Source organism: Akebia trifoliata, chromosome 14 (assembly GCF_017979445.1).
Source record: "Akebia trifoliata isolate Shusen 1 chromosome 14, ASM1797944v1, whole genome shotgun sequence".
NCBI classification, from domain to species: Eukaryota; Viridiplantae; Streptophyta; class Magnoliopsida; order Ranunculales; family Lardizabalaceae; genus Akebia; species Akebia trifoliata.
In genome coordinates this window covers 2,611,123-2,683,211 of record NC_141388.1, presented here as the reverse complement: position 1 = coordinate 2,683,211, position 72,089 = coordinate 2,611,123, and the positions used below count along the sequence as shown (strand labels likewise).

The window sequence follows — 72,089 nt, the reverse complement described above, 5'->3', positions numbered from 1 at the left end:
ATGTGCTGGTAAGCATTTGAGATAACTCTCATTTAAAATGTAAAAATAAAAAATGGAAGTATATAGTATTTTGTGCTGCAATAAAAATATTTAAGTGTCCCTCCTCCCCATGGCCACCCCACTCCACACAATAAGAAATGGGAAAAAAAACCTTTTAACTACATTGTATTGGATTTTGGAGACAAGATTGTCACTTGTTCCTCACACTATATCTATATGATCAATTCTTTGATTTTATCTAATGTTTTGTCACTTGGAGTCAACAAAATAAAATAAATAAATAAATATTTTACCCTAAATTACTTTACCAAATAAATCAAGGTTTATAGATGATGGATTTTTTTTTATCAAGTCCATGGGTTTTGGGGGAAAAATCAAATATTTTTAGCAAAAGTTGCTTCTAATCTCTCACTGGAAGGTGGTATGTGCAAAAGTACATATATAAAAAGATTTATTTGTAATTTAAAATATTAATTAAAAAGTTTTTGAAGACTTATGGCCACTCAAAATTTTGTGTTAAACCTCTTTTACTCTCATTATAATACTTAAGATATAGTGAGAGGATCCATAGTCATCAGTTTGAAAACACAGAATATCACAAGTATTCATCAAAAAAACCTTTCCAGAGATAACGAAGAAGTTGAAGCCAACGAATACTTGGAGAAATTCTAGGTGTTTGGCAAGAGGGTATTTCAAATATTTTGTTTGCCTCTCATGAAAGAATTTGGCTAAGGGTAAAGTTTCCAACAAAAGAAAAGGGCGGGGTCTATTTGCACTCACCAAAATGACTCATTTCACCCACTAAAGTGAGTTTTGTGAAAAAAAAAATTATTATTATTTTAGTATTGTGTTTTTGCTAGTTGTACAGACCATGACCCAAAATCCACTCCTTCTTCTTCTTCCTTTTATTCTTCTTCTTATTATTATTCATCTCTTTCTGAGTTTTATGAGAGGTTAAATCAATGGAGATTATATTTTATGATTTTTTTTTTTTAAGTTATCTTATTTTTTTTTAATTTCTTTTATTTTTGTTATATTTAATTATTAAGAAAGAAGAAAAAAAATCACTATTCAAACCTCAAAATGATGATTTTGATTTGAAAAATTGAAAGATTTTTTGACAATTCTATTTAGTAGATTCAAATCGAATTTGTTTTAACGATACCTCTAGGTGTGCCTAATAAACAAAGGAGATTAAAATAAATTATTAGGTGTATGTAAAGAGATATTTTAAAGTTAGAAGTGGGTATACTAAATTAAGTGGGTGAAATTAGCCATATCCGCGTGTGTTAATAGACCGACCCAAAGAAAAGAGGCCGTAAAAAACACGACTCTTGGTTATTTTACAGACAAGTATAATAATAATATGTTCTAGGGTCATACAGTATTATATTTTCTTGCTTTCCTCTTCATCACCAGATTCTTCCTACTCTCAAATCTCAATAGCATCTGAGCTCGATCAGATCTCATCACTCCTTCAGAGAGGAAAAAAACTCTTTAGTGTTCATGACGATCGGTTCAGGAGGATCGAGTGTCGTGGGTAAGATTCCAACCCACGATTTGTGTTCTCACTTTGTTCTTCATATTTTACCAAAACTCTCTCTTTTTAATCAAAATCTGCTCATGGGTTCTTTTAACTCGACTATTTTCTATACATATTGATATTGTATTGAAAATGTTAATGGGTATGCGTATTTGCGTGTTGAATTTTCATAGATTACGTTTTTTCTCCCCTGTTTGTGCATTATGTAACTGATTTGCAAATCTCAATGAATTCTCGATAATAAATCCGTGAATTTTTCAGATTGGTATCATGGGTGTTCATTGGTTTCGGGAAATTTTGCTCTGGGTCTTGGTTTCTGATTGTTTTTCTCTAGGTCTGATCCTTGAATTTTAATGGGTTTTTTTTTTTTTTTTTTTTTAATTTCTTTTTGGTAGGTTCATCTGGTTCCTACACCAAACACTAAGAGTCCAGCTACTCACCTACCAACAAACCCAATGCTTTCTTTTGATTTGATTATGCATAGAAGTAGAGTTTGGATCTATTGTCATCTTCTTATTATTGATTTTCATGATTGATGTTTATCCCTCCTCATTATTTAGATTGTTCCGTCATGCATGGTGCACCACACGTGCCCCTCTCCTTGTGTTCTCATAGAATGGACTTAGCAAAGATGAGATGTTCAGATGGATGGAAGTTTTGAGAAATAGCAATTTTGTGCAACTTGAAGGTTCTTGGAAAAAGCCCCAAGGGAAGGTCAAAAATGATTTCAATGGGGGTATTACAAAAGAAATGATGCCACAACACATGCCTTCATGGAAGATATAGTTGAATAGAGTAGGGTTTATGTTGTCGATGCCAATAATCTGGATAGGGGATAATGAAATGTTATATGTTCATTTAAAATGACGGGCTGATGAGGCTTACACATCGTGCTTTAGATCATTGAAGAACCTTGCTAGATGCCTCTATGTTCAAATTGGTCGGTTTTAAGTTTCTAGAACCATGAAGCTCTAAAGCACTTAGACTTGCAAATAAAATGTGTTCTGTAAGATTCTTGGAATTGTTTATGCATTGATGCTTTTCATGTAGCTCTTGAATTTTGTTGTTGTCTCAATTTATAAGGTTATGTCTGATTGTCCATTATTTGATCTTGGGTTAAGACGTGATCATGCATTTGGAATGAATGAGCATTTTTTATGTCCATGCAGTCCCACGAAACTTCAGGTTGTTGGAGGAACTTGAGCGTGGAGAGAAGGGTATTGGAGATGGCACAGTTAGCTATGGAATGGATGATGGAGATGACATTTACATGCGTTCTTGGACGGGTACCATAATTGGTCCACACAATGTAAATCCCTTGCTTCTTTAACATCTTATATATTTTCTTTAAATCTACCACATAATTGTTGTTAAGTCTACTTCCGAAGTGCCATCTGCCTTTCTTGTTATTTTTTGTTGTCGACAAGTTTATCTTTATTGATAGAAAAGAGAATGTGCAAAAGGGTAGCTGAAATGCATTAAGTTCTAGTTCGTGGTCTTCTTTCTTTCCTAGTATTCTTTTTCAATTCTTGGTCTCCTGGTATTAAAGATTTCAAAATTTGGTTGTAACATTGGATGGTTATTTACTTCTTTTTGGGTTTTTTTCTTCTCTTATTTTTCGATGCAGTATGGTCCCATTTGGATGAGTGCCAGACAGGAGAGACCCAAAACACGTGCCAATTTTTTTTTTTTTTTTTTGCTTAATAAGTATGTTCACATGGGTTCTCTGGTGCATCCAAGCAGGCATTAAATTTCGATCTTCTTTCATTTCATTTCTTTTACAATGGAAAACTAATTTGTCACGCACAGATGATTCAATTGGCTTTGAAAATAGCACAAATCTCATATTTTTTATTTTTTGGAAAAAAAAAAGCACTGTTTTCTATCCATGTACAGGCAAACACTAAACAAGAGCTGTAGAAGAAACTGAAACGTTAAATTTAACCCCTTGTTATTTATTTTTCTTTTCCTTGATGATTTAATTCTTTGGTACGTTCTTGAGTTAGTGGGTCAATCCTGTTTGCTCAACTTGGTTGGTATGACCTAGTGGTCAGATGCATCCAATGCAACTGAGCTCTTCTTTTTAGGTCATTACTTTTTTTATCGAAGCAGGCATACTCTTCAAAAAATTCCTGAAGAAATTTTTATATTTGTGATAACCAGGTGAGTAGGTTTTCTTATATCTCAGTTAACTTGGCTCAGATGGTTGGTAATCTTACTCACTAAAAATTGAACTTATTGAGTCAGAAATTCTAGTAGAATAAGTCTAGTTTTGTGATTCCTGAAGTTGTATATGCTAAATAGAGTGGGTGAACTGGTTCTTAAGTACTTGATGAGTTTTGAGCATTTGAGTTGAAGCCCAAGCTATAACAATAAAGTATGGCATAAATTTAAAGTATCACTGGCTGTTTTGTATCTGTTTTTTTTTTCTGGTATAGATGGCTTATGAGCTCTTTGTTTCTTTCTCAGTCCGTGCACGAAGGTCGCATTTATCAGTTGAAGCTATTTTGTGACAAAGATTATCCAGAGAAGCCTCCAGGTGTTCGTTTCCATTCACGGATCAACATGAACTGTGTGAACCATGAGACTGGAGGGGTAATATTGTAATCCATTATTTGTCTTACTGATAGCATAGGATGTAAGATTTACTTCAATTGTATCTGAATCAGATTGATTTATGCATCTCTCCTACTAAGAAGGCAAAAATGGTGAGACCCAGTCAGATATGGACCAACCCTTTTTCTTTTTTAGGCCATGTGGAGAGTGTGTGCGATTTGCTTGAACCATTTTCTGGCTTGTTTTTAATGCTGCCATATGAAGGACATGTTGAGTGTATATTTCCACTCTCGGGTGTGTCATACCTCATTTAAACCCCGTGACCCTCTTATATTCATAGTTCTCCCTCTCTCCAACAGATCGATCTTTTAGAGTAGTTGGATGGTTAACAGGACAAAAGCTAAAATGAAGTTAAAGGTCCCTCCCCCCCCTTTTTTCAGATTGTTGTGTTGATTTCTAGTCTCAATGCACTTTCTGCTAGTTTTGGTCAATTGGAAATTCTGGACCCACCTTGGAACTCTTACATGCAAAAAATTGTCCTTCTAATTGGCACAGATAGAAGCAAAGAAGTTCGGAATGCTAGCGCATTGGCAGAGAGAGTACACCATGGAAGACATACTAACACAGCTGAAGAAGGAGATGGCAGCCCCACACAACCGAAAGTTGGTCCAGCCTCCTGAAGGTACTTTCTTCTAGTTGAAGATGTAGAGATGGATTGCAGACTGAACTGCAAATATACCAATGTATCGTTTTCAATGGTGCGTCGGTCCTATGAAAGTTTAAAGGACCCAGGAACACATTCCAGTTGCCTTTCATTATGCATGATCTTTCAATTTCTTGTCTTTCGTCACATAACTGTATTGTAGGGGATGTTGTTTTATGAATGGGGTTTGCATGAGTCATATTATAAATTAACTACAATGTTGATTTTCAATGCTGTTGTGCTCAAAGAATTTTGGATTCAGCTCCTTTTTTTTTTCAAGATGTTGGCTAACCTTAGGATGAGAAAAAGACGGGATATACAACTGTTCTTGTTATCGTTGATTTTGTTATGATATTGGACCCAAATAATCAATTTTGGTCAGGGCTATTAGATTATAAAAGATATAGGAATGAAGTTAAAAAAAACAGATCTCTATACATTTGGTTAAAGGCGGCTGACGTCCGAGGCAAGCATCAACCTTGAATACCTCTATACACTCAACATGACACATGGGGGAGTAGGTTCACACTATGCAGGCATCCTCTAACAAATCTGCCATCCCTTTGCCCAGAGCATGGGGACAGTATTCATAGCTCCCCCTTATCGTAGGATTGGTTTATTAGATGATAGTTTGAGCAGTCTATCAATTTTTAGGGTTCTGCATGATTTTCATTGGGTTGACTTTGCACCGTGCAGGAAGAGTTGGCAATTCCTATATGTTCGTAGTTGATTCTTGGTTTCAATCTGTTCTGTGTGAGATATGTTCTCTTTGAGGGATTGTTGTCTGTTGTGGCATTTTTTATATTTTATTTACTTTTTCATCTTTTGCAATTTCTGTAGATATCTTGATAAATCTGTTGTGTAAATGTTTGTTCTCATTTCTAGTTGGTGTGTAATAAATAATATCGATAACTGGGAGTGCAATAAGTAAAATTTGGGTTGTTATTAAAAATTGTCGACCGAAAAAAAAATTATATTGCCACACCAACTTTTACTTGCAACACAACAATCCTTTTGAAATTAGAGAAATTTCCGTAAAGTGTGTGCAACTTAAGACAAAATTACCCAAAACATGTTTTCCAGCGAGATGGCAGGTAATTTTAAGGTGGATTTTATAATCAGCAAGTTCGCATGTAATGTTAAAAGACAAATACCCTTGATATAGTATGTTTTGAGAATTAAAATGTGTCGTGTACCAGAATCTGAATTTTGCCATATTCAGCTCATGAAATTGGTAACTTGCACTTGAAATTAAATGATTGTTTACATATGAATGTGTGCGTCATGTAAAAGTTGATGTGCTAATAGCAGCTCTAAAAAAGCAGAGTTTAATTCACTCTTACTATTGCCAACGCCACCGCCAAGATGCGTGCTAGTCTTTGGTGATTTTATATGAATTGGGGTGGCATTAGCAAAAGTTGGCTTGACAATAGAATCTCTCTAAATTTTTTTTTCTTTCAAAATCTCATTACAAGTTATTTGAGATCTTTCAACACAACACCAAATTTACACTGAAAGTTGTAGAATGACTTCCAACAAATTAACAAATTTGCGGCTGAACTCATCTTGTTTCTAGTCCAACTAGCCTTACTAACTAAGGATTTCACCTCACTGAGGGTCGTTGGGCTTAACTTGTGGCATCCAAAGCCATTATCCGATGTTTCAGGGTTGTAGAGGTTAAAGTTTTATGATCTTTGAAAAAAAAATTCTAAAAAATAGTTATTTTTTTTATCGTTCACTTTTAATTTTCAATTTGAGAGTTACATGGAAGATCGGCAGCTGTCCTATCTCAAAACCCTGAATTAAGCACATTGGGTACTGTTGGGTACCCACTAAGTTGGATTACGTGGATTACGATCAATAACAAATTCTTCAAGCAAATCAAACTTTTGATAATAAAACCATAGAAACTTATAATATGAATTATTTATTTGTCGTTGAAATTATATAAAATATGAAAAATGAATGAGAGTGCATGTGGAGTAAAGGTAAAAATTAAAATTTTCAAATTTTCTTTATTTTTTAAGTTTACTTCAACTATATTTACGTAAAGATACATCTTTGAAAACATTTAGTTTGACTACTAATTTTATTATAATGTTATAAATAATTTACTATTCGGGTACCAGAAGCAGACCCAATTCTTATCGGATCCTTAAAATAGTTGCTCAGAATCGGACTAAAAAATGATCAGATCCATATTGGTAGACCTAAAATTGACTAATTGGTTTCGATTGCATCGGGTAATTGGTACCCATAGACACCCTTAATTCAAATAGATGGTTTGCCTCCATCTGATTGAAGTGGAAAAATGACTTTGCAAAAATTTACTGAGGGAACCGATCCCCGACAGTTGGGGTATTTTTAAAACACCCTTCTTTTTAAATTGGTGATATTAGAGGTTTACCCTCTTCTTGCAAAATGCAAAATTAAGTTTATTCTCTTGACCGCAAGTCAACAATACTTTTTCTTGATGATTTGACAGTGTAATATTGATTTTTTTGCAAATATTCACCGAAGATTAACACTACGAAGTATCCCAACCTCAAGAGAAAATTATTAGATGCCATAGAGAGGTTTTAGCCCAAAAGCCTATAAATAAGTGAGACTTACTGAAGGTAAGGAGATGATAAAGAGAGTCGAGAAGACTCATATTTTGCTTTGTTTTCTCAATATGAAGTTCAATCAAGAAGACTTGAGGACTTTACTTCTGACTTCAGCATCGGATACCACTAGTAGGTACCCTACTAATACTAAGAACTTCGAGGGTGATCACCTAGACACCAACTTGGGCACTACTATCAAGGAGTGGAAATTACAAATTCCTTAATTGTACCTTTCATAATTTTTTTAATATTGATTTTTCTTTTAATTGTGATAATCTGACTATCTCACGTGACATAGTCAATCGACTCTCCTGATGTGACAAGTTCGAGAGCGGTAGACTTGTACTCAATATACACAATTGCACTTTCCCATTAAAAAGTGTATCTTGAAGAAATTGTATATATCGAGAAGCGTAGGTCTACGGTTCCGAACTTATCATGTCAAGAAGTTGATTGATTGTGTCATGACATTCGACTAAGGGGGGACTGGATGAGCCAAATTCAGAATCAAGGCATATTATACATTCCCCCGGTCACGTGCAACACACGCACTAGGTAAGTGAGGGAATCCTCTCGTAAGTGACCCCGAGGAAATATTGCTCATACTGGGCATCAAACACACAACCTCCAGATTGTCACCATTTATTGGATTCAAAATTTTTCATTGAGCCACCCCCTTGGGATTTTGAAATTTTTATAACACATACCTTCTTACAAATATACCATAAAAATTGACAAATGAGTAATGGAGTAAATAAATAATATGAGGTGACATTTTAGAGTTGTGATGTGATGAATGCACGCATTGGGTAGGCAGCTGACATGGCAAGTGAACAGAATCATAGATTGTTTTCATCGGGATACATAGGAAAAAGACGTGCAATTCTATATCCTCGCCACATCAGCCATATACTTAACTGCGTGCATTCATCATAATTCGACATTTATATTCATGGTTAAGCCTGAATAATCTAACATATTTTGTTGTAATCTGAGTCTGGCTTGGTTTAAGCATTAAATAACTCAATTGGATCAAGCAAAAAGGTCTACAAAGTTGGTGGTTATGATGTTTTGGCCCATGAGATTGCATCATTGATTGGGATCGATTCCTTAAATTAATTTCTTGTAAAATAAAATCAAAACAAATGCCTTGATATTAAATCATGTTTAGGCCAATAATCATCAATGGTCCATGTGCTTCTGTTTAAAATATAATGTACAAGAGACACACTACAGGGATATGCGGGTTGGAAAAACCATGATTAAAGCAAATTAAACCACTTGATCTAAAGATTCAAACACAAGAATCTCTCAATGGATCAAAAGATTAATAGATTAAAAAATTTATAAGAATAAAAAAAAAAAAAAAAAACAAAGAATTGGACCTTTCATTCATTGTATTTGTAACTCATTTTGATGATTCTCTTCCCGATGATCCTCTTAAAAAGTCATAATCATTCGTTTAACTCATTTTTTTTATAATTTTTCCTTAGCATTAAAAAACAAGACTAACGAGAATCTGACACACTTTTGACACTCTTTTTTCAGACGCCCATGTACGCTCCTTGACCTGGTAGTTACAGAATCATAAATCTTTTTCTTGTATATCCCTAAGCAAAAGATCTACAGTTCTATGATGGGTGCGTACAGGGGTAGTCTGAAAAAAAAAAGCGTCAAATTATCACGACTCAAAAAACAATTAAGAAAGACTCAAGCTAGTCATTCAATGAAATTTGGAAAATAATCTACCTTAAAGAATTTATGAATCAACTTTATTTGAAATCCAATGCATCATACCTGTGACACTAAAATCTCGAAACCAGTATCATTCACAACATTTTTTAAAGTGAGTCTACCCTTACTAACTTAGTAAGATTTGAAATCTTACTTAGGGTTGTTGTGGAGGACAAATTTCTATGAATTTTGAAAAATACTTATATATAATAAATAAAAAAATCGCTGTTAGAATTTTAATTTTAAGTTTGAGAGTTTAGTATCCGCCTTTTTCAAGACCTCAGAACATGCCCAAGTAATAACCAGGATAAATTAAAAAAATCATGTTGTAGGCCTCAAGTATGTCTAAGGCATAATAACCACAAAAATGATGATAACAAATAGAAAAGATAAATCAGAGCCCCCCATCTTCTTATAGGACATTGAACATAGTGGACAGGATGAATATACATTATTTAGTTGACATCATATATTTGAGACAATACTTTAGAGATGATTTTATAGACCAAGTAAACACGTTAAATAATTCATTAATCGACACATTCTTGTACAAATCGTGAGGGGGTGGTTCAATGGAAATTTCAGATCCAATAAACGGTGAGAGTACGTAGGTTTTGAGTTCAATACCCAATATGAGCAGTATTTCTTCGGGGCCACCCTCGAGGGTGCACCCTCACTTAATTTCTACGTGTGATGTGCCGGCGTTGCACGTGCCCAAAGGAAGGCACCCGTGCAGGCATTGGTTTTGACCCTAACTCTTTCGATCCCTCTAGTCGGATGTAAATTCAGACACCCCCCTCATATTTTTTTTTTTTTTGAAAAACAAAAACACACACACACACATTCATTTACCTGTAGCATGCATTAAGAACATAGGCCCCATCCGATTCATCCTTATGGGCAGCATAATACGCCAATATTATGTATAATTAATCCCAATATACAAAAATACAAATTACAATGTCAGCCCAGTGCGCCAAAGAAAACTGAGAGAAGAACAGAACAAAAGGCTGTGAAGTAATAAATTAGCCCTCTCTAATGTCTCAATCTCACCTATTCTCCTTCAATACATGTGGAAACGCGTGACAAATGGTACTCTGTTAAGAAGATTTATTTAATGCCCCTTCTGAACCTATAGTATTTGATAACCCCACAAGCCTAGAAGTGCCATTTGGTACATTACTCTGTCCTCATTGATCAAATTACTAAAAGTCAGCAAGATGAGTAAATGTAAGAACATCAAATTTAAAAAGTCTCAAATTTTTTGAAACCATGTGCATCTCGAGAAAAAATGGAACTCCTACATTGAAAATTTTGAAAAAAAAATTGATTTATGAACTCCTTAAGATAGACTCAACAAATCATCCATTGAGATCTAGAATTCGAAACAAAGATGAACATCCTAACAAAATTCACTAACACATAGACTGATTGTTAAATCGATAATATTATAACCCTGAGGGGTGGGCTCAATAGCAATTTTAGACCAATAAGTGGTTAATGCCCACAGGTCGTGAGTTCGATATCCAGTATGAGAATTAATTCTTCAAGGATCACTTGTGAAGGCACACCCTCACTTACTTGGTGCATGTGATAGGCAAGCCGGGATTAGTCCTTGGATAAAACCAATGTCTATGGATTAGGAAAAGCCCAAATACAGGCCCACTCAATTGTCTACAGGTATACCCAATTGTCAAAAAAATAAAAAATCAATAACATTATTAGATTCCAATTGGAATGCATGACCATTGTGTACAGACAATTTTTCATGTGTTGTAATTATCAATTTTGATATAGACAAAATAGGACGAGATGCATTATGAATTTCAAAAAATTATATAAATCAAACAAATGATCTAATAAAAGATTACTTTATTAGTATGTCAAAAAATTTATTGATTTAAATCAAAATATAATCATAAAATACTAAAATTAAAATTTAGCAATAAGGATCAATCATAAAAAAAATAACAATTGAATAAGATTTGTAGCCAAAGTAATTATCTACCCATTTGAGTTAGAGCCTTTCCTTATCAAATGAGGCACATGACACTGGCATTTTTGTGATGTGGGGTCACGACATCAGTGTCTCTGTCTCTTACATAAATACATCAAGATTTTTATCCCAATAAATCCTCAGTAAGTTTTGCACTTTTTGGCCTTTTTCAAACTTCAACTTACAATGACAAATATATCCTTCTATAAGCAGAAATAGACTAACACATGCATGCCTCAAAGCTGTAACATAGATGATAGATCCAAACCAACCATCACGAGCTGAAGCAAACAGTCCAACCCCCACAATCACAAAAAGTGCAATAAATACACATTGGAAATTGGATTTTATACCGAAATTATCCTTTAAATTTTTTTAAAACCAAAATACCCTCAGATGCTTATTCCGGAGGTGTGTTTATTGCACTTTAACGTGTGCCCTTAGAGCACACATTAACTATACCCCAAATAAAAATATTAAAATAATTTAAATCCTAATAAAGATAGCAAGCAATTGAAGTAGTGGGTTGAACTTAGAAGTTAGAACATAAATAAATAAAAAGTAATAAAATATTAAATGTACTATTTAATTCTAGAAACTCTACGATTAAATACACTCATGAAAGACCCCATCTATCTCTCACCTCTGTTTTAAAAATTCTCCGTCATCTTCCATTAATGCCCCACAAACAAATCTCATCTTATCACTCTCACAGATCCAAAAAACCAATTTAAAAACCAAAACCCATCTCTCAACAAGATCAAAAACACAAAATGGGCAAGAAAATGAGACTCCCTTCTCTCTTCAAGAACAAAGAAACAAGGGCTTCTTCATGGCAATGGCCCTCTTGCAAGAACCCAAAGACCCAATCTTTTAGAGCTCGTGATGACATATTCAAGACAGTTAACTCGGTTTACTTTGATATGGTAACAACACCCGAGTCATGGTTCACGAATTCATCCGAGTCGGCGAGTTTCTCATCGGTTTCGGAGGACTCAGGGGGTGAGTCATCAGTAGAGATGGTAATTCGTGGATTGCGTTCAGAGAGGCTGTTTTGGAAACCTGGAGATACGAACTCAATCTTAGAAGAAGCTAAGGTTGGTGATGGTGGGTTGAGGTTGAAGGAGAGTGTATTGTTGGTGATGGAATCGGAAGATCCTTATGTTGACTTTCGAAGGTCAATGGAGGAGATGGTGGAGGCTCATGGGTTGAAGGATTCGGATTATTTGAAGGAGATGTTGGGTTGGTATTTGAGGGTGAATGGGAAGAAGAACCATAGATTTATATTTGGGGCTTTTGTTGAATTGGTTGTTGGGCTTTCTTCTTCTTCTATTTCTTTGTGCTCTTTAGAAGATGTTGAGGAAAAGAGGTAAGTCTTCATGTTGAGAGATTTGATTCAGAAAGAATTATATTACTTATAGCTAGCTTCAATGTATCATTTTTGTGTATATTAGATTAGTGCGTTAAAAAGAGACTCATCATAGTGGAACATCATCAACATTACTCTCCCTCTCTCTCACAACCAATGGACACATTTTAAGACTCAGCGAGCTATGAATTTTGGCCCACACCTCGATGAACCTACACATCAAAATTTTCTCATCATGGGCTTCACGAGGAGGTTTCTCGGATGAAAACATTAGGTTCCTAACCCATGATGAACATTTTCAAATCTGAGTGTTGGCAAGTAATACTATATTCTACGAGGAATTGGACACCACATTCCTGAAACCTGTAGCAATGGTTGCTGTGGGCAAATCTTAATCATCCTCATGATCCTGTTGAATCATTTAATGAGATCTTGAATTTCTTTTTTACTAATCTCCTAAAATTTATATATATATATATAAAGTCATTTCTAATGATTATTTTTCTTAATTATAAGATTATTGTTACAATAGATCATTCTCCACTATTACAATGCTTACTATGTTGTAGGAGTCACTGTTCTGTCGACATGCTATGATTACCTTACGTCAAGTTCTTGTGTTTAAGGATTTTGTTTTGATAGTTCAACGATCTCTGAAGAAGTCCCTTCCCTGCCAAGGGTTTGCTTTACGTGCATCCAATGTCAAGAGGTTTGAATTTGCTTTAGATGCACACAATCACCCTCTTGACTCTACCAGTTCCGGATTTTAAATGTTTGTTGGATATTTTATTAACTCATGGTATCATCTTGAGATGTTTTGGGATAAAAATAGGAATGGGAGTTAGTTCTTTTCCTATGGATTAGTCGATTCAAGAGAGGAAATCAACGACAATGCCCATTCCAAATCTCGAGGTGCTACATGTCATCATCATATGATAAAGGAATTTTCTAGTACCATATCGGATTTTCCCAATTCAAAATATACATTTTTGGTTATTATGCGTTATGCCATCCTTTGCAAAGAATTAAATATTTATTTTGAAAGTGACTTAAAGAATGTGCTTCTTCCATGCAACCCCATTCCCTCATTCACTGTGGTTGGAGACCGTTTGTTTTATAAATTAGAATGAACCGGGCGACTGGATTCTATAATAATATTTGAACCGAATCGTTGGAATAAACCATTGGTTTTTGGGACCAATTCAAAGTACATTCAAGATTTTAGTCCAAAAATATTTGCTTCAAAATACAATATTCCATAGTGAAGATTAGTTACATATTTAGTATCACATTTTATAAAAATAAAAAATAATATGGAAAAACGACCACAACCCCAATGAGTAGTCTAACTAGATAGCCTAAGTGAAACTTTATTGAAAAGATTATGAAAATTTTCTTCACACCGCCACCCCAATATAGAGGGTATAATAATATATTGATTCATTTCCTCATAGATATTATGATAAAGATAAGGCAGTGTACATAATTTTTTGAGAAAAATTTCAACTGTGAACAATTATTAACGAAATTCCCATTCCGACTCACTAATCATTTTAATTCCCAAAATGTGAAGAGTGATACAACAGGTTTTTCAAGTGACAATCTCACTAATATAAAATAGTGAGATCACAATTTCTTTTCAAACTGATAATCTCGTAGGTTCACAACTTTTTAACAAGATCGTCATTTTATAAACCAAAGAGATTGTCACTTTGAAAAAAATATGGGTGATCTCGCTACTTTATAACAGTGAGATCGTCACTTCAAAAATCCTACGATATCACTCTTCATGTTATGGGAATTAAAATGAATAGTTAGTCAGAATCTGAAATTCGTCATATTTAACATACGAAACGATAATTTACCCTAGTTTCTTTTACAAGGTTCTAAGGCCCAGGATATTTTTGAGCTAATTATCTAGAATTACACATCCTATTACCTATTACATTTTTTTCATCTCATACTCAAATCCCACGGAATCTCCGAAAGTCTCATTTATTTTCATCACAAATTTCTCATTATTACTTAATGCTTTTTTTCGTTTTCATAAAGGATCATAAAGTGATATGTGAGTTGTTAGTCCAATAAGTATATAATTAAGAATAAGAAATGTTATAGATGAAATATTACATCAATAAGGAATTTTGCAATATCAAACAATATAAGAGGTTCTCCAATGGAGATGATTGAAATGTGGGGCAAAAAACACAAAAAAAATTTCTAATTTCTGAATATCCGTTTAATTTTCTAGGAAATCTCTAAGAAACTCTTACTTTCTCAAAATGTGGACTGAGGCTCGTATTTCCCATTATTTATGTTATTGTGAGATGAGCCTTTTATACATTATGGATCACCTCACCAGCACAGGTTTTATGATTTTTGAAATACATTTAATAAGACTAACGCTGAAGTGACCTCAGACTGGAATCTCATGTCACACTTGTTAAAGACGTAAAAGTGTATGGGATGCTTTTCATCAGTATATGACATGAGGTTCCAACTTAACGTTACTAATTTGATATACATATCACGAGGTATCACATGTTGATCGTGTATCACAGACTTAACTCTTATTACAAGATGATTGAGGTTAGATTTCTTGGTGTAATTGTGCCCATATATGATTTATGAGTCGTGATGAATGCAGGGATCTTGGTACATGGTTGATGTGGGAAGGGCAAAGAATCATAGATATTTTTCATCGGGATACACAGGAAAAAGAAGCGTGGTTCTGTGCCTTTGCCACGTCTGCCGTGTACCCAACCACGTACGTTCATGATTTATTTATCTTTAGGCAGTAAGTATGGTCCACGAATCTGCCTATTTCCCCATTAACAAGTAAAATAAAATTAGTTTTCCCATTGAAAGGCTTGTATACTGTGTGTATGTCGTCATGAGCAAGCAATCGACGTGTTCCATGTGAGAATTGCATGCCATTAGGCCCCTCTCTAGTCTATGTCTTGTAATGGCTTACATCACTGTTCTAATTTATCTTCTTTTTTAATCCATTCTTGGATCTCTCTCTCTTTCTTTTAAACGGTCAAGAATATAAAAATGAAGTCTTGGTCAACGCTTATCGTTTTGGTGTTCCCATCTCGGCGATGTTTGGGTTCCATTAACAGATCAAGATTCTTTTGTCTGAAGTGAAGCTTCTAAACTTTAGCCATTCGTTGTTTTTTAATAGTTCCAAGGTGAACAATACTTTTAGGATCCACCAAGTCTAAACTCTTCCGATTCAACTTTGAATTTCGTGGTGAGTCAGAACACAAACTTCGAAAGGGTGGATTTTACCAATTCGACTGGAGTGTAAAGAGGAAAACCTTGAGTCTTATTGAACAGGCAACCAAACAACTTTTGTGTGTGTGTGTGTGCGTGTTAAAGTGGGAGATTTACCAATCAGTGGACGAGTTTTGTGGAAATTATGGGACTATCACGAAAAAAACAAAAATGCTCACAAAATTTTTGCTCAGTGCTCACAGAAATCTTGGATCCACCGATCACAAGAACCCGAGTCTATTGAATGGTAACCTTGCCATGCTTGACGGGACATGGACTGAAGAGTCTGTGAGCATTTTGAGAAAAAAATCACACGTTTTAAAATATTCACTGTGTTTGATTGAATGGAAAGTTACTTTCTATGAAATTTGAAATCGGAATAAAAAAAGGATAGAGTTGAAAAATCAAATTTCATTATTTGATTTCGTAAAAAAATAAAAAATCATGGGAAAAAAATCTTGGAAAGAAAAAGAGATGAGAGGGAGAGAGAGTGAGCTAGGGACGAGGAGAAAGAATAATAGAGAAAGAAAGAGAGAATGATGGTGGCGGGAAAGAAGAAGATATGAAGTTAGGATTTTGATTTGACGATAAAAAATAAGGATGTATTTTATTTTTCCTTGAGTATCGACGGGAAATAAAATCTAAATTTTGTGGGACTTTTGAAGGAGGGTGAAAAATCATTTTTCCTGTAAAAAATTCAATCAAATGCACAAAAAATGATTTTTTACCTTATTTTTCATGTGCAATCAAATATGTCCTACGTTAATTTTTAAAGAGATTCATTGCACAAACCTTTTGTTGTAATTTTATTATAAAAACTCCCTTACTTTATAGTTGGTTATTAAACCAAACCTTACTTTATGAATTAGGTTAGTATGACTAACTTAGTAAGATTTACAATCTTATTAAAGGTCATTGCGGCCACATGGATTATCCAATTGTCAATCGAACACCACAACCTTCTAGATTTCATAGAAAAACTCATCAGTGAAAATTGAAGACTACCAAACTCTCAAATTTAAAATTAAGATTCATCAGTGAAAATTAACTTTTTTTTTAAGAAAAAAAAAGTTCTTAGAATTTTGTCTTTTATAACGCTGTAGCATTATATCATGTTTTTGGATGCCACAAATTGATGCGGTTACAATCCACTCCAAGGTATTTTAAGTAACAAACTAACCCCATCAATTTGAACTTTATGATTTTGTTCTCTCTCCAAGGTTTGCTAGGTAACAAACTCCATAAAGGAAGGTTTCTTTGGTAAATCTCTCTAATTTTTATTCGTAATTTGATAAATATTTATTAGTTTTAAAAAATTATTTTCTTTGGACGATTTAAATAGAAGTGCTCGCTTTATTTAGACATATATCCTCACATTTTAGTGATTATTTGATATACATCCCTATGTTTTTCAAACCGATAAGTTCCTTAACTTTGCTCTTTTAAATATCCCTTATTTTTAACTTCTAGACAAAGACACGAAAAATTGGGTTTTTCTAACTAAAAAATCAGTCCTCTTCACCCACTTAGGTAAAACCCATATCTTTAAACTTCATATTTACATAATTAAACCTTCAACCCATAAGAGAAGGATAGGGTTTTTTAATATGAGGAGCCCGAACATGACTGATTTGTAAAGAAAAATCAATTTTTTATGTGGATAATAGAAACAATGAATTAAAACTATTAAAGATGACTGATTTTAAGAAGAAACAATCAAAGGTCTTTGCTAATAGAGGATTAAAATGATGGATTGAAGATGAAGAGACAATTTTGGGAAAGAAAAATTAGAGGATTTGTTGTTAGTTGTTACAGATTGAAGGTTGAAGATGAGGGTATTTAGGTCATTTTTTCAATCAAAAAGAAAAGACCAGGGTCATCATCGGAAAATGTTGAAGTAACATTGAAATTAACATCGTTTCACACATTGTTAACGTGGATGTGTGTACAAAACCATAGATATGTTTTGTCGAGATACAAGTGAGTACTATCTATGATTTTATGCCCACCAAAGTGTGAACCAATGTCAATTTCAATATTACTCTAACAGAACCCTTTATCATTAGTTCACAATAAACATGAGATGTATCTCAAATATTCACCAAAATGTAAAGACCTAGGTCATAATCACCCGTCTTTTAATATTAAAGGACCTCTAAATACCTTGCCTTTACTATAGGGGCAAAATCAACAGTTCACCTTATAATTTTTGTTACCCATTTAAAAAACAACTTATTTAACAAACCACATTTTTATAAATCTGTCTAGTAAATAAGATAATTTCTATGCAGGATTTGGTAAATCGTCCTCTAAACATTTTTTTTTTCTAGAGAAAGACAAATTAAATGTATTCTATCATTTTCTGTCCACCGCACATTTGATTGTCTACTTCAAATAATATTTAAATGATATTTAATTTGATATGCCCTATCATATTGAATATTTCTAAACCTAAAACTATCTTAGATGCACAGCATCAAATGTACGGCTAATATGGTCATATGGGAGGACAACAAATTATAGATTTTTTTTAGGGTTTAGTCAGGTATCTTAGGAAATGCATTAAAGTTTGAGAGTTGAGCTGTACTTTTCCTTGAGTGACTAGTGGGGTGGTTGGCTGTAGAATCCAACTTTGAAGCGCACAGCCCGTTCAAAATTTTGATAGAACCCTCTTTACAACATGACACGTGGATTTTTAATATTTATTTCACACTCTTACAATTTAATAATATTTTAGAGACCTCCCATGTCTTAGTCAAAGAAGTGGATTCTACCAAAATTTTGAAGTTTGATCTTATTATATGTAGAAGGAAATAGGGGCGGATGGAGTAATTTGTAAGCCCGGAGTTTCTTGCTGTTTTGAGATTCACTTACACTCAAATATTTTTGAAACTTTTGAGGTCTTGGAACTCCAAATCTTTGAGAGAACTAAACGCCTTCAATTATCGCTGTAAATATTTGGACTTTTATTGTGGAGGTAAGAGGAAGAAAAGAGTAAGGAAAATGATGTGGTGTCTTGCACATTATCGTAGATGTTTTTTCGTGAGATACGAGTAAAAAGCATTTACGGTTATGTGCACGCCACCACATCATTTTTGTCACCTTTGTGTCTCTGTTTGTGTCATTTCAGCATTATCCAACATTAAAATGTACATTTATTCTCACATTGCTGATGAGGATGCATTTTCGAAACCATATATGTTTTTCATCGAGATACGTGTTAAACATCTATGATTATGTGTGCACCTCAACATCAGCAATGTGAAAATTGATGTACATTTCATTGTTACTTCAACACGACTCAAAGAATAATGCTGAAGTGAACTCAAGATTGTACCTCATATCTCACTTTCCTGACGTGAAAGTGTACAGGAACCATAGATGCGTTTCATGGAGATGAGTTACAATCTGGAGGTCACTCCAGCACCACTCACCAAAAGAAAAACACAAATGTGCTTAGCATGACCCTCAATTTGAAGGCCTATTTCAGTCCATCCGATAACCAAATGGGCTTAGTTACACAACCCAAACCCGTTCCATGGCAAGACAAGGTTTGGGTAATGGTAATGATGAAGAGAATGGACAGTCCTGTTTCAAAGAAAAATCATCTATGGTTTTCTGCATACTCGAGTGTTATTTAAAGTCACTACAGCATTTTTCTATATGCTTAGGACTTCCCATGAAAAACATATAGGTATGTCCAAGGTCGTGGCATCAGAGTAGAAGATTGTATCGGCATTGAGCAGTGCATATAAAAAATTTAATTAGATGGTGACATGTGGGATGCAAGACAGCCCACAACTTAAAATTTTCATATTAATTTAGTTTCATTTTCGAATATTTTCTATACAATAAAAATAGGTCTCACACACTTCCAATCTTTTTCGAATCCATTATTTGTACAATGAATCGGTGGTGTACTAATGTTCCCAGCTTCGTCAATTGTCCGGACCCCATTTATGATTGGACTAAAACTAAGGGTATCAATTGGGCCTTGATATTGAAATTGGAAAGGTAAAATGGAGGTTAAAAAAATTTAGTTCATAAAATCCAGTCTGGACTAGGACTAAATATTTAATTAAAAATAGAATATTCAAATGTTAATTAAATCACCAATTTTAAATTTGATTGGATATTATTCATGTTGGAAAAACAGGGGCAATTGAACCAAGAAATGAATCCAAACAAACACGAAGCACACAAAAAATATAGAGATTTACGTGGTTCCCTCAAGATTGAGGTATGTCCACGCATCACACCGATTCTACTATAAAGAGAAAATTAGCACAACGTGAAAAAGCTCATATTCAACAGTCCAAAGCCATCGAATTTCATAAAATTTGACGGCCCATGCTGGCAAGTTTTCATTGTTGATTTTTTTTTCTTCTAACAGGTCGAAACTGTCAAATTAATGTAGGTGGGAGAAATTCGACGGCTCTAAGCTGTTGAATCTAGGGAACATCACAAATTACAACGACCCATGACTGTCGAATTTTAATTTCTAAAATTCATGGCCCTTAGCACGTCGATTTTTCCTATAGAATTTACTAGTTTTTAGGTAGTGTAGCTGGTACAGTAGAAAATGTCCACTGCCCCCACCAAATAAAATAAAAGGTCGTGTTCAAATAAAATTTAACAAAAAAAAAATTTAAGAGTATAAAAAATTTTAAATGGGGAAAATGTCACTTCTAGGTAGCAAGAACTCACAACATTGAGGGCATGAGTTGGCCCCAGCTTTCTATAAAGCAACTTTCATGCTAAAAGCTTTTCAAGAGAAACCCAGATATGCTTATAGTTTTTAATACAGAAAATATTAGTGATAATCTTCAAGGGATAACATTGGAAGAGACAGGATTCAATGTCACAATGGTGGAGGAAAGAGTATTTGTCTGGTTTCATGAGCACAAGTTTGTTGTTTCAACTTTTTTGATGTTTACTTGTCAAACTAAATAGGAAGAGAGACCCAACAGCATCTTCTCCACATGTACTTGGTTTTTCCATCATTCACTAATTCTAATATATGGATAAAAACAAAATTGTACTCAGTTTTACTTGATTATCAATTCTAATTATGGATGATAATTCAATAAAGTAGTAAGCTCTAATAATAGAAAAACAATAAAGCAATCCAATGACAAGATCTCTAATCTAAACTATTATAACATTTGAAAGTGCATGATTACCTCCAACGACATGGACCAATAAGATGTCGCCATGTGACCTCTAAACAGGCCGAGACTTAAGAGGATAAGGATAGAAAAATCCTAATTTAAGTAAAGTCTGCAAGATAAACAAGAAGGAAGTTACTGATGTAAGACCTCTTGAAATTTATAAATAGCAAGTTCAACACATAGATAAAGGATTTTTGACTCACATTCTAATCCAATCATTTTGATTTTCTCATTAATGTAATCGTCGACAAGTCTTAATATGGAAACCCCTCCTAAATTTGAGATTTTTTACAGGAAAAAGAAAGAAGATCATTCTCAATATACGAGTCCAGGGTGAAGAAATTATTTTTCCTTCAACATTCATAATAATCAAGTTAGGGTTAGAAAATTATTTAATATGGCTAATTCGATTTGATTCAAGAAAGATTGAAAAAAATAGAAGGATTATAAAAATCAAGTTTTTAAACAACAAAATAGGTGCATTACATAATTAGGGTTGCTAGAATGGGAAGAAACGGAAATTATTGCTACTAATTTGGTGAATTAATTAGGCAACCTTTAGTTGTCAAATTTTTCTTTAATTTAAAAAATTGGAGAATTTTGTAACAGTGGTAACAATCCAACAAGAATGAACCCAAAGAGTACCATTTCACTATATATGATACATATGGTTGCCAAAGTTACAACAGTAAATCGAGTACTAACCCCTTCTTTTAAATGAAAATGTCCTTCATTTCCAATCGATTCATTAAGATGACTTCAATTGTTACTTGCAAACCTAAAAATATGGTAGGCTCCCTTGCTTTTGTGCATTCTAGAAGGCAGGCAAACCATACATATATATAATTTTATTTTATTTTGCTTGTTTTAGAAAATTGTCAAAATATTGAACAGTAAAAAGGACCAGTTTTCATTATATATTGTAAAGATATGGTTAGTTCACTTAGCTGTTCTCTCTCTAATGTCACTTGTCACCTATTTAATGGGGTTCCATTTGGGATCCCATGTCTACCACATCCCAGTAAGGTTGCTCCCACTTGAGAGATCTTTCATACTTTATCTCTCTCTATGTAACCATCTTACACATTGCCCAACAATCCATTAACCCAACAAAGATTAGGGAGAGAACAAAAGATAAAAAGATGTCCCCCACTCCCAAAAGAAATCTAGAAAGAGTTGAAGATGGCACTTATTAGTGTCTAATGAAGTCATCTTCCCAAAGGCTTCATATTGAGATATTTTTTAAAATGGCTGGATTGCAGCAAAAGACCCTTCAAACCAAGGGACATATTTGCATACAAATATGTTTGGTTGGTGAAATAGATGACAGAAACCTTTGCCATTTAAAAGTAAATAGGTTGCACAAAAGCAAAGGAAGTAATTCTTCATTTTGAAGGATGTATTAAAAGGAGAGGCAGTTGGGTATATTCTGTTGGGTGCAGTGGTTATGGATCTTATTCACAAAGATAGTTTTGGTCTCTTTGGTGTTGTGTGTATTAATCAAGACCCCACTTCTGTTTCTCACAGCGAGTTGGAAAGATTCTTTCTTGGGTCCCTAGATTTGACTAACCCTTAAAAGTAGACACCATTTTAATGTGATAAAAAAAATTAAAATTAATCTATATTTATGAGATTTTAATCTAATTAATTTATAGGGATTTACCAGGCAAACCTGCCTGCTGCATTTTTATTATCAAAACTCCTTTATTTTATTGAGTTTGTTACTCTATAGACTGTTCTTCCTAAACTAGACTAACTTAACTTCCTTAAATCTAACTAAGGGTGGAAGAACTCACATGAATTATCACATTGGCAATCTAACACCATAGTCTTCTAGCTTTCATGGAAAAACTCAATCGAAAAAAGAAAAAAAAAATTATTTAACTTGATCCAAAGCATTGAAAAAGAACAACAAGCAAACTTCAAGTTTAAAATTTAAATTCAATGGTTAAAATATACTTTAAAAAAAAAAAATAATAATAATAATAATAATAATAATAATCAAAGTTCTTTGAATTTTATTCCCTACAACTTGTCTTCAAATCATGATTTTGAATGCCACAAATTGATGCACTTAGAAAATTTCCCTTACTAATTAGGGAAAGCGTTTTTCTTTTTTGACAAATTTGTTGCAGGAGCCAAATCTTTTGAGAAGATTAAGATTAAATACATATAAAGTCATGTTGAATTAAGATTGTGAGGGGCATCATGAGGGATATTTTTGACGTGAAAGTGAATAAAAATCATAGATATTTTTCATCGAGATACTTACTTTAACATTATCCATACATATAACCCTTAGGGTATGTTTGATTGCACATGAAAATGAAAATTCATTTTCCAACTCAATCAAAAAGTCCACCAAAACATGGATTTCACTTTCCCACCCATATGGGTGGAAAAGTGAAATCCACCCATATTTTCCATCTCCAATTTTTTCACACTCATATTTTCTTCTTCACCACCACCACCATTACACTAACCTCGCCATCATCACCATCACCGTCATCGTTGCCTTCACCGTTATCACCATTTCCGACCACCTTCCTCTCTTTTTCTTTCTCTTCTTCTCCTTCTCCATTCCTCACCTCCGCCACCACCACCACCATGTTCTCCCCTCATCTTCTTCCTCACTTACCTCCGTCGTCATCGTCACCGCCACCACCACCGTCTCCACCGTCGCTATCGCCACCACCGCCATCACCACAGTCGCTGCCACCGCCACTTATCTTCTTTTTCTCCCCCTTTTCTCATCTTTTTTCTCCTCCTCATTTTCTTCTTTTTCTTTTTTATCATTTAATTTTCCCATGATTTTATCCAAGTAAAATCGAACAATAGAATTTGATTTTCCAACTCTACCTATTTTTCATCATAATTTTTTCATGAATTTCAAATTTCATGAAAAGTCACTTTCCATGCAATCAAACATACCCTTAATTCTTTTAATTAAATACTCATTATCTATATTTTCTAAAGTATCTAATTAAAAGCAGGGAAGATATTTAATCAATTATAATTAAGTGAACCCTACTCTAAGATTTATTAAGTTAAAAAAACCTTATAAAGTAAAAAAGTTTTTTAATAAACATACAATAGATAGGTCTGCCCGTACATCTCTAGTTAATTTAACAAGTTAGGGTCCACATCACATCAAGGATTTGGAATCCAAATAAGCATCAAATCTGACTTGACTTGACTCTGATAAAATATTTTATCAACCAAGTCCTTCCTTTATAGATCTGATATTATTACTTATAAAATTGGGGTCTGATCCAATCAGAACCCAATTATTTTTGTGCCATATTTGCATCAAATTTCTTATCTCCAATTAGTGTATCTTAACGTTAGGGACAAAACCCCTAATTCAATGGAGATAGAACTGCAACTAGGAGCTGCTGCTGCTGCAACTTTTCCAAGGCACTCAGACCAACTATAATTTACATTTTTTGAGCTGTCTTAATTTTTTAGTGACTTCCCATTACACTGCATTTAACACCGTACTGACTACTGATGAGATGTTGTGCACAGACCCATAGATTCTTTTCTCTCGAAACTGAGGAACAGCATCTATGGTCTTACAGTCGTGATATAATGACGCACTAAAATACTGGACTGTAGTGGCAAGTGCATCAAACCATAGATCTTTTTCTTTAAGATGCACAGGAGAAAGATCTACGGCTCTGTGCACTTGATATGTCAGCCGCATATAAACGTCCTACGATTTAGTGTCATATTATCATTAGTCATGGTTTTATGCCCACTTCCACGGCAACACAGGCAGTGTCCTAAAAAGTCACTTTAGCATTTTCCTTTTCTTTTTTCACCATTTAAGTTGAAGTGATGTGACATTGCCTTCGTCCCAATCTTCAATCTCTTAAGTGTTATACAATTAACCTTAAGATTCACACTTCATAAAATGCCTAATTATTTAAGAAATTGGAATTCAAAGAGTAAAAGTTATGGTGAAAATAACAACTCTCCTAAAAACTTAAAGTTACATATTAACTTAGAAAAAATGTTTAACATATGCAAATAATTTCTCCAAATTGATCCTAAAAAATACTAAATGCTTACTTCCATTTTAAATAATTAAGTGGGGAATCATAATGTGTAGAAAATCATGTATCATGACCCGACCTCCAAACGAATTAGAGTTCAAATTCCAAATTGATGATTTTTGAATCCAACAACTCGGGCATGTGGGTACCCATGGACACCCACAAAAGCATAGTAAGCAATTTTGAAGCCATTTTGTAAGGTGAGTTTGGTTAAATTAGAAAAAGAGTCTTGATGAATCGACAAAGCATACATGATCTGTACACAATTGACATAGCAAAAATACATAACCAAAGATCTTTTTCCACAGGATACACAAAGAATAAAGATCAACGGTTCTGTGCCCTTACCACGTCAAATGGCGTACAAAACACGTATGTTTTGCTGCCGCGTCAATTTATCATTAATCATTATAATAATTAAAAAAATTAAAGAAAAATAAAAAAGAAATAACAACAAAATAGGCCGATCATGAAGCTAGGTTTTGGGAGATGAGAAAGTCAGAAATTAGGACTGATTCAATTCTACTACTTCTTTTTTAAATTAAAATGGGGAAGCATTGATTAATTCAAAGGATGAATTTTGTGACATTATAGGCAAAAGTCGTAAACAAAATGTTCACTACTTGTGAATCTAATTAACATTAAAACTTTTGACAGAGAGAGAGAGAGCAACAACAGATTCAAACTCCAAACCATGTTGTCAATATAGATATAGAAGCAGTAAATGACTAAATGTCAATGTTTGAAGCTGTACAGAGAGAGTCACAAAAATATCGCCTCTGTCATTAAAACTCATTAAACCCACCCTTCTTTTAACACTTTTATTACATTTAAATCCCAACGTCTATCTTTCCCAGAGTCCCCACACTTACACGTCTTTAACCAACGAACCATTTTGGCCGACCAAACCCATCCACAATCAATTCCCACGTGTTAGCACATGTTTTCACGTGATCGCCGCACGTACCAAACTTAGAACTCACGTGATTTCCTTCGAATACGCGGTTGTTTCGACGAGTAGAAGACACCATTCCAGATCTCTGTAAAAACTCGAACGATTACTTCATGGTGATAAGGCGAATTTAAAGATAAGAAACAATCAAGAAGCTGTTGGAGATCATCTCGAGAGTAAATTTCATTCTCCAAGATCATCTGAAGCATCGAACGGCGAAAATCTAAATATGGGTCGTCAGAATCCTTCACAACTGCAACACTTTCACCAATTCTACCGAACCCTTGAACAGTTTTAGGGTTTTTGAAGTAATCTTCGGGTTCGGAGAAGAGTGGAGTAGAAGAATCGAATTTGGGGGAGAAGGTGATGTTAGAATGGTCTTCTTCATCAATGGCTCCTAATGAAGTCGAAGACGATTGATAGAGATGGGGATTTGGGTAAAAAGTTTTAGGAGATTTGGTTTTTGATTTGGGCCAGAATATGTTGGAGAGCTTCGATCTTCGGCAACTGCATCCAATGTTGACTGAAACTGTGTTTTTTAAGAGCTTTCTCCTGTTAGAAGACATTGTTTTGAGAGAGAGAGAGAGAGAGATTTGCTTGTATTAGACTCCACAGAAGAAATAACAGAGAAAGAGGGAGGGAGGGAGGCAGAGAGAGAGAGAGAGAGAGAGAGAGAGGATCTGAAGGGATTTTTATGAGACGTTTTGACTGATTGTGAGGCTCTATAAATTGTGCATGTGAGCTATGTGGGGGCCTTTCTTAATTGCTATTTATTATTATATATAAATAAATACATGTATTAAAGTTAGCAAAAGAAAAATAATAATATGGTAAGGAAGTTGGCAAGAAGCATGAATTAATTTAAAATATGAAAATTAATAATAATAATAAAAGAATGATTTAGGGATCAGATACACTTACAGGGTCCCATACCAAATAATCATGATTGTGGGCCCTTAACCTCATGACTAATCAATCTGACCATTTGGACACTTACACAAGGAAATGGTACAACCTTTTGGTGGGAAAGAGTAAACAGAAAATCAGAGAGATGGTACAAGTTCGATTCCAACTCGGTAAAATTCAACCAGGTCGAATTACTTGACTCGTTTCTTGACAGTTTACACTGCAACTATGAAATATCAGGGTTTAGTTCTATATTGCACTATCCACAACACAACACAACTGAAAATGAGAAAATCAAGGAACAGAGATGACTCCCTACTTTTATGTACTTTTTTTTCCTTCATCTAACCAATTTTTTTGGTTCATTTCAACATACCTTCTAAGTTTTGGTCAATATTTGAATTTTGAAATACCCATATTTTCAAACAGATAACAAACCTCGTGACTTAATCTAAAACTTAAAAAATAAATAAATAAATAATTAATTAAATGGCCTCATCTTTGAACTCTAGCCAAAACCCTTGATTTTTCACTTAGATTCAATCATCTTCAAATTCTTCACAATTTTTGGGGGGTAATACTTGTATCAAAGTATATGACCAATCACACGAAACCTAAGGAAGGGTAGTTTTGTAAATTGGGTATACCCTCAATACACAAAGTGGGGATTACGTGGAATTCTGAATTGATTTTTCTGTGAACAATTTTTTTTTCCCAACTTTAAAGACATTTTGCTACATATTGAAGATTAGGGCATTTCAAGTTAATCTAATAGAGAAGACCAAGGTAAAGTAAAAATTGCCATCCGTTAGAAAAAAAAGAAGGGTACGGCAACTCGCAAATATTCACCAAAGCGTGCGCAATAAGAGTCTAAATCAGGCCTCTGTTTCATATTAGAGTGCTGATTTTGTAATTCAACTTGATAGAATAACTCAAAAATAAACATACGGACATGGCATGTGCAAAGAACTGTAGATTTTTTGCCTTGGGATACACAACTATACATGTTAGGGGAGATGTGCAGTTATGTATCTCAAGGCAAAAAAATCTACGGTTCTTTACACATGCTACGTTGGTGAATTTTTGAGTTATCCTGTCTGGTTGATTTACAAAATCATTACACTTCATATTAACTGAAGTTACGAGTTGAGTAGCTGAGTTATTAAACAGTTAAAAAAAAATTAGGAAGTTAACTGTCAAAATACATACTATGAAAGTACACACATCCTTGATTATCCGCTGCACAAATATAATTCAAAGTACTAAAAAGTCAGACATTCAAGCAGAATTATTAGAGTTTAAAAGGTGGACTGGATGCAAGTTGTGGGTCAGATATCACGAGGCACGGAGCAGTACCATCCAATGCTATAGATCTTCTGGCACAGTGTCCTTGCTTGGCAATGTTGGACTGATCTTTTTTAGCTTTATTTATTATGTTTATCAGAACATTTTAGTTATATTTAGTTTTCCTGGCTACACTCATTAACAAAACAATATTATTATATATAAATGGAAAAAATTTCCAACCATCCACACAATACCCTTATTCAAAAGATTTTGGGGTTTGTTAAACAAATCTAATTCCTCCATTTAATTTTGTTTAGAGCACCTACATATATTATTGAGAGTGTGCTCATATGCACTTCAAACATCTCAACTTGTGTTCTTTTGAACCTTCCTCTTGCAATTTTTTTTTTTTTTTTTTTTTACGTGTATTCCTTCTAACTCTTGAGTCATAATAGCCTAAGTTCATCACCTATGGTAACAACACCTACATTATCTATGTGCATCACCATATATTGAATACTCTTCATCCTTATCATATAAATCCATTAAACAGTGCACAAAACCATCGAATTGAGAAAACCAAGTTCAACGTAACTGTAAAAAAAAATGAGGCCATGGGCTTTGGTCCACAAAAACATCTACTGGTTTTAGAATCGGACTGCACTAAGAAATGGTACACTAGTATGTAAATATGCACCACCATACTATATTTCCTTACAGTAGTACCATGAGGAAGAGGAAGAGATCATTTGTTTGTATTTATTATGCTCTTATGCAATTACACAAATTAAAGCAGTTTTCGGTTTCTTTTTGCCAAAAAATATATCATATCCTATTCCATGGTCATCAAGTATACAATGCATGTTTTTATAGAAAATATTATTGACAGTATAAACAAATACTGGAAGAAAGATATCACCTCATAACATATCAAAGTTCCAGACTTCAAGTCGAACTTCCACGGTAAGTAGGGTTAAGAACCACATCAAGGTCACTTGTGGCCTATAATCAAAGACTAAATCACCAAAGAATTAGCACACATCTTGGAGTGGCATTAGCAAAAGTTGGTGTGGCAATAGAGGCTCTCTATATTTGTGTCTGCAAGTATTGCCTACCTATCAAAAATAGGGATTAAACATAGATAATTAGTATAAAACAACAGTACTCAATCATCAAAGAAAGTAGATGACATTGTGTTTCTGAATGGATCAAAAAGCTGGCACCTGATTTTAATGGCTTTCAATTGAAATTTGATGCTTAATCAAAAGTGCGGCCACCCTTTCAATTGATAAAGCAACATCTGTTGACCTGCTTGAAAATCTGCAACTGCCCAAGAAAACGAGTAAAAAAACAAAACTCAAATTGGAGAACACCAATGACAAGATATATCTCAGAGAGAACAACTCGAATCCTGCCAAGCTTGTAATCATGGAGTTGAACATGTCCAGAGTTGCCTTCTGGGAACTGCAGCTCCCAACGCGGGGTCCTTTTATTTGATTAATAAAGCACAATTTCGCAAGATGGGAATGTGTTACAGAAAATCCCATATCTAGAGACCTCATGCATCCATAGGTGAATGACACAATGGCCAGGCACTAATTTGTAACCAACCATTGAAGTGATAAGCTATCTTGATCTGGAGTGGACCATGTAAAATTGTAATGAGTCCCCCAAGAATTGCATTGATCAGAACCACAACCTAATATTGCTGCTTCTCATTGATCTGAACCATGCAATTGATGGGCAAGCTCTCAAATTGTGACATATCCCAATGATCACATTGATAAGATGTTCCTAACCATTCGATAAATCTCATTTATATTTAGCAGTCAAACAACAACATGGAAACCATTTTTTTCTTTCCTTTTGATTGAGAACAACAAACAACTTTATTCACTATTGCCCAAGAAATTCCTATAGACTTTACTACAGAATCTATAATATCATGAGCAAAACACTGACCAAAAAAGTGAAATTCAAGATGACACATTACAGATTTCTTTGATACTGTAAGAAAACCTCCACACACCCTCCAACTCAATCCCATTACTTATTAACCCTTTATAACTAATTTTGTTAAGAGATAATCTCTTTTTTTTTTTTTGGAAGGTAATAGGGGGTATTTAGCAGACCCCAGCCGACAAAAGAAGGTTACAATCTTACATAGGATTTGCCCAAGGCATCCTCATTTACAATGGTGAGAAGCTGAGTTGGGAATTCAGAAGGAGACAAAGTTGACCTTTGAAAGTATCTAAAACACGACGCCAGGAAGTCAGCAACCTTGTTTGTCTCTATAGATGAATGAGAATCTGACCTCTTGAAAGGAACTTGAGAGCTCCTTGATAAAGTTGGTCATCCTCCTTGCATACCAAAGCATAACTGCCCGACATAAATTGGACAGCTAGCTTGGAATCAGAGTCCACACATAGCTTGTTAACTTGTAAGGAGATAGCCAACTTCAGCCCTTCTTGAATAGCCCGAAGCTTATGCATTAGAACATTGTCTCCCATGATGCAACTAGTATGACCTGCTAAAGGAGACCCTTGACCCCCATAGAGCCCTCTAAGCCATCCATCCATATTAAGAGTGTGCCAACCCCAAGGAGGTTTTTTCCACTGGCACCTAATACACTCCTTGTGGTAGAATGTCACATTAATCGCCCAAGAGTCAAAAAATTGTCTAGCGTAAGGCATGTCTTCAACCTTAAGTAAGAGAATCTCATTCGAATAACAATCCCCAACTGGGATCAAAAAAACAGGACTCTTCCCCTATTGTTTGTCTATTCTATATCACCAAGTTCAGGGGCCAGGATTACCAATTGAACACCCATTAAAGTTGAATTGAATCTCATCCTCATGAGGTGGGGTCAAAGCCAGCACTATATCACGATTATGAGTGGAGGACCACACCACCACTTCCAATCCCCCTGCATATCGTTGCTACAATTTAAAAAAATTGGAAGTTAAGGTGTAATGATACACGATAACCTTACTCTTATGGACAATATCTCATTTGGAGGACTTATTCTGAAAACTCCTAATCTTAATTTCCTTCCAAATGTGCCCATAAATGACTAAAAGAGACCTCATCCAAAGAACCAACTACCATAGAATATGCATGTCATAATGGTATCAAGTCCAAAATGCCAAGAGGAAGGGCTTCGAGGTCAAAGCGGTTGAGAAATTGATTGTGAATCTCACCACACTTGCAATTAAAAAATGATTAATCAACTCTCCATCTTCTCCAAACATTATATTTGCAAGTGTGAGTGGAGAGAGTTTTGCTCTTTCTCCTCCCTATGCAACGGAAAATAATAACCAACACTGCTCTTCATTGATTAAACTCATCTTTCTTCTCAAAAGAGCCCATTAAATTCGTTATTGTCATAAGTGGTGAGCTCACATCTCTCATCCCAAAAATGTCATGTCACACATTCCAGCTAAACGTGCCATTCACAAAAGATCCAGGTAAAGCTTAGGACAAGAATGAGTATCAAAACCACTAAAAAAATAGAATAGTTTTGCAACAACCCCCTGTTGATCCAAAGTAACTACTAATAACACCATGTTCTTTCCAACTTAGGGAATAAACCTTCGACCATTTCCTAGAGTCATTGACTAACGTTGGAACGTGACTTGCATCACGTGTTGATTAGTAATATTGTCAAAAACAACTATCAATTTTCATCATTTGATAATATTACCAATAGACGCGTGATGCAAGTCCTGTTCCAACATGAGTCAATTACATATGGATTTGATCAAGATGAATTCTTAAATTTTGAAACTTGAAAGTACCTTGTTTAACAGCAAATGTTGCCAAAAATGCCATAAAAACTAAAGATTCTTGAATAATCTAACAATATTAATCAAATTCTCAAATTGAAAGATTTTAACGTTCTTAAGGAAACAAATACATCAAAATCAATCCTCATTTAACGAGTAATTATTGTTCTTCATAATGATTTACTCACCCAAATCATCTTCAAAACTGACTTATAAAACATTAGCACCATCATCCTTACCTCTACAACTGATGTCATGGAACCCAAATCTTCCTAGTTTCCAAGGTATCTCTATATACATCCAAAGTTCAGCTGGATAAATCATGAAAAGTTGAAAACACCAATTCATATCATTCTAGAAAATAAGTGAAAATTCAATTTTTTTTCCCCATGAATATATAAAATGGAGCAGAAACTGCCCAAAAGGCATGGCTAGTGAGATAGGACCTTACAAAGCCTCATATTGAAGAAAAATTATAAAAGATTTCTACTAAATAACTCCTCCCATCTAGCTACAAAGCCATCAAAATGTATCCCCCTAAAATCACCCACGATGGAAGGCTAGTTGTATAGTTTACCTTTAAGAACATTGTCTCCAAGGAATCCTTCTCGTTGAAGACAATCATTTCTCTCCCACTAAATAGACTAAGCAATAGCAAGGTTTTGAGATTTTGTACTTGGAAATCTAGTGAAGGTGGTGGTTAGGTACTCTGGATAGTTCTTTCAAAGGTGGGTCTCCTTGACCTTCTGTCTCTTCATATGTATTCTTTTCTTTCTTTTCATATAATCCTTATAAAAAAAATAAAAAATAAACCCAAAAACAAAGACATGCCAAAAAATACAAAGAGAGATGAGGGTGAGGGAAATTCAATTGACAGTATATATGAGGATACATACTTTCAACAAAATCAGAACTTATTTACCAGAAGCGCCAAGAAGTGGCTTTATGTTGAGAGCATGAGCTTTATAAAAAACAAGAAATTGAACTATTTTATGACTAGAGGTGTTAAGACCCAAACCAATGCTCCAAAAATATCTAGGCGTTAATGAAATGGAAAGTTTAAGCCTTAACCTAAGGATCATAATATACCCCCATGCTTCAAGTCCGACGCCCTTGTTGGCCAACTTTATGGCCAGCCCTTGGCCATCTTTCCAAGTATCAGGTACCCCTTTTTCTTTTACCATAAGTCACCCCTTCCCAAACTAATCACAGTGGCCTACTATGGCAGACCCCTTCCATATCCCATACTATGGCGAGCACCCACCCCCCCCACACACACACTTTTTTTTTCCAAGAACCCCTTCCATATCCCATATCATGGCAAGCCCCCCCACCCCCACTTTTTTTATTTTTCCAGAACCCCTTCCATATCCCATACCATAGAGGAGCCCCACCCCCGTTTCCATAATTGCATCTCCATGACTTGAACCCTGGACATGGGTTTGGCTTTGATACCAAATGTTAAGACTCAAAGCAATGCTCCAAAAATACCTAGGCGTTAATGGAGTGGAAAGTTTAAGTCTTAACCTAAGGATCGTAACAGGAGGCTTGAGCAGAAACGGGATTCCAGAGCAAGAGCGGCATGCTGGGTAGAGGATTCCTGATACAAGGAATCCAACAACCAGTAGTTGAAATGTTAGCTAGTTGTAGAACATTATAAGCTACAGCCATATCAGTAATAAAAAACAAACAATTATTCCATTTATGCTTCACTTATTAACCGGGAGTAACATATGATTACCTTTCTTGTTTGGGAAATGAATCCAATTCCTGGAGTTCGTGACAAAAGTACAAGCAAATGGTACAAAAATTTCCACAGTTTCAACTATAAAGTAGCCAAAAAAAAAAAAACCAACAACTAATTCTCATAATAAGAAAGAAAATGGAAACAAATCAAATCTTCACCCCATCATTGTCAAACCAGAATTTTTGGGGGATAAAATGAACATGGCATGATGGATTTCCAGCCCACAATCCAAATGATTCGATCATAAAAACTAAATATGGAAAATTCATAACCAGTTCAATACTCTAACATTAGAAATAGAGTGGACTAGGATAAGCACCTCGACACATTGAAGAATCGGTGATTCGCCTGTTTTCTCCCTTTCAATTATAAATTCTCTTGCACAAACCTAACTACTTGACAACTTAGAACTTAGAAGAGACCTGAACCTTTCATCACAATTTGCAGAGGATGAGAAAACCGACTGATCGGATTGAAAAATAAAAGAGAAATCTTCCCTCTACATTGCAATAATATGGGATCATGGATCAAAGACATTTAACTTACCATTTTAAATCATTAATCGAGCGCAAACGAAACAAGTCAGAATAGGGAGAAAATTAGTAATGCTGCGATGACACAAAGATTTACTGTGATTCTCACATTTCTGACGTGGAGATGACCACATAACCGTAGATGATTTTTTCACGTATCTCGATGAAAGAATCTATGGGTATCACATCAATGCAGTGAGAATCACAGTGGAAAACAAAGTCCGCAAAGGATTTTCCTTTTTAATACTAAACTGAAGATCTAAAATTTAGGGACTAATTATAAAGAATTCCCTCCTCCAGGGTCCTTTAAATAATTTTCCGTTATTTATTTGATGCGATGGGGTTGTTAATTGGGTGGCTGACCCAATAGAGGTCAGCCACGTGGTCCGCTTACGATGATCCACGTCAGACTCTCCAATGTTTCGCGGCCTTCCTTCTCCCGGGAAAGAACTTTGAAGCGCTCTTCCCACTTCACAATTTCGGGAGGACCTTTTCTATCTCTCTGCGCTTCTCTCTTTCTCAAATTTGTTTTTCACTGTAATTCTCACTGCATTGATGTGATACCCATAGATTATTTCATCGAGATACAAGTAAAAAGCATCTATAGTTATGTGGCCTCCTCCACGTCAGAAATGTGAGAATCACAGTAAAGCCCTGTGTCACCCCAGCATTACTCTACTAAAGAAAGGCAATCTAATCATTTACTGAACCTCACTCCCCACATTTTTCATGATTGAAACTCAAACCATATGAACTCATCATTTTCATCAAAAAAAAAAAAAAATTTGGACATCTCAATCGAATTTCTTTGAAAAGAAAGAATGCGTCATTTTCAAGCATTTTAATGATGTATGTCAAAAATTAGGATTTTTCAATTTTTTTACTTCATTTTTAGATGAAAATCAATCAAAGATGGTTCTTTTGATTTGAAATCCTCTAGATAAATTGTTATATATATATATATATAGGGTCCCGTTCGCCACCCTTAGTTTTACCACACACTTTAACAAACGCGTTTTGTCTTACATGGGTTAGAAATTTCGGAATGAGTTGATTTTTGGTGAGGATGATCTCTATGGTGAGGAGATCATCCTCACCAAAAATCAGCTCATTCCAAAACTTCTAACCCCATCAAAATTGATTTACAAAAAATGGACGGTCCACGATTTTTCAACGTGTAGACATGGGGCTAAACATTTCGGAATAGGCTGATTTTTGGGGAGGATGATCTTCTAATCATAGAGATCATCCTCACCAAAAATCAGCTCATTCCAAAACTTCTAACCCATGTAGGACAAAAAACGTTTGTTAAAGTGTGTGGTAAAACTTAGGGTGCTGAACATTTCCCATATATATATATATATATATATATATATATATATATATATATATATATATATATATAATTGTTATATCAAGCTTTTAGTCGATCCTTCCATGTATTTTGTAACTGGAAAAACTCAACAACAAAAAATAAATAAATAAATAAAAAATAAAAAAACGGGTGAGTTTTACCAACGTTGAGTTCACTAATTTTTATTATTGAGTTCGACAATTTTTAAAAATTATCGAGTTCAACAATAAAAATTTGAACTTGGTAATAAAAAATTGTGAGGTCAACAATAGGTAAAAAGCGGTGAGCTCGATATTTAATAAGAAGTGATAAGTATCACAATAATAAGTGATGAGCTCGACAATAAATAAAACATGCTCAACTTGACCATGAAAGTGGTGAACCTAACAATAACGAGGGACCATTAAAAAATAGAAAGTTTAATAATTGAACTATTAAGCTACACCCAAAATTCAAGGACTAGTTAGATGAAAAAAAAAAATCCCTCCATCAAGATTCTTCAAGTAATTGTTAGAATAAATAATGGACTGACACATGTAAGGGTTTTGTTAACATGTGTCGTAAGGGCACACGTTAAAGTCCATTAAATAACCTAAGAATTTAATTTTTTTACTGAATATACCCTAAAAGAAAAAATTAACAAAAAATACCCCTAGGTGCTTATTATCAAAGTGTATTTATTGCACTTGAACATGTGCCCTAACAAACCCCGTATGTCTCCCCACCGCAGCAACGTGATAAATTTGGATTTTATTACGAAGACAAAGTGACCATAAATATAATTTTATGCAATTTCTGATAAATATATAAAATAAAACATGGATGATAATTTAATTTTGAGAAAAATAACTCGATGGGAATTGGGAGTTGGGCGTTAGGAGTTATAGTATCAAGTTTTAACTCAATCACAAAATGTTCGAGGCATGTTAATTTAGATGTAATCAATCTCATTGATTGGTATTCGGCTTTATGCTCCATTGACTACCATTGATAATTTTCTGCTTCTTAATGTAACAATACTACGTACCCCCAACAAATATTAATTACCTTAAGTAAAATGCTTGTTAATTATAAATTAAACCACAAATGGACTTACTACAACAATAGGTTGCCATTGGTGCAACCTTAACATGCATGAGAATGTGCTATCAAGCCAATCCTCAATGGTCGGGATGCATAATGAGTGTAGGATATTTGTTTGTACACAAGGCATGTTTAATCCCTGACAACATTATGAACAAAATCACGATAAACACCATGTGGGCTGAATTGTTGAGATTTTATCAATCTAAGGCATGATCCTAAGACACAAGTTGTAGGAGTAGACAACAATCCTAATATTGTAGGACAATTATTAAAGAAGGATGATAAAGGTAAATATATGTAATTTTTGATAATTTTACCCAAAGATCTCTGGACTGAAGAATTGACTTTGGCCATTATAATGAACATAGGCAGATTTATAGTAGGGGAAATGGGGGCACTTGCCCCCACAATTTTATTTTTATTTTTTAAATTTACATTGTCTTCTATATAAAGTGTTTGCACCCACGTTAAAAAAGTTTGGGCAATTGCTCCCATCCCCACCCTACACAAGCTTTTTTTTTTTAAATTTTATTATAACCCATCTATTTGATTAATGTTTAATAGTTGCCTCATTTAAATTGATGACATTATACCATTGACTTAGGTCATAGACTAATGAGAAATATCCTAAATATCCTTTTCTTCAACCTCTATAATATATTTGTAGGAAACCTATGGAAAGTGAAATCAAAATGACAGAGAAAATAAATGAACTATCTATATCCGGGACACAATAAGTACAAACAGTTACCGTTGTTGAGAGCACTAGGCAAGCCAAATTGAGATAAAGTATCAACAGGAAATGGAACTAAGAAGAGGATAGGAATGTGTAACTTCTTATTGATTAAGGTTGAAAATCGAAACGAAATTGTGCAATAGCATGCTTATTCCTTCTTGTCAACTAGTTCTACCATGGTTAAAATGATTCTTTAGTGCTAAGATCATGTAAGGTATACTAGGAACAGTATTTACGTGACATGGTTTGATTGGAATTTAAAGCACATTAAACCCCTAATCAAACCGTTTTCTACATGGCATCTTGTCCAAGGTATTTAGTCTCCAAATAAAAGCATGTCATGTAGATACCATATGTTGCTATTGGAACGGGACACGTTCTTGATTGCGACTCTATCAATGCCACCCTCCTTCCTTCACAGTAATTTAAAAATAAATTATTGTGGCTGGGTCCACAATTTTGCTATTTAACCAAATGGTCAAAGTCTTGGGCGCCTGGGTGTTCAAGGTTGGGGGCTTTATTAAAAGAGGGTGTCGTTTATATTCCAGGTGGCTAATAGTTGAACACCCCTACCAACCCGCCTCAACAATCAGTCTTTCTCAGGGTAGGGTAGGATAGGATTGGGGGAGGTTCGGGGTAGATGTGATTTATGGACCCGGGTCGGATTTTTTTGACCCATCCTTTTGGGTAACATCCAAATTATAGGAATGTAGTCGGATGAAGGCTACTTAGGGGATGGTGGCCGCTTAAATGTACACTTGTGTTGTGTGCACTTTGCACACCAAAAATGTTACATACATCACTAGTGGGGCCATTAAAGATTACAAGTAAAGTATCAAAAAATGATTTGAACAAACGGTATGATGTGATTGCATCTCAACCGAAGCATCACATATTATCAGATGCATCCAAGTATTTAAAACTTGCACAGACTGAACTCGAAAGATGCCAATTGATTTAATTGGTAAAATTTATAAGTGATAATTTTTTCAAAATTTTGTAATTTTGCATTTTTATAAATATGTGCAATTATATATCTTGAGAAATAAGTTTTATGATTCTAACACATGTCATGTTAGGGCACATACGTTATTGAGAGAGTCAAAAAATCATTATTCTAAAATAATTAAAACAAAAAAAAAATCCAAGAACACAAATGTATAATTTATTTATAAACATTTCATTCGAGTCAGTACTTAGTACTAAATTCATATTTTCTTCTTTCTTTTTATTTCAATTTATTGTTTTTGTTAGACCTTCTCTGCCACATTTACCCTTCCCTATAAATGAACAAGGAGACAAAAGAGCACAAACTAAAGACGCGTGCGCACGAAGTACACGTCATCACATAACGGAATCTATTGTTTTCTATTAAGACACACCAACTAATTTACCACTCCGCTGACGTTCCCCGTCATCGTTGACGTTACCGTTACTGTAGCCACTGTTACCGTCTGCTGTTCATCCGGATCCGAATCGCTCCAAATATCCGATTAAAGGCTCGCGTAATTGTCGGTATAATTCGCCGATTAAAGAATTCAAAGCAAGCATTGACCGGATTCTGGAAACATTTACTGGAAAATCTGACCCAAATCCGCCGGAAAAATTGACGGTTAGAGGAACACGGAGAAGCCGACATGGGCTGCAAGTAAGCCCACGCAGCTTGCTTCACGAGGTGGTTCTTGATCGGTATCTCGTAACCGGACGAAGTGCCGACGCCTGTAGGAGAATTGACGACCGGAGAAGATGGTAGCAGGTCTCTGAAGGAGGTGTAAGAAAGTGATCGGAAAGACATGAGCTCGAAATCAACAGTGGGGAACGGAGGATTACCTCCGTTAGCCATTAACGGAAAGCTTGAGCTCTGTTGTTTAGTAGGGATATCGAGGTTAGAAGGGACCATAGGAGAAGTCATTGAGTTTCTCCGTCTGAAATATGACGGAGCAGCGTTAGGGCTCATGGTTAGAGATTTAATCAAATGGGAAGAAAAGAAAATGAGAGAGGAGGAATTAATAAACCCATCTCTCCTCTCTCTCTCTCTCTCTCTCTCTCTCTAACACACACACACACACACACACACACAAACAATTATTGGAGTATTATTATTTTGCAATTCTGCTTTACTCGCTTTCTTTGAATAATACAGATTAAAGAAAGAGAAAGTAAGCTTTCCTAGGGATCTGTGATTTTATAAGATTGGTATCTATAAGAATATGTTTGGATTAGATTTAGATTTTTAATTAATATATAAGAAATTTGATGGGTTGGTGATTGGTTGATACCAGTCTCACATCTTGATCTTGTTAAATATTGCCACGTAGCATGAAATTCATGAATTGATGGATTTTTATCGTTAAGTTATTCCTACTCGTCTAATTTGAACATTTTGTAAATGGGCTTTTTCTGCTTTAAACTAATGGGCCCATATAAAGCCCATGGAAATAAAACAATCAAATGCATGAATGGGATCTAAGAGGGCTATGATTGGGATTTAGAAATGGATTAAAATCAAAAGAAATGTAAAATTAATTTCTTGTGATTTCAGAATTTTTTTGTATTAAAGTAACAGTTTTGAATTATTCTTTCTTGTTAATAATTTTACATTTCACAATAATTAATTTTAAAAAATAATGTAATAAAACAAAATTTTGAATTCTGAAAATCAACTTTCATAATCTGATATTAAATTTTGACAAACAAAGATTAAAATCTAATAATTAGAATTAGAGTCATGATAACCTAACTTACTTTTTTTATACTCTCTTTGGACTCTCCCCTCCTTCATCGTACAAAATCATATATAGTTGTTCTTGTGTATCCCGAAGCAAAGGATCTACTATCATGTGAGGGGAGAGTCCAAAGAAAGTATAGAAAAGTGAGTCAGATTATCACAACTCTTAGAATTAATCACACATTTAAGCGTGAAAGTTTACTACTAAGGGAGGACAAAGAAATGAGTAGAAAAAGTATTCAATGAGATCATTTGTAATAGGACTTAAAATGAGATGAATTTTATCCGAAATTCGAGTGATCTAAATTCGAATTTAGCGGGTTTGATTTCTTCAAGTACATCTGAATTAAAATATGGTTTAATGTCCATTGACTTAAGTCGGATACGAATTCATTCTTATATTTGTCAATATCCAATTGATAGATTACTTTATCGGTTGTATTTTTATATTTTTCAAATTATCTTTCATCAACCAATAATGGTTGGGTGTAGTAATCAAGACCTCTCTTTAAAATGGAGAGATCTTGATTTTAAGTCACCTTTAACCACATTTTAATAATTTTGATCCGAACTCGACTCGTTTTAAGCATTACTTTGTAAGCTAATCAAAGCCATCAATTTAATGGGTGGTACTCAATAAATTGCATGGACAGAAATAAGATAGCCTGAAGAACGGTCCTGACCCAAGGCTTACACCATGATTAATTTGTAGGATCGTTAAGGTTCATTATCTTTTCAATAATATATATTTTTAACTTAATAATTGCTAGTATTTTGGGGCAAGAACTTTGAAGGAACCCTCTTCCTTGGATTACACATGGCGTATCTAAAATATTGATGAAAAAGTAGGGATGTGAATTAATGGTCTTGTTTATGTGTGTCCTTAAAGTGCAATAAATACACTTTGAAAATTATATTTTATACCCAAAATGCCATTAATTTTTTTTATATTATTATTATCAAAATACCCTGGAAGTCTAATTTCTAATATGTATTTATTGTACTTTAACGTGTGCCTAAGGGAAGCGGGTCTTCTGTAGCACAAATCCAATGGATTAGAGAGAGCTATCTTGGAAAAAAAAATTAGCATCTCAACCTCTTGTAATCATGATTTAGATCTAATTTAAAAAGAATAATAATCAAAAGCAAATTTTTTTCATCCAGATCCATATCTTTGAAAATGAATAATTACTAAACACCCAATATTTTAAGTGTATGGTTGATGTGGCGTTCTTACAATCATTGGATATGTGTTACAGGAACTGTTGTGTTACGGAGGATCAGTTTCTATGCCTAAGGGCACACCTTATCAAAACCTATGAATTAAATTAAAAAGCCACGTGTCATAATAAGAAGAGGGTTTCTTCAAATATTGAAGCGGGCTGTCCGTATTTTGAAAGTTTCAATTTATATACCCTTGAGGCTGCTTTGCTCAGGCTACGACTTTGTCTCCTACGGGATATCAAAAGCGAATGAGGATAAAACACGTATTGCACAAGTGGTGAATGGGACCCACTCACAGCACTTAAAAAGTGCAATCTTCCGGAGATGTTAGTGGTTGTTATCGCTTTGATTGCCTCAAAACCTCGAAGTTTCGTTAATTCGTTCCGTACAAGTTCTATGATACTTCCAAGAAGAAAGAAAACAATAGAGTTTTGTGGTCAAAATAGTAATTTCGAACCTACTGACTTGTGTAATTACGTAATTACACAATCGTTCACTAGTATTATGCAACAATAGGTGTGCGTATCATATGCGTACAACAACTTCTATGAAATTGAGTTTTAAAAAAATTACATATTGCAATTATAATTATTCAACTGGAGTTATGTATGCAGATCCCAATATGATATAAATGATATTCACAAAAATCAATATAAGAGGTGAAGAAGATGAGGGTACATAATATTTTACTTTTTTGAAAGATCGTATTATTCTAATAAAATTTTTACATGTTTAATCGGTAGATTGTGCTCACAAAAAATGAGGCAAAAGATCAAAAGTTGAAAATCACCAACAAACTAAGGAGATTGATAGTAATTATAGAGTGAATTTACTTAACCAAAGAGTATTAGATGTACTGGCCAGGGTTGTCCTCCAAAAAGGGAAAGGTCTTGAGTTCAAATCCTCTCATTTGTCACCCGTAAGGATTTATCTAGTCTTATGTTACATGTATTATTTATGGGGTATTGCATATTCTTTGGTGATTATGACAAGATACAATACTCTAAGTGACTAGTTGGACCTACTGGTTCGGACCCTCCCACCAAAACAGAGGGTGAGTGAATATATTCTTTATGTTAAATCATTAAGTATCTAAAAACAATTCCTTATTCTTGCCCTTAGTTTGATCTCCCTTTTTCTTTCATTTTTTTCATTTGTCACAACACTTTTGCCTCTTTGTAATAAATTCCAGGATAAATCAACATTGCTCAATGGTAAAATATACAAATTTAGGATTTGACTAATCTTGATAACTCTTTCTTTCATAAAACTTATTGTGGGTACAAAATTATTTTTCTACCTCAATTCTTAAATTTTCATCAATTTGGTTGTTGTTGGTTGATCCTTCCTTCATCAACGGTGACTTGCGTGCTCTCTAGCAATCAAGTCGCTAATATTTTTCGACATAGTAAGGAAGTAAAAAAATATAGAAGGGATCTCTATGTATACCTTTGCCTTCAAAGGACTATAGTCATATTCTGAGGTACCAAGACATGTCTGATCTAGTACATGTGGGTATTTAAACCGAGTCCAAGCTCCCCCTAGTAAAGTGACATGGGCACTTATTATCATGTCAGGACATGTGTTTGAGTAAGTCAAACCGCCCCACGTCAGGGTAAATTCCGCACTTATAGGTCGTGTGCTTGAGTATATAGGTCAATTGGCCTAAGTTTGGGTGATGCTTACATTATTTACTAGCGAGCCTATCCGATCATTTTTTTGGAGATGAGACTATCCCCTCCATTGACTTCCCTATCAGTGCTAGGGATTCGCAGAATATCTACAGATGGGATGCTTAACTCCAAGCTAAGAACATTAGAATCTAATATTTGGAAAGTTGAATTTGGGATTGGCTTTTTTTCTATTCCGACACCGCGGTAATTCTAAAGGGACCAACTAGTTGCACACTACCCATTACAAATTGCATTCCATCATTTAAAATTTTCCCTTAGCACTTCATTTGGATGATTACAATTCAAAAATAATTTTAAAAAAAATGTTGCATTCTTTTTTTTAAAGTTGTTTTTCTTCTTCCTCTATTATATTCAAAGAAATTATTCTTAGTTCAATCATTTTTGTAAGAAATATTTTTTCGTTTTGAAATTATATTTACAAAATTAAATTTTATTAAAATACACAAGTTCAAATTAAATTCTAAACAAAGATTAGAAAATTAGTACTTTAAATAAATTGAAGTCAAAGTGAACGCGAACAAAATCAATCACAAAACACAATCAAAGTAAAGTACGAGCAAAGAATACAAAGCTTCAAGTTAAAACAAAACTTAAAATATTAGGTATTGGAGTGCAAGCACTAGCTTAAAATAGAGATTATAAAAATTAAAAAAAAAAGGATTTTTTTAATGTTGCTATGCAACCAACCATTAGTGGTGTGCAATTAGTCGGTCCCTTCTCTAAATTTCACTATAATCACTCATGATGAAGAGATATGAAAGAACACCGATCATTGTATCCATTCTATTCCTATCCTCTTTTTTTCAATGTTTTTGAATTTTGAATTCTTCATGTTTGTTTGTTTTTTTTTTAATTAGAGACTTATTTTTATCCAAAGGAATTATAAAACATCATTTGGCCTTTATGTAAAAGATTGGATGAATCAGTTTTATCAAAGACCTTTGGCTTTCTAACCAATAATAGCACAGTTGCGAGATCAATTACATAAGTAAAACCCAAAACAGTATTCGTATTTTATTTGACTTAAGGGAGGAATATTGGACGAACCATCATCTCATCTTTTTTGTCTTCATAAAGAAATACAAATTATCTTTCATTTTTATTCAATTTGTTTGCGTGTTTTGGAAGTTTGTTGAATGGTCTGTGGTCTCCACTTTCTAGTCTCCTCTCCTGTTCGAATATGGAGCCAAATCCCAATAATTTTTTTTTCTTTTTTAAGAAGAGAAAGCGACGTGTGGATCCATAATACCTCCTATGTTCAACGTGGTTCAATTTCTAAACTTATCGCGTAAAATACTTTTCTGGACCAGTGGTCCATTAATGTTTATGGCATACATCTAAAGCCCCTCTCCAAAAACAAAAAGACATGGTTTAGAAAATAAAAAAGCATTCATGCCATTAGGGGCAAGGGTCATCAACAGTTACAATTTAAATTTAACATTTGAAATTCAATTAGTCTAGAATACCCCAATTCCATATGTTTTAAATGACGTACGTAATAAAATAGTTGAAAGAGTCGTGATAATCTGACGTTCTTTTCTCATACGCCCCCTTCATAGAATCGTAGATCCTTTACTTCAGGAGACACATGAAAAAGATTTATGATTTTGTAATTGCAAGGTCAAGGAGTATATGGTTGGCGTCTGAAAAAAGAGTGTCAGATTATCATTAGTCTAGCTATCGTGATAATCCGATGCTCTTTTTTCATATGCCCCCTTCACAGAATCATGGATCCTTTGATTCAGGATACACTAGAAAAAGAAGTGTATGGGGGCGTTTGAAAAAGGAACTTATCATTAGTCGTGTACAAAGTTGATGGAAGACTCAAACAAAGGAAAAGTAGCTTAAAAAAAACACCTAATAACAATTAAACACATTACATAGAAAAATTGGTGTGATCTACAAAATATATTAAAATGACCAAACAAATCATACCTTGTTTGAACAATGGTCCTAATAGTGAAGGTTTACTAAGAAGCATGTGTTTTAAACGATGACTAATAAAATGACTCATTAAAACATATGTGGTATGTACGTAGCAAGTGCATAGAATTGTAAATCTTTTTTCCTTGTGTATCCCGAAGAGAAAGAATTATGATTTATGTATGTGTCACGTCAACCACGTACAAACCACATATATTTTAGTGCATCATTTTATCACAACTCCTAAACAATTAGTGAGATGACTTCTCACCAACCAACGGGGGTGGACTCCAAACAAGATGACAGGAGGGGATGCGTGCCACATCTCTTCCTCTCGTTATATGTGATGTTTCAAAATTAAACTCAAAACTCTACTAAATTATTAATTAGCTTGAATGTTGAAAAGGAGTTTTTAAGTACCCAATAAAAGTCAAAGAAAATGAGAGAAAAATACTTCACCAAAATTATTTATACCACATATCTCGAGGTGTTCATCTAAAAAATTTTCTTCACCACATTTATGTGATTCTTCCCAAGTGTTGAATCCATTGTGTAAGATGAACTGAGAAATAAATGATTGAAACGTGACTATTAATGAAAAATGCTCAAATCTAACCAATAGAAAATACCTTTCGAGCAGATTTTGGAATACATACCCATCAAGAATGGCTAAATTTTCATGTATCAGATAACTTTCTATTTAACATGACCAATACGTGGCACTTGTATTAGACTCATTGACCAACACATAAATTTAAAATAGAAAACAAGGAATATGAGCAACCCCATACTTTACATGTGAGGCCCACCACAATGGTCTAACGTGGATTAGGCATCGGCCTACGAAAAATATAGGGATAATTATTATATATATATATATATATATATAAATTTTAATTATTAAAACAAAATATATTATTTTTTAATTATTAAAAATAATTTTTTTTAATATTTTATCAAAAAGAGTAATAAGTCCAAGGTGTGATAGCCGATTTTAAAAAATCGACCGTTGGATCACCAAATTTTAAGTCTTATTTTAACTCACTACCCAAAATACCCTTTACCCATTGAAAATCTGACAGTCAAATTGTCTGATTTTCCTAAATAAATATATATTAAATTATATAATATTATATATAATAATATAATCAATTATATTATACTATAATTGTATTAAATAGGATTTCTACATTTTTTATCGGGTTAATTTCTACATGCTATAAAGTAAAACAATATTTTATTTATAATATATTATTAAAATAATAAATAATTTTTAAATAAGATTTTATATGTTAATCGGTTATGTCCAATGACACTACAACGTAAAGGTTTTACATCTTGAACATCAATATTTCACCTATTAACCTTACGTCGATCAGGACAATGTCCAGTTAATGATGGTAATATTGAAATTTTTCTTTTTGAAAGATTTTGCACTTTATAAGGAGTTGGTTGTGTATCCCATTTTGACCATTCAAGTGACCGTTGGAGCATAAATTTGAAATTTTGACCATTACAAAGAAAATCGACGGTTAGACTGTCAATTTTTGAGGGGGTATTTTTGTCCACTAAAAACTTATTGTTGGACTTCCGGTTTATTACTTTTTTGATAAAATATTTTTAAAAAAAATTAATAATTTAAAATTAATATATTATTTTAATAATTTTTTCGAAATATATAAATCAATTTCCAACAATAATTGAGAAATATATTACAAATAAAACAAAATTGGTATTTGATTTTGATTCTAATTTTGGATTGTCATAATGGATTATAAAAACTGCAAGTGGAGTTGATTTTCCATTAACCCTCCAACAACTCGAGATCACCAACATGCGAGTTTCGATTAGTTGCAATGGCAATTTTCTTTTTACTTGCTATCATTTTTGAAATCATCGGTGTGATAAAAGCTAAAGAGACTCTGATGTTTAAGTCAGTAATTAGTAGAGAGATTCATTAAAAGGCCCCCTTAGTCCTTGTAATCATTTTGTGGCTATGTAAAGAGTTACCTTCCTTAAATCCTAGTTTATCCTCCCTTGAATTGTAAAATATTATTTAGATCATACTCCTACTCCCGACTGACACAAATCTCGATGCAACATGTCTAGTTAAGAATACATCAATCACATATTTTCACCTATACAAAAACTAATTGTCAAATTTCTAAAAGACTAGTTTGTTACACCATTTTGGGAATTGATTTCAGTTTCGAATCGAAATCTTCTTTTGCCAATCTTATTTCTTCAATTCTGATTAAGAAATATTATATATCTACGCATGAAAACGTCATTTAGCATAAACATGAAAGGGAAAAAAAAATCCACAATCGCATGGGTCTTCTTTGTTTCTAATTTTAACAGATTCCTGACTCTGATTATAGGATCATCTTTCTATGATTGAAATCAAATGTAACATCAAATTCTAGAGTTAGACTATGAGTCAGAATCGAATTTTTAAATTCAGAACCAAACAACCACTCGGTCACCATCACGAAGCAGTAGTGGGAAGTGGGGGCATACTTGGTGCGATTATAACACAGAACTTACATTTCATGGAGTGTGATGGAACACCAACCAATATATACCACTTCTGTGTCTAAATGGTTCACATCAAACCCAATGAGAGATAGGCCTCCATGGGCCTGGGCCCATCAATACTTGTCAACTTTTTCTAGGTGTCATGGTCTGCTCTCTGGATACTCTATTGGAGTTCCATTTCACAAGTATTACAGTCCATTTTCTTTTGAAGAACTTAACTTCATTAAGTTTGTGACCTATAGAATTCGTATTGAACCTTTCCAGTATCAAAAATTTAATTATTAACAAATTAAATATTTATAATAAGTAATAATATAATGAAAAATTATTTGATGTTAGATAGTTGGAGATTATGATTGTCTTTTTAAGAAAAAAAAATAATTAAATAATATGAATGTATGTTTTTTTAAAGATACTTACTATTAATTTTAAATCATTAAAGAGAAGGCTTTGTTGTTTAGTTGTTAGAGCTAATTGAAAACATCAATGGGTCGTGGGGAATTCTTAAGAGTGGCGCTGGAGTGAATTACAATTCACATCGATTCACACATTGCTGATGTAGACTTGTGTACAAAACCATAAATGTTTTTTATCGTATTTTTATGAAAAGCATATATGATTTCGTACACATCCATGACAGCAAAATATGAATTTTAAAGACACACCAGTATTTTCCTATTTTTAATTGAGTCGTGCTGGGGTGACAAAATGATGTGGGGTTGGGCACATTATCATAAATGATTTTCCATGAGGTACGAGTAAAAAACTTCTACGGTTATGTGTCTCCGTCTGTGTCATTCCAGCATTTTCCTATTTTAGCTAGGTGCTCCTAAATCTTGTCTCTTGCTCTTGAGTTCGTACTCACTCTACACTCTGGCTCGTAAGGTTTGTAAAGACACCATATAAATTTGGGAAACGGATCATTTGCCTGTATATAACGACCATAACATCTGTCACCTAGAGTTAGGTGTAAGCTCGCCCCGGAAGTACCCGGGAGCACCCATGTAACAGTATGTAAGGCTCAATGTGAAGTCATGTCAACTCCGTACTAGGGTATATCTATTAGCTTAGAGGTACATGTCAATCCCGTGTCAAGGCATATCTGTTAGCTTAGTGGCATTTCCATAATAAGGGAGTATGACCGGCTTTCACTTTTGATGTTTCCTTCTGGAAACCTAGGAAAGATTTAGTGTACTCTTTGTAAGAAGGGTGTTTAGTGTTTTCCAATCCCCAGCCTATACCCACGTTGATTAAAGTCTTCAAGCCCAACTCCGTAAAAGTCCCGCATGTCATAGGATCATTTATTGCTTGTAACGCACCTTATTATTTTTGTAACGCATTACCCCTTATAATCAATATTATATCAACAAAATTACCTCCGAAATTTACCTCATTTACTTGTTTGTTAACTACGTGTGTATGGTATATGATTATTTTACAGATTTACAAGTGGATTTGACCCCCTTGCGCCGCACAACCTCGCTTCGAAAAAATACAACCATGACACTGTGGCACACATGCTTACCTATCAGAAAGAAAGAAAAAAAGAAAGGTAGATTACAACTACGTCACAAACAACTTCATCTGGTTGATTTTGATTTTTAATTTTACTTTTAACGAGTCAAACTCACCCAAATATTATATGAACCTGGATCTAATTAAGGTAGAATCATGGCCAAAACCACTTAAATAAAGGATTCACATATTATTATTGGGCCCACATAGAAATGAATGAATGATTGATTTTTGTGAGAAATAGAACAAGAATCAGGATTGATAATTTAATATAGATTTTTTTATATTAGGATAATCTAAATGGCAAATACTTATATAATCTTTTTGTAAATATTAGCCTTGACTTGACTGCATCTCAAAGAAGATTCAATGGTCATGTGTGAACATGGATTTAAAAAAGTTAATATGATCATTAACGGCTAGACTGACATTAAGAATGCGACGGGCCACCATTTGAAAGGTCAAGATTCATGAGTTGGTGGTCAAATATGGTATTCGAAATTGTCCATATAAAATTATAAATTTATTTCATTTGTTAATTTTTAAGTTTTGTATTAGTTTAGGGAGGGTGAAGGAAGATCACAATGACCAAAATAACCCTTGAACAAAAGTTTTCCATGTATGCATGGAATGGATAGGGCCTCCCGATAGGAATTCAGCCAACGCTCATCCGAAGCCCAGTATGAGAGTATGGCCTTGTTGGAATTTAGAGGGTTGAATTAGAAAACCCTTTAATATTCATGTAATTGCAACCATATAGTAAATCAATCTATTAATCATAGAGTATTTAAATCCCATGTTTGCTTTTTGCTTTTTACTTTATGCTTTATGCTTTTTACTTTATTGCTTTATGTTTAGTTGAATGTTTTGATTTTGCCTTGAGTAATTTTAGTCCCACATCGACTAGGAGAAGAATTGATTTGCAATTCTTAAGTAGTTGTGCTTCTAATAGCTTTAAAGTGGATAGAAGTAGTGAGCGACTCACGGGGGTCCAAGAGGGAAACCCATGGTTCTAATTGGAATTTGGATCCACCGGTTCGAAAACCTTAATGCGTGTGCACGCAGGGGGGGTGCAAATTCTCGAATTTACACCTCACGTGGGTGCGCAGAAAGGCCTGTTTTTATTTAAAAATTCTAGACGTTTTTTTTTTCAATTTAAATTTTATTCTGAACCAGTGTGTTTATTCTAAACCAGCACAATGTATCTGTTCGGAACCAGTTTGTGACTGTTCTAAACAATCACTCTCTTTTATTTATATCAATTGCTTAATCGATTTAAACCACTTGAATTTCTCTGATATTTTATATTTTCGAATTATCAATAATTTATTATTCGTTGTGAGAGCACACAACATTGTCGAGTTCAAAGTTACGTTCCAATTTAGAGTACCCTTTTGGATACGTGGGTTAATGAATCCTGCAGAACGAACGCTTACAGACTGTGGTACCGTTACAGGGGTGAATTTCATTTTAGGACAATGCTTTGTGCACGCCTCAACCATTTTTTTTTAGGTAATATTTTTCTTTACATTCAATTTCGAAATTAAGATTTGTTTAAACTTCTTCTCTCTTTGCCATAAGAAATCAATATTCAGAAACAACAGGCCTTAATTTATTAAAATCTCTGTCAAATTTATAACCCATCTTTTTCAATTTGATTATGTAATTAAATGATTACCCTTTTCAATAAAATAAAATAAATAAAAAATATAAAGTAAAAAAACAGTATAAATATAAAGTGACCGTCAAGAGACTACTTACCTGCAATCCAGGTTAATCTCCAACAACACTTCATATAGTGAGCAACCGAAGCCATAACATGTGTGGATCATAATCATGATTCTTAATGAAGACTGCTCACATGTTAATTCAAATCTAAGAAAATGCATCATACCAGCACAAAACTGACACCATAAAACAAGCATACTTAATTCTTAACCTGACAACTTGTTACTTGTCATAACCAATCTAACTTGAAGAGAATTTAAAAGCAGTACCAAAAGATAAATAATATACAGGGACAACAAAGATAATAATTTTATTCCTTCCTAAATCACAGGATCAAAAACATCAATCAACTGTACATGGTTTCCATCTTCTCATCCCCTAAAGCTTATTTCAGTAACGTTTAGGTGGGTTTGTGTTCTATACCAAACTCCAGATTGAATAAGTGACTAGTTAGGAGACCCAAGGGCATGATAGATTCTGATGAAGTACAGACCTGAAATTCTTCATTTAACTTCACTGAATTCCAATCACTTCTGAGTAAAGTTAGCAGCAGATGGCACTTCGATGGTGACAGGTGGTGAAGTTTGAGGCCGTGGCATGCTAATATCACTCATCACAAACTCTGGGTGAAGCCTATTCACCCCATCATCCCATTCAACCCCAGCTACATTCCAAGTCAGGGAATTCAGTATTCATGCTGAGCCAAAAAAAAAGTAAACGGAAAAACTGGGGTTTAAAAAAAAGGATACGATCTGTCTTCCACATATCTGTGATGCTAACTCCAGCATCTGACAGAAGCCAGTAATCTGCATCACTCTGTAAAATAAAACAAGTAATCTAACATTAATAGATGTAGTTGATACACGTTCCTTTCGAGGGTGATTTAACTATCAGCATAAGGTAAGAGCAGATATTTCCCGATGCCCGAAACTTACCTGCTCAACAACCTCTATTCTACAGCTGTTAATAAAACTTAAAAGTGCACATGGAAAGGTTCACATCTAAATATGCTAACTCTATGATTACTTATCTGAAGCTCAGAACTTATATCGATCACACTTACATCAATGTCTGAGGGGACAATTTTCATGATCCCACCGACAAAATCCTGGAAGCATTAAGATCTGAGCACATCCTATTAGGATCTTGTAATGGTAATTCCATCTCCTTCCCTCTGCTTTCCTCCATCACCATTGCAGCTGAGGGGTGGTTTTCATTAGACCCTGAACTTGATGCGAGGGGAAGGATGGGAGGTGCCTCAACACTATTCATCTCCTCAAATTGACTAACAAGACAGTAACAAAAAAATGTCAGCAAAAATTATATCTCAAATTCAATACCATATCTAATAAGTCTATGTTACCATATTAACATAGTGGTAATGGTAATGATTCAATTGTTGTTCCGCAGGCAGGATAGGCTATTAACATACTTAACAAGCAATCCAGTATACCTGACAAGGTAAACATCAATGGGGCCCATGGTGCTTCGAAGGACAATTCTATATCTCCTCTGTGGATAGTCTACAGCCTAGTAGATACAAGAAAAAAATTATTCTGTGCATCATTAGCATAAAATATAAATTAGACTTTTTTTTGTGTGTTCTTTGTATCTACCAACCTCATCAGGATCTGGGACTTCCAGAGTGGTACCATGTGGAGCTTTAATTGCTATTAGGGTTTCATTCTGATAGAAGAAAGGTATAAAATGTTGAGACTTCTTGAGTATGATTTGCTAAAAATGGTGAAAAGGGAAGTCAAATGCCCTCTATATGAAAGAACACAATTCCAAGCAATCAATTACCACTCAGGTCGACAGTGCATTACAAACTACATGGCACAGGTAACAAACCAACCTGGAAGCAGGGTAGTTCCTTAATGTCCTCTTCAGTCACAAAAAGCCACCTATAGCAATTGGAAAAGAAACATGGTAAAGTGACCACTAGTTAAGAATCAAATCTGAAGGCATGCAAGGAGAACATATTTTCTACCTTTGATTGTTTTCATCTTCACTAAGGTCCCTCAATCGTTCTTGCATTTCTCTGCAACAAACTAGAGGTGTAATCAGAATCGATAGTTAGCAAAGATGCAATAACACAGCAGCAAAATGAATTACAGAACCTTATTCGATCATCTAATCTGTGCTCCTCCAAGGAAAGGTTTTCAACTTGTGTCTGCAGAACAGAAAGTGGCCTCCAGATGAAATCTCACATTTCTTGAAACACCACAGAACATTTTTAGAAGTTCTATTCTAATGGCATGATTAATCTAAAATGGCCAACAAAGGTTGTAACTGATCGAATATAGTGCGCGCAATGATACTTCTGAAAGGAAAAAAAGTGCAAGCCCTGCAACTATTTACATGCCAGGAAACTAATATCTGCTTTTACCTACCTGTAAAATATTGAGATCATCGTCAAACTCCCCGGGCCTTGAGACATCAAGTCCCCTGATTAATCAATAAATAAGCAATTAAATCTCCAAAGCTTAGAGATGTTATAGAATAACCTCCAAACAGATCAAAACAGTCTTTATAAGTAAACAAGAAATTCCGGATTACTTCCAGCGTATTCTGTTCTTAAGCTTCTTCTCTATGAGTCCAATTCCTTCCAGGACATTTGTTATGTCATATATCCGCCTCTTCTGTACCTGTATCAGCAGAAATTATTTAATTGTAAGAATATTATCACATACATAATACACTCGACCAGGTAGTAAAATGCTTACCTCCAAAGTGTCAGCAGCTTTGTTTAGATCAAGAACACCATCTTCTGCATGTTTGATCAAATTGATAAACTTTTTTGTCAAGAGACCTGAAAGGAGCCACAACAAATTTACTTCCCAATTGCTCAAACACTGTCCCACATCGTTATCAATTATACCATTTTGGAGGCAACCACTAAAATTACCTAGAGAGCTGTCATAACGGCAAGTACCAACTGGAGTGAGAGGATTGCCAGAAGGAGAGCCTGCAAATTGTACAAAAAATTATAATGTTAACTTTCTTTTTCGGTGGTGATGGCAATGTGAGAGTACACTCAGTTATGGAGAGCAGAATTAGTTGTGCTAGACCCAAGAGAAATTGAGTCGACAGAATTGCACCAACAGTCGGTTAGTTTCCATGAGCCCATGCGGGCATTGAGATCCCCGAAGATCTAGTTGAGAACATGAAACTTCCAACATAAAACATATCAGAAGTAATTCTCACCAGCATTTGAGGTGAGAGTTTGAGGCGCAGCTCCCTGGTACTTTGATACCTTTGACCTGCTGTATATCCTGCCTCCTTTTACTGATACTGGTGTCCAGAGGGGACTGTTGACCACTTCAGTGTTTCCAGGACTGATAGTCCACTCACCAGACTCAGCTTCATGGTCTTCTGTTTTGGGCTTCCGCTTCAACTGTTGAGGAACACCATTTATTTATTAGCAAGTATGTTAATATAGAAAAATCATCTGCACCACAGATTTGAGATGCATCTAAATGAAGTCTGATGAGTAGTGTAATGTACATGTCATGAATGTCTTAACCCGATTATAATGAGGCAGCAACAACAAAGAAGCTGGACTATGCAACTAAAAGGAAGACACAAGAGGTCAACTGCCCATTAAATGAGAAGATTTGGCAAAGCTTGAGCATCCATTACATGGGTAAAATCCCATCTTCCAGATAAAAAGCTACAGCAAAAATAGGATGGGCTGACATTGATTTAGCCAGGTTTTTCAAACGTCATATTAGAAATATCTCAGATTTCCCCAAGCATGTTACACAAGAAAATTCCTGGAAATGGTTATTTATTTGCATAGACAGTAAATATTGCTTAAAGAAATTTAGTAGTGTTGTGTTTGTTATTCTTCTCCACCACATAGTCTAAATGCCCAACACTTAACAGGGAGGTTTTTTCAAGACTCAAAATGCCCTTGCAATGGCAACCAGCAAGGAGTCAAGGAGATCAGGTTGCAAATCCTGATGTCCAACCCTGGCAGAACAGATGTCAAATGGAATGTCAGACCAAGTGCCAGGTGGAAGCCCAAGGCTATAAGAAGGGGGCAAGAGAAAGAGAGATGGAGTTTTTTGCTCATGGTAAGAATGACATTTTAACCGCTTAAACTTGATTTAGGCAATCACCAGAGTTTCCTAGTTAAAAAGAATCATCCATCTGTATCAAAGACCTTATCTGCATACAGTCAGAATCATCCATCTGTATTAAGTTATGAATTTTACTTATTAATCTATAACAAATAGGTTTTGTACAAGCACTTCCAACTTCTAAGGAATGACAAGACAATCTCCCTCGCACTAAAGAGACAAATTCATAACATCAGTAACATAACATCACAGAAACACAACCCCACTTGAGTAGCATAGTCATCAATTTCATCCTCCTTATAGATATAGAAATGTGATAATAGAAGATGGGCATTCCCTTACTAAAGTTCTAATCCATATATCCTTTCTTGGCTTGACTTATTTTAAGGCCACTAGACTTGGATTCCAAGGCAAAACTGTTGGATCACAAGCCACTTGTCGTGCTAATGAATTTCATGATGGCATAAGCAACAATTAATTACCACACAACTCTTAGTTGCAAATAAGATTTGAATTTTTTTTTTTTTTTTTTTTTTTAAGATGTGATCACTCGTAAACACACCAACTTGTCAAGTTAGCACCTTTACATTAGTAAGACATTCAAGAATGTTTGAGCTAATTTGAGAACATGTTGCTCTACTGGTGCAGCAACCTAAAGATCCACAAATTTTGGTTGTGGAAATTGAAGGCATGATCTGTTCCAGTTTGTACTCAAACTGCACAATATTGATATGCATCAAACTTAAATCTAATTTTGGATAGGGAAATTAAGGATCAGCCAGCCTGGCCATTGAACCATATCATGTTTTCAATTGGGTTGATGCATAGACACAAGTAATTACATTAAGCTTGTCCTAAGTCCTAAAACGTCAGCTAGTGCCTGATCCACTGAGACTCTTATTTCCTCAGTGAGCCAGGCTTGCTTATAAGTTATAACTACTGTAAATAAAGTATACGTACAACACGAACTAGTAATGTATTGACATCGTTTTAGAAACATAAAGTACATAACCTACAAAATCAAGATTTGCAATTATGTTCAATTCTGTTGGAGTTGTGATGTAAAATTACCACACTTAACGTTTAAGGGGTTGAAAGATATGGGTATAGGCTAGTGGAAATTGTGAAAGGGGGAAAGTAGGTTTACTTATGGTATATGAAAGGGGTTAAAAAATATGAGTATAGAGGCTAGTAGAAAGTGCGAAAGGTTTCTCTGAGAATTAGGGTTCTCCACAAGCTCTCTTCTTCCTCCCCAAAGAATATAGAGGGCTGAGGTGATTGAGTTGACATGAAGTTGGTCCAGATTTTGTGACAATGGGAATGACAATTTAGTTGCTTGGTGTAGCAACATTGTAGGAGTTCTTGGTGGAGTTGTGTAGAGAGGTTTTGGCTTTCTCACTGAATCTAGAGAGGTGAGATTAATCTTGTAATGTCATATTTTGAGTGGGTTTCTCTTGCCAGATAGCCAATAAATTAGCCTCATTGTGCGTGAACTGTGCATAAAGTGTGTTGCTTGTGTGGTTTGGCTTCTTTTTCTCCATATTTTCTTTACTTAATTTGCACCAAATCTTGGGTATTTCCTTGGGTTACCGAAACCAAACTGTTCATAATTATAGCAAAGTGCATAGGAGCAACTAGCTTTTCATAGAATATGGCAAAAGGCTTTATTTTTTGCATACATAGAAACAAGGAATAGCAATATGTGGTATGTCAATACTAGGGATTTTTGTTCTTCCTCCAAAATTAATACTATTGAGCATAGACAGAGCAACAAAGAAAAGGAGAACTTATATTTCATTAATATCATGACGCCAATTGTTGTTCCAATATAGAAGCCCAACAACAAAGTGTCGTCTTAATCCTCCTCAAGGCAGCAAAATTTAAATGAATTTAATGATAACTCATCATTCTTGCATGAAATCCGTCATCATGACATTCCTAAAGATATCAAGAATGTTAAATATATAAGATATATTCAATGTCATATAATGCAAGGAATTAAAATGCACACATCCTTCAATTGCAAATGGATCATTTATTTGCATATAAACTTTATTCTCTTGGTTAGTATGAAACGAGAGATGGCCTTGCAAGATTTACTTCTGATCACTATGGAGCCATAAAGGATCGTGTTCTTTGAGAACTCGGTCTATAAAAAATGGAACATATATAATATGACAAATTTGAAATCTCCAGTAAGGGGGGGGAGGGGATACCTAGTTCAGAATAATAAATTACTTAACCTAAACAGTTAAGACCACTTAAACACAACTATCCCCTTCCTCTCGCCCAGCAACCCAAGATGAAATGTTTCATCTTTGACTATTATTAATTCAATGTCAAACACATATGGTCTTCCGAAATGCAAGAATCCATCACTGGTATCGAATCCCAACTATTACTTTATATTTAACAAGAAACACAGAGATTGGCAAAAGCAGTACAACCACATAGATCAAAGTCGTTCTCAACTACTGATTAAAAGTTCAGTCAATGTAATCAGAATTAACAAAGAAACAAAAGATTCCAAGTAATCTAAGTTCAAAGCTTGCATTTTTCTTCTAAAGATAGAGATGACATGGGAACATAATTTACTAAATCAGAACACTAGACTAGTCCAATCAAACCAGTAATAATGAATCCAGCTCTGAAATTTCATGAAAAGCATGCATGAACTTAAAATAATTAAACGAAAACATTCAACAAATAAACCGATCTCGGTAGCATTCTTTTCAAACAAACCAGAACAAACATCGATAGAACCTAAACAAATCCACAATCAATCAAGACAAACTCACAGTAGATTTAACAACAATTGCTTCAGCTTCCTCATCTGCAACTCTACGGTTCACTCCAGAGAATCGATGATAATCCTCCGGAGGAACAAACGGCGGCTTCATCGACGAGAACGGAAGCTGACGCTTCAAAGATTGCATGATCTGTCCCGACGGCTGCGCCGAGCGATTCGAAGCTCGGCTTCCAGACATCAAAGTTGAAATTTTGTGCGATTATTCGAAAGATCAACCGATCAAACCCTCTCTGATTTTGGTTTTCAAAACGATCTGATGATCTTCAAGGGTTGGATCGAGAGGTCTCGAAGGATCGATCAAAGAGAAGAGATTGGAAATATTAGGGCATAAATTGGAAGAGAGAGGGGAGGCGATCTGGGTTTGGGGGGAAAGAGAGACGAACAAACCATAAGGTTAGAAAAGCAGAAAACGAGGGAAGGAGGGAATTTTAGTTCGGATAGATACATGGAGGGAAGCAGAGACGAAAAAGAAAAAGAAAAAATGAAAATGAGAATTTTTTATTTTAGAGATGCTATTGCCACCCCAACTTTTACTTATCATTTTAAAATTTTCATTTCATTGTAAATTCGTTAAAAAAAAAAAAAACATATATATATATATATGGGTGGGATTCCATAGACACATAAAGTTACAACGTTTTTATCTTATATGATTAAAAAGGTTTGGAATGGACTGATTTTTTGTGAGGATGATCTCTGTGGTGAGGGGATCATCCTTGCAACAAATCATTCCGTTCCAAAACGTCTAACCCCATCAAAAGTGATTTATAAAAATTGGACGATCTAAAAATTTTCAACTAGAAATTTCATAATGGGCTGATTTTTGGCAAGGATGATCTCCTTACCATAGAGATCATCCTCACAAAAAATCAGCCTTTTCCAAATATTTTTATCCATATAAAACAAAATACATTGTAGTTTTATGTGTATACGGATCTTAATCATATATATATATATATATATATATATATATATATATATATATATATATGGAAATGTTCAGCACCAAACATTTTACAATGAAATGAAATCTTAAACAATAATTATTTATAGTTAGTAGTTATTTACAATTATGATTAAGTTGTGAAATCTTAAACAGAAAAAAATAATTAAACTTCAATTGGCACCTCAATTTTTATTTCTTCTAAATCATTTACTTAATTTCTTTATTTTTAATTAAGATGCAATATATTAAAATTTTAGGGTGCCAATAACAGGTTTTTTTTTTTTTTTTTAAATGTAACTTATACCATTAGGAGACACGTGTGTGACGGCATACTGTGAAATTCTTTTTCATTAATGGGTAAATTGGGTTTCTTGTCTTAAAATAACAAGTTCGAATCGGCGATGCGCGCCTTTAGTGGTTACTCATCTCGCGATTATTTGGCGCGCATTTCTCCACTCACCAATCACCACACCCCACTAATGCACTCAATAGTGAAGAAGCAATGACATTGTTGAAAAAAAAAAAACAAGTCGATACGTAACGCAGCTTCAAAAGTTTGATGAGACGTCTATCCAAAATGCCACGTGTGCTTGACTTCGTTGTAAATATTGGCGGATTTTTCTTTCTGAGTAAACCAGTGGACCCACTTCTAACCTTTGGAAACATGGGCTTCACATTAAGCCCATGATAAAATGCTAGGCTCAAATCATGGCTAGAAATTGCTAATCAGACGGCTTTTTAAAGATGATGGGTCAAACGTCAATGGATCAGCTAGCCCAAAGAGGCTGATTCTCGAGTATCAGTGGCTGTGATTCTTTCCATATGTTTGATTAGAAAATGATTAGATATATATATCCCACTAGACACCAGTCATAAATAATTTTTTGATGGTCCTCCAAACTACTTACAATCATTGATCTATGTAGGGTCAAGGGGAAAAATTCTCCCAGTTTACTACCACTTTTCTTGAGGAGGGTTACTTTCGTATCTCTACTCGTACACGTAATCCTCGTGATTCACACTTCCCAATAATTATCTGACTGCGGGACCCGCTGATGTGCCATTTAGGCATCTACATCGTTTACCAAACATAGCAAAGAAACAACTATACACTGCGATATAAGGTTTGGCGCCAAAATGTTGCAATCCAACCCATGATTATTCTTTGCACGACATGTGGCTTTTTATTTTATATTTTTCTCTTGCCCTTTGATGTATCGATGTTTATGCGCACCACCTTATGCACCTGTTCACCAAATATCAGAGTTCCAATCTGCTGTGCTAATGTGTATCCATTTTGCTGTTGATCCAATCAATAAAGGGACTTGTGGCAGTAGTATCCAATTGACAGCTTTTTCATACAGTTTTTTACTTGGTGATTTAGATACAGCTCTCCACATTTTGGTCAAAATTAGAAATACCCCTGTTTTTTCAAACTGATACAATTCATCCCTTGACTGTGGTTTACACTTGAAGATTGATAGAAAAATGATGAGTACCCTCGTCTTTTAACCTATGGTCAAAATTCTTGATTTTTTTTTATCAAATTTCTGGAATCTTCTAGCTCTTGAACGTCTATGATACATTAATTTTATTTTCATCTTACTCGAACTCGTCTTAAATCCAAATCTTCAACCTCTTTGGTAACCTATGGGTATTTTTGCACAAAATTCCATCATAATGTACTTCCCATCCAGATGTTTGGACATTGAGAGGGAGATATAATCTTATGGCTCTCTACTCTATACTCTGGCCATCCTATCAAGAAAATTTTATGATGCTTAAGTCAATTCACAATCTTGCATAGTAACAATATAAGCATTCAAAATTGTATATCTTTTACCTCTTTTGAAATAATATTTCATAGGTCATGACTTCATCCTTTCTTCCTTGTAAATATGGAACCTTCTGTTAATTGTCCCTTATCCTTACAGATACAGAATCTTTTGTTAATTTAAAAATAATAATTAATCAATCATCTTCCTTCCTAAATTAAAAAGGTTCTCCCTTATCTCAACCAATCATAAATTGATGGTGAACATTCTTTCTCATTTAAGCACTAATCTTTGCATGCCTTCCCTTTTCTCTTGGAGAATACTAACCGTGAGTTTGCCCACTCAACTGTTCCAACACCTCAAACACCCAGTGAGTTGTTGTGAATTTTATTTATGCCCTCATAATTTTTATTTTAAAAAATATATTATTATTATTGTAAGTTTAGTAATATTACTTGCTTAAGTGACACATACATTATGCATTTTCTATAATCTAATTTAGAATTATGATTGGACATAATAGGACTTGCTTTTTACATATATCTCGTTAAGTAAATACATTGTTACTCTTCTTGACAATATCGTGGAGACTTCCCTATGAAAGACATATACAATACAAGTTGGAATCGAGATTTGCTATCATGAAAAGAACCATACTACACTGACTTCTTTGGAGACTAAGTCTAACACTGTGTTGACGTGACAGTGCACAGATAACTATAGGTTTCTTTGTGCATGGTCATGGCTTCGCAATGTTGAACACAATGTCCAACGAAGTTAGTTCAACATTTTCCTTATGAAAAATATGTGCTAATTTGTTAACTCAATGGCATATCACGACATGTACATAGAAAATATAAGATGCTAACATAGGGAGTAGATTCTTTGTGGTGCATTCTTCATGCAGTTCCTTACATTACTCTTTCAATATTGGAGATGTCCAACTTAAAAATAATATCTAACACATCAACCATATTTTGATCGTGATTTGAATCAAATTTGGAAAACTTGTTTTTATACTTAGGGTATGTTTGATTGCACATGGAAAATAAGGTGGAAAATCAATTTCCGTGGAAAATCAAATTCAATGGAAAATGACATTTTTCAAGTGTTTGATTGCACATGGAAATAGAATTCATTTTCCACCCCATTCAAAAAGTCCACTAAATCATGGATTTCACTTTCCCACCCATATGGGTGGGAAAATGAAATCCACCCATGTTTTCCATCATCAATTATTCCCTACCACCACCACCACCACCACCACCACCATTACACTAACATTGCCGTCGTCACCATCGCCGTCACCGTCTCTGACCACCTTCTCTCTCTCTCTCTCTTTATTTTTCTTCTTCTCCATCCCTCACCTCCTCCGCCACCACCACCACCAAGTTCTCCCCCCATTTTCCTCACTTACCTTCATCGTCGTCGTCGCCACCGTCGTCGTCTTCGTCGTCATCGCCGCCACCGCCTCCACCATCATCATCGTAGCAGCCACCGCCACCGTCGCCCTCGTCGTCGCCACATCCTCCTTCTCCTCTTCTTATTTTTTCTCATATTTTTTCCATGATTTTATTCAAGTGAAATCAAACAATGGAATTTGATTTCCCAACCTTACCTATTTTCCACAACTAATTTTCCATGGATTTCAAATTCCATGGAAAGTGACTTTCCATGCAATCAAAGATACCCTTAGTGGGTTGGATTGAAAATGAAAGGACATTGAACTATAACATTTTAACGAAAGAGATTTTGATTTCATACCACTTTAAACTCTCTCAACTGTTTAACTAAATTACAGGGAAAAAACACCACAGAGGATCGGCTTTTTAACACTTAACACCACCATATGTTTCTTTTGAGTCCGAAATAGTAAAGGGAAAAGGCCTTACTAATTCTCATCCACCGTCAAAGAGACCTTAAGATTTGTAAAATAAATTATCGAGATTCGTAACAAATCAAAAGTTCTTATTTTTTGTGTCTCGAGGTCTCTTTGACGATGGCGAGACTTAGTAAAGCCTCTTTCCCCACTATCTTAGTAAGGAAAGGGGTTCTCTTTTCTTTTCATCCAACCAATCACTGTTTTTATGTAATAGGCGCCACACCATTGAATTAAGCTGTGGGAAATATTGGTTAGAATTAAATAATGGTTGACGTTTCTAACTTCGAGTCATTGTTTTAAAACTCAATTTCATGTCTTGTCCATGTCAGATATCAAGTCGTCTCAGATGAGTTTTCTAATACGTTTGAAATGTCTCATTCAAATATTTGAAAAATGAAAATAGGATTTTTGTAGATGATTATTTATGTGAAAGCACCAAATAATGACACGTGGCAATATACGGAACCGAATCCCAATATCATGATGTGATGTCACGTCTATCCAAATCCAAAAGAAACATATGGGACCGAGGCAAAGGATGAAGGGATGAAATGGACTTCGTCTCTCAGCTCAAAGTCATATTAGAACAAATGCATAGCCTGAATCTCGAAATCAAATAAACAAATCAAATATTTGAGTTCTAAAATATAAGGAATTTAATTGAGATGTCATTGACTTGAAGTCTAAAAAACTAGTGAATGCCTTAGATACAGGGCATCTGTTACTAAATTAGTTCAATGAATCTAAACATGATTCAAAATGAGATACATTCTAATTCAGATCCCAACTTTGAATTGGAAGGAATATGACATAAGCAAAGGAAACAAAAAGAGTAGGATTTGATCTCTATAAATAAATGAGAAGACAAAAAATGTATGTTTTTTTCCCACACAAAAATTTTGTCAATTTTTGTACTCAATTTGATTAGGACGTTGGAGAGATTGTGTTGCAGACACACTTAGGAGCACATGAGTTGTAGATTCTGAAGTGAAAGTTGAAGATTTCGAAATAGTGCAAGAAATCGCATCTACAAGTTTAAATTTATGTCTGTCTGTCTCGTCTATGCCTGATATTGAGACAACTCGGGCGATACGTCTCGGTATGAGACGAGTTTTGAAAACATGCTTGGAGCGACCGACAATTGTTAATTCATGACGAAAATACCCTCAACACGGCAACAGATTTGCCTATATATCCGACTGTCTAAAACCCGAGGTTTGTGGAGCTGATTCTCGATATTTAAGGGGCCAACAGTCTACTTATCCACGCATTTCTCCATCCATAGTCTCGCAATGGCCTGTTCAGCTCCTTCAGCCATCCTTTCTCCAAACCCTAATGGTTTCTCCTGCAAGCATGCGACACCTATGGCGGCTTCTTTGACTCTTTCGAAGCCATTCCAACAAACCCTATCTATCTCCAAAAACTTCAATGGTCTCAGGAAATCCTTCCAATCTCGCGCGTCTCGCCCAATCTCCACCCTAGGATCTTCTTCGCGAAGGAGCTTCGCTGTCAATGCTGTAAGTAAAGTTCAGATTTCTAATTTTATTTATCTGCTAATGTAAAATTGATTATTTTTGTGTCGAAACGTGTGTATTTTGGGGTCCTGGCTACTAAATTTTCAGTTTTTTTGCTAAGTTAAAGTTCTTTTGTTGGGATTTGTCTCAATAGGATAGCGTAATCTGTTATTTCAGCCTTATTTTTATTATCCGGAGCTGAAGAGTTAATTAGTTAACGTTGGAATCAAGAGTATTTGCGACTTTTTGTGAAAATGTTTAAATAATTCCCTCAACACGTGAATTGAATGCCCAATGTATCAATTTATCTTACATGGATGCGTAGACTGCGAAATTGATCTGCAATTCAAGTAGTTACTAAAATGTGACAAAGTGAAATTGTAGATATAAGATTTGCAGGATAGATTTGAAGCGTTGATCTTGGGAATGTTTTTTGCCTGATCTTGCAATATAAGTCTCAATGGGTATTGAATGAGAACTTGAAGAGTAATATCTCTGTACATGTTGAAGCATGAATTGAATTGCACTAATATGTTTGCATTTCGGCTATCTTTCATGTCAATTATGGATCGTATTAATAGTCTTCTGCCTCTTTTATTTAGTGTGCGATAAAGCTTTGTCTTTGTGTAATTGGCGCAGAGTGCCGAAGTTCCATTGGTTGGAAATACTGCACCAGACTTTGAAGCCGAAGCAGTCTTTGATCAAGAGTTCATCAAGGTATATATGAAATGGCCCTTGTATTTGACATGGATAAAATTCTACTTCAATTTGTAAGCAGGAAAACATTTAAGTTGCCGTATGGAATTTTCAGAGTTTATTGTGCCATACACTTTGACACTTGGCACCTGTGCCATGTGTTAGAGTCATAGTATTAAATTTCGACATATTTCCATAAAATATACTGAAATATTTCCATTTCCACAAGTTCCAACACGAAATTTAGCCGACAGTTTCTTTCTGTATAGATTTCGGTGGGAAACACTATTCATTTCGTGAAATAGTTCGATGAATAGTGAATTTTGGCCGAAATTAGTAATTTTGGGTATAAAAATGCAAATTTTCAGTGGAAATATTTTGATGAATAGTAAACATTGATCGAAATATTCTCTTTGAAAAAAAAAAAACTTTATAATTATTTTTAGAAAGAATTTGTATATCACACATAGTATTTACTAATAAAAATTGCATGTAACATTCATCCGTTAGTATAAATGAATTATGATTAGTTAGTTATCTATTTTATCGTATTTTTATATATTTTAAAAGCATATTAGTGCCTTAAGCATGCACACAATCAACCATGTTTTAATTTGTTACATATATTAGCAACTTATTCATACTTTTTCAAAAAAATAAAATAAATATAAATGCAGTACTTAATAGTTTTTTTTTTCTTTTCATTTCAATGTTTTACATATTAAGTTATATGTAGTTAATGCAACGTTATTTTTTTTGGTGGTTCTAGGTGAAGTATTATTCTTTTTTCATTATTAGGCTCTGAATACTTACACGTATGTGTAGCAAAATGTTGTTGATCTTCAATTTTACACTTTATATGATTGTTTATTGTATTTTGATTACTTAATTAGTGTGGTGTAATGCCTATTTTATCATTTCCTACATGGTCAATGGCTTATTTTTTTAATTTTTTTTTTAATTTCTAAAAATTGTATTAATATTCACACTGATCGAAATATTTCCATTTATAGATTAACTGAAATAAACACCAAAATCGAAATTTAATAAGTTGGTCAAGGTAATATTGTTCTTGACTGCACTATTGAGGCATTCAAGCTCTATTACCCCCATCATGGACACACACATACCAAGAATTAAATATATTATACTACATCAGTTTGTCGCTGTGGTTTTAACTTCTCATGGAGCACTTGTCGTTATGCAAATAATAATGTGGGTTTTATAAGAAGCACTATTGGATTTTAACTTCTAGAACCTAGATCTTAGAAACAAATGAGTCAGCTTTATCCATTTTTTACGAGAAGACTTCTTAATGCAAAAAAGTTTGAAATTAGAACAGTCAATCAAATGGATGACCATGTATCTTTCCCCTGTATAAAATGCATGCTTAATTTGTCTCTCGGATTCCCATGGGAAATGTTTGCTCCCAAATTTTGATCATTGAAATTATTTATTTTGAAATTCAATTTTGACTTTGACTATTTTACTTTTATGATGTGTGTGTATTTTTGTTTATTTATTTAGGAAAGAAAACATTGATTAGCTTTGACCATATCTAGAACATTTCATTTAATATGTGAACGTGACCTTTGATTATATGTGGTGGTAATTTACATTTGATGGCTTGTTGTTATAGGTGAAGCTGTCTGACTATATTGGGAAGAAATATGTAATCCTCTTTTTCTACCCACTGGATTTTACATTCGTTTGCCCTACTGGTGAGTTGGAGAATTGAAGGATGTTTGTTTAAAGTTTAGATCTGTGTGTACACTGAACTTTTCTTGTATGTCTGTTTGTCTTCCCTGCTGTAGAAATCACTGCTTTCAGTGACCGATATTCGGATTTTGAGAAACTAAACACAGAAATATTGGGTGTTTCCATTGACAGCGTGGTAAGTTTTCTCTTGGAAGAATTGATGCCATCTCTCCAAATAATGCATTTCTTCCTCATTTTTCTTTTTCTTTTCTTAGTAATTTACTAATTTATTTCTTTTTATTATCTAAGATTTTATAATAAAAAAATTTCCTTCTATTTCTTTATTATTGCTAGTACGCAATATAATTGGAACGCTTAGAAATGAATTTGAATACAAAATAGTGATATATACAAAGAAAATCATTGAGTTAAGCTGATTTATAAATATTTTTTTGTAGTATTTAGTATTATACAGATGAAGGTGAAAAAATAATATTTTATTTTATTTTTTAATGAGTATAAACTAGTTAGTTATTAGAGACTTTCAACTGTTCTAATACAAAATATTTTAAATTAGCTAAAATATAAAGTAATAATATTTTATATTATTATTTATTGTTATGGATTAAAACTTGAAATTCGATTGTTTGGATTTCAAATTTATAAATATGTAATGGTTATACTAATTTTGAGTTATTAATATTATATTATATTATTTATTTAAAAATATCATTTATGTGAGGCTTATGCTTTACTCCTTGGATGAGCACCTTGCCTCACGCCTTAGCATCTAAAAACATTGCTGTAAAGAAATACTCTCTCCACATTTGTAGTTTTGGTTTACGCAATTCCTTAATGAGTCGTGCTGGAGTAACATCGTGGGGGACATCATGGGGGACATTTCTGACGTGGAAGTGTGTAGGTACCATAGATGCTTTTCATTGAGATACGAGTGAGATCTCGATGAAAAGCATCTATGATTCCTACACACTTCCACGTCAGAAATGTCCCCCACAGTGTTACTTCAGCATTATCCTTAATATATCAGCTAGTTGTGTTGTCTAGTTGTCAATGGAACTAATGTTTACCTATCTCCTATTGTGTGTGTGTGTGTGTGTCATTTAGTATTTAGTTTTTGAGATAGTAATAGTTACCTCTCTTGTATGTGTAATTGGGGTTTGTGAGTGATGTATCTCTATTTTTATTTTTTGGGTGAACTTTTCAGTCAATTTTTACTCTATTTTTCTGCTGGAAATATAAAATCTCTTATTCAGTCTGATGATCTGAATATTCTTTTTCGTGTAGTTCTCCCACCTTGCATGGGTCCAAACAGATAGGAAGTCAGGTGGACTTGGTGATCTGAAGTATCCGTTGGTTTCTGATGTGACCAAATCAATTTCAAAATCTTATGGTGTACTGATTCCCGACCAGGTATATCTTTTCTCATTTCTGCTAGTATTTTGATCGTGCAACTATGTATTTTACTACATGTTCTATCCAAACTCCTCTTGATCCATTGAAAAATCTTGGCGGCTAAGAACTTGGCACAAATGGTTCCGCAAAAAGTATTCTCTGAAGAACTCAGTCGTAAATGAGTGAATTCTGATGTGATCAATTTAGAATTAGAACTTGGTGTTCTCATGGAACAAGATTTCTTAAATGTCACTCCAAACATCTTCTATCTAAAGTTTGTGCTTTTTGTGTCATATGACAGGTTGATGTGGTCTCTGCAGAGGACCATATATTTTGTATGGATAGGCTGGGCTTTCATTCCACATGGAGGGATGATGTGTGCCAATCCAGACCGTCCATCTAATTGATGGCTCTCTGGACTGGCCATTTGGATAGTGGCTGTGGTCACCTCATGTCTATACAAGTTGTAATCATCAAAATTTTAAAGTGTAAGAAGTTAAAAATAAATGTTCCTTTTTTTGACATATGGAGTGCTCTCGGGCCACCTTGGCAAATACTGAGAAAGCAAAATGTTTGGTCCCTTCTGGGCAAAACTTACCCGTTCTGTTCATGGATAGCAAAGTAATACAAACCACAGCCGTTCTGATCATAAGTTATGCCTGGAACAATGGCTGCTATGGTTCTATAAAAAAAATCTCATGAACCCACAAAATATTAGTACCTATCTCATAGATGCTGTCCCATGATTTGCTGTATTTCATGCCATTTGTTTATGATTTTTTTCTGTTGGTTCTGACAAACAAGGATGAGGTTAGTTCCTCTGTTAAGACAATATACAATTACTAGAAATTTCTCAAATATTGAATTTCTGTTTCATGCTACCATCGTTTTGGATGATGAAATCAGGTTCCCTCAAAATAGGAGGATAGTTGGTCTGAAAGTTGAGATGCCATGTATGAAATTGGTATGGGTAATGATTTTAGAGTTAGAAATCATGCATTTCAACCAACGAGTGTTGGGCGTAGTGGTCAGGGCCTCCCTCCAGAAAGGGAGAAGTCTTGAGTGCAAGCCCTCTTGTTGGCCACCCACAGGGATTTATCCAGACTTACCTGGTATGTATGGTTTGTGGGGTATTGCGTGTAGCCCGGGGATTTGGGTGAGATATGGTGCTCCAAGAAGCCAGTTGCCTTGCCCCTGCAAGTAGAGCCTACAGGTCCAGACACCCCCCTCATAAAATAAAAAAAATGCATTTCAATTTTTCTTCTTGTAAGTTTTTAAAGTGCTGTTGTGAACATCAGGAAAAGACAGAAGGTGAATGGAGGATTCAAGAAAGAAATCACATTGTGGCAAAAGGACAAGTGAGGTTGAGGTTTAGAAGTCAATTCAGTTTTCTGTCATTCCTTTATGTTGTCTGGAACTGTAACTTTTTTGCCAAACAAGAGAATGTTGTGAAAATTAGAAGAGGATGATGGCTTTTCCATTGTTTTCTTTTGTGGCAAACTGCTGGGGACTTGGGAGTGTATAGGTGTTTCCATCCGAGGATGAAATTGGTGATAATGACTCCCAAAAGTTAAAGAAGAGTTCTAAAAGGAAGAAAATTTTCTGATTTCACATCTTGGACGGAAGTTGGGTTAGTTCAGAATCTTTTGAAAAACAATAAGATGAAGTTGGTTTTATTAGTTCCCTGTGCTAGGGATGAAGGTGTTTTAAATAATATACAACCCTTACAATTAAGTTTGAAAGTATTAAATCTCTGATTTATCTTTATTAAAAGGACAAAGTGGTTCTGATTGTGTGAAAAAAAGAAAGCATTAGGTACATCTTAAGCATTCAAACTGTAAGGAGCAGATTCAAGTTCTTGGTTGTTCTGATGAGTTCAGCTCTGGGCTTTTGTAGAGTGAATCTAGAGCTGACACTGTTTAGTGAACCTGTTGGAGATGACACTGATGGTGCTTTATCTGATAACCGGTCTTTTACTTTGTGCTTTATCATCTTTGCCCCTCAAATGAAAACCTGAATGGTTTCCTTTAACTAGTAATCATTCTTGATGAGCATTTTGTGGTAAAACAGGAACTGATGTTATTTCTTCTTCTTTTTTTATATATATTTAATTTTTTGCCCTAGTACTAAGCATTCAATGTAACAGGGCATTGCATTAAGAGGACTTTTCATCATTGACAAGGAAGGAATTATTCAACACTCCACCATTAACAATCTTGCCATTGGTCGGAGTGTTGATGAAACACTGAGAACGCTTCAGGTACCCATACTAATAAGAGAATAAAGAAATGGATCGCTCTTGTTTTATTACAGCTTCATCTAATTTAAACATTTAGTAGCATTTTAATTGGCCCAACAACAAAAAAAAAAAAAAAAAAATCCTTTCCGGTTGCCTTCGTTTTCATTGAATTTGCCTTGCAGGCTTTGCGGTTTGTCCAAGAGAACCCAGACGAGGTTTGCCCAGCCGGGTGGAAGCCTGGTGAGAAGTCCATGAAATCAGATCCCAAGGGCAGCAAAGAGTATTTTAAATCAATATGAAGAAAAAAAACTTACATCTCCATTTAGATATTTCTAAGAGAGTTTTGTATTGTTATTGGCACTTAAATGCTTCATCTTTATATGAGAGTTTATCGAAGCTGCTTTTGGAATAAACACATGGGGCATTTCCCCATTTTTTCATTCGAATGAATGTATTGTAGCAAAATATCCAATGTCCTCAATTTACTGTCTTTTTCTTCTCGTTTTCTTGCCTTTATGCTGACCTCCATTACTTCAAACCCAACAAACAGGTCACAATGCCACACATGCTTGACCCTGTGTTAGCCTGATTTGTATCCAGTTTGATTGCTTGTTAATGCATTGAGTTTTTTCTTTTCAATTTTGTTTTGATGCAGGTAATAAATTGAAGAGATTCTGTCACTGTTAGCTCAATTCACTTATTGTGTGGTTTCATATTTTAATGATGAGTCAACTCCTCTTAAGATCAGTTAAAAGTATAAACTGTTCTTGTAGTACAAAACCTCATTTGGTATTTGTGGAGGTATTTTTTTCATGCAACCTGCACCTTGAGATCCTTTGAGTCTCTCTCTCTCTCTCTCTCTCTCTCTCTCTCTCTCTCTCAATATATATATATATATATGGGTCGCGTTCCTAAGACTCATATTGCGACTCACATTGCGACACACCGTTTTGTCTTATATGGGCAAAAATGTTTGGAATGAGCTGATTTTTTGTGAGGATGATCTCTGTGATGAGGGGATCATCCTGGCAAAAAATCATCCCATTCCAAAACTTCTAACCCCATCAAAATTGATTTACAAAAATTGGACGGTCTATAATTTTTCAACAAAAATTGGACGGTCTAGAAGTTTCATAATGAGCTGATTTTTGGCAAGGATGATCTCCTCACCATAGAGATCATCCTCACAAAAAATCAGCCCATTCCAAATATTTTTGCTCATATAAGATAAAACGGTGTGTCGCAATGTGAGTCGCAATATGAGTCTTCGGAACGCTGTTCTATATATATATATATTTAAAAGGTTGCATGGATCGAGGTCCACTTTTGGGTCACATGAACTGTTTGGTCCAAATGACAATTCATCCTCTTGTTTGTCGTCTAGATTGAGCTTGAAAACAAAATCCTCCCAAAAAATTATTTTTTGGCATTGGATTTTAAGTTAAAAAATGGATGGGTATTAAACTCTTAAGGTTTAAAATTTAAATCTAACAGTTAAAAAATCTCTTTTTTCAATTATGTTGTTTATTTTTTATTTTTTTAATTTTTTTTAGAGATCATAAAATTTTATGCTATATACATGTGGCACCTGATGGTGCATTTGGATGTCACATAGACATGTGGTCCATGGAAATGAATGGGCCTTCAGTCCATACAATCCCATCGTATATAAATGTATATATAGGTCCTGTGTGGGTAGACGAATTTGAAGTAGCCTGAGAAATTAATTAGAATTAGAATACTATTTGAGAGAGAGAAGTAAGTATCATTAAAAGTAATTTTAGGCTCCATTGGTAGTTGAGAAGCATCCTCACTTTTGTAAATTGATCAGAATACCCTTTTATATATAAATATATTAAAATATCAATTGTTATTTTTAAATCTAGTATAAGTATTAAAACATCAGTTATTACGGCTTGACACACAATTGTCATAGCAGCAATGTATCATCTTGAACGAAGTCATAAGCTTGTTTGATCACATTGAAAATTTGTAGTAGGTCTTCCTCTCAGTCCACCTGGACTCGCTCTTCATTTCCAGTTTTAAATTTATGATGCTACTTGAAGATCAATGGGAACTTTACCAATCAAAAATAGAAAATCAGATCATCATTGACAATGATGGTAGTCAAATATTAATATTAAGATTGATCTGATTACCATAATATCTTTTGGATTGATAATACAAGTCACATGCAATTGGATGAGCCAGCGCGTGCGTTTACACGTCTAGATACTTTGCCTCACGTTTGTTGCAAAATGCAAATCAAAGCGTGTTTTCCTGT

General features: G+C 34.4%; 5 protein-coding genes and 1 long non-coding RNA gene across 11 annotated transcripts; 3 read left to right on the top strand and 3 right to left on the bottom strand.

Moving 5' to 3' along the window:
* The first annotated feature begins 1,376 nt into the window (after nucleotides 1–1,376).
* On the top strand, nucleotides 1,377–5,033 carry LOC147385475 (ubiquitin-conjugating enzyme E2 variant 1C-like). The gene is made up of 4 exons (XM_086423630.1): nucleotides 1,377–1,540; nucleotides 2,713–2,852; nucleotides 4,013–4,138; nucleotides 4,655–5,033. Exons 1-4 carry the CDS (start codon nucleotides 1,507–1,509, stop codon nucleotides 4,793–4,795), a joined length of 441 nt encoding a protein of 146 aa, XP_086279756.1. The 5' UTR covers nucleotides 1,377–1,506; the 3' UTR covers nucleotides 4,796–5,033.
* Nucleotides 5,034–11,748: 6,715 nt separating this feature from the next.
* LOC147385474 (transcription repressor OFP13-like) lies at nucleotides 11,749–13,007 on the top strand. The gene has a single exon (XM_086423572.1). The coding sequence runs from the start codon at nucleotides 11,912–11,914 to the stop codon at nucleotides 12,509–12,511; it is 600 nt and encodes a 199-aa protein (XP_086279698.1). The 5' UTR covers nucleotides 11,749–11,911; the 3' UTR covers nucleotides 12,512–13,007.
* A 12,609-nt stretch (nucleotides 13,008–25,616) lies between these two features.
* LOC147385473 (transcription repressor OFP6-like) lies at nucleotides 25,617–26,635 on the bottom strand. Its single transcript, XM_086423666.1, has one exon. The coding sequence runs from the start codon at nucleotides 26,528–26,530 to the stop codon at nucleotides 25,985–25,987; it is 546 nt and encodes a 181-aa protein (XP_086279792.1). The 5' UTR covers nucleotides 26,531–26,635; the 3' UTR covers nucleotides 25,617–25,984.
* Nucleotides 26,636–29,077: 2,442 nt separating this feature from the next.
* LOC147385472 (uncharacterized) lies at nucleotides 29,078–34,375 on the bottom strand. 6 transcript variants are annotated; one of them, XR_015172068.1, is made up of 4 exons: nucleotides 34,236–34,375; nucleotides 34,009–34,117; nucleotides 29,381–29,483; nucleotides 29,078–29,272 (listed from the first exon to the last, which is right to left on the bottom strand). It is a non-coding gene; the product is annotated as an uncharacterized LOC147385472 (long non-coding RNA). The 6 variants fall into 6 exon arrangements; XR_015172069.1 differs by having other exon boundaries at nucleotides 29,381–29,477; nucleotides 34,236–34,374; XR_015172071.1 differs by lacking the exon at nucleotides 34,236–34,375 and adding an exon at nucleotides 33,470–33,542 and having other exon boundaries at nucleotides 34,009–34,217.
* Nucleotides 34,376–50,925: 16,550 nt separating this feature from the next.
* Nucleotides 50,926–58,099, bottom strand: LOC147385471 (transcription factor E2FA-like). The gene is given in 15 exon segments (XM_086423758.1): nucleotides 50,926–51,412; nucleotides 51,498–51,564; nucleotides 51,812–51,858; nucleotides 51,861–52,033; nucleotides 52,202–52,278; nucleotides 52,369–52,434; nucleotides 52,604–52,652; nucleotides 52,739–52,789; nucleotides 52,869–52,921; nucleotides 53,142–53,196; nucleotides 53,308–53,396; nucleotides 53,475–53,560; nucleotides 53,657–53,716; nucleotides 53,956–54,145; nucleotides 57,632–58,099. Coding segments are annotated over 15 exon segments (1,389 nt in total). The 5' UTR covers nucleotides 57,821–58,099; the 3' UTR covers nucleotides 50,926–51,275.
* Nucleotides 58,100–63,453: 5,354 nt separating this feature from the next.
* On the top strand, nucleotides 63,454–70,245 carry LOC147385470 (2-Cys peroxiredoxin BAS1, chloroplastic-like). Its single transcript, XM_086423507.1, has 7 exons — nucleotides 63,454–63,762; nucleotides 64,399–64,476; nucleotides 66,095–66,176; nucleotides 66,270–66,349; nucleotides 67,459–67,584; nucleotides 69,713–69,826; nucleotides 69,988–70,245. The coding sequence occupies exons 1-7, from the start codon at nucleotides 63,538–63,540 to the stop codon at nucleotides 70,102–70,104; spliced, it is 822 nt and encodes a 273-aa protein (XP_086279633.1). The 5' UTR covers nucleotides 63,454–63,537; the 3' UTR covers nucleotides 70,105–70,245.
* Nucleotides 70,246–72,089: the final 1,844 nt, after the last annotated feature.

What these genes read in the sequence shown, in the direction of transcription:
- LOC147385475 (XM_086423630.1), top strand. Translation starts at nt 1,507, where the DNA reads ATGACGATCGGTTCAGGAGGATCGAGTGTCGTGG. An exon ending in CCATAATTGGTCCACACAAT is followed by an intron (nt 2,853 to 4,012) that starts GTAAATCCCTTG and finishes TTTCTTTCTCAG; the next exon opens with TCCGTGCACGAAGGTCGCAT. An exon ending in TGAACCATGAGACTGGAGGG is followed by an intron (nt 4,139 to 4,654) that starts GTAATATTGTAA and finishes TAATTGGCACAG; the next exon opens with ATAGAAGCAAAGAAGTTCGG.
- LOC147385474 (XM_086423572.1), top strand. Translation starts at nt 11,912, where the DNA reads ATGGGCAAGAAAATGAGACTCCCTTCTCTCTTCAAGAACAAAGAAACA.
- LOC147385473 (XM_086423666.1), bottom strand. Translation starts at nt 26,530, where the DNA reads ATGTCTTCTAACAGGAGAAAGCTCTTAAAAAACACAGTTTCAGTCAAC.
- LOC147385470 (XM_086423507.1), top strand. Translation starts at nt 63,538, where the DNA reads ATGGCCTGTTCAGCTCCTTCAGCCATCCTTTCTCCAAACCCTAATGGT. An exon ending in TACATTCGTTTGCCCTACTG is followed by an intron (nt 66,177 to 66,269) that starts GTGAGTTGGAGA and finishes TCCCTGCTGTAG; the next exon opens with AAATCACTGCTTTCAGTGAC. An exon ending in GTGTTTCCATTGACAGCGTG is followed by an intron (nt 66,350 to 67,458) that starts GTAAGTTTTCTC and finishes TTTTTCGTGTAG; the next exon opens with TTCTCCCACCTTGCATGGGT.